The sequence below is a fragment of the Papaver somniferum genome, chromosome 9 (genome assembly GCF_003573695.1).
Source record: "Papaver somniferum cultivar HN1 chromosome 9, ASM357369v1, whole genome shotgun sequence".
NCBI lineage: Eukaryota > Viridiplantae > Streptophyta > Magnoliopsida > Ranunculales > Papaveraceae > Papaver > Papaver somniferum.
Genome location: NC_039366.1, coordinates 119,712,586 through 119,784,674, shown reverse-complemented (window position 1 = coordinate 119,784,674; position 72,089 = coordinate 119,712,586). Strand labels below are relative to the sequence as shown.

The following is a 72,089-nucleotide window of genomic DNA, read 5'->3' as shown; positions in this document are numbered from 1 at the left end:
TAAATTCTGATTCGGGAACGCACCTTCTTATTACTTGGTCACTACAATGTTTCCTTAAGTATGGATCATCCCATATGTATTGGTTTCCTAACTTCTTAAGTTTGTCCCTCTCAGCACGAGACAAGTTCTTTGGGATTTTTTTAGACACTAAGTAATTAACAATATCAGCGTACCATGGTTCTCCAAAGACAATTTAGAATAGTTGCTCATCCGGGAAACTTTCACGCAATGGGATAGTTTTCTTGTCCACAGCAAGACGGCTCAAGTGATCCGCGACGGTGTTCTCAATTCCTTTCTTGTCTTTGATCTCTATATCAAATTCTTTCAAGAGCAAAATCCATCGTATGAGCCTAGGTTTCGCCTCTTTCTTCATTAGCAAGTACCTAAGTGATGCATGATCATAAAAGACAACAACTTTTGTACTAATTAGATAAGAGCGAAACTTTTCCAAAGCAAAAACAATAGCTAATAACTATCTTTCAATGGTTGTCTAGTTTTGTTGGGTTTCATTGAGTGTCCTAGAAGCATAATAAATGGCATGAGGTATCTTCCCCACACGCTGCCCAAGCACCGCTCCAACCGCATAATCACTTGCATCACACATGAGCTCAAAAGGCTTGCTCCAATCCGGTGGTTTAATGATAGGGGCTGAAATCAAAAGTTCTTTCAAAACGATTGAATGTCGCCACACACTTTTCATCAAAGTTAAAAACCACATCTTTTTGCAATAAATTGCAAGTGTTGATGCTATCTTGGAAAAGTCCTTGATGAATCTACGATAAAAACCTTCATGACCAAGAAAAGAGCGTATCTCCCTCACCGTAGTGGGAGGGTTTAGAGCACGAATAAGGTCTATCTTAGATTTATCGACTTCCAAGACTTTAGAAGATATTATATGGCCTAAAACTATGCCATGAGTTACCATGAAATGGCACTTCTCCCAATTCAGCACAAGATTTGTTTCAACACATCGTTCAAGGATTAATGATAAATTGTGCAAGCAAAGGTCAAATGAATCACCAAAGACACTAAAGTCATCCATAAACACTTCGACTATGTTTTCAACATATTCTGAGAAAATACTTACCATACACCTTTGAAAGGTAGATGGAGCATTGCACAAGCCAAAAGGCATCCTTCTATAAGCAAAAGTACCGAAAGGACAAGTGAAAGTGGTTTTCTCTTGATCCTCCGGCGCTATCACAATCTGATTGTAACCTGAATAGCCATTAAGGAAGCAATAGTAAGAATGTCCAGCTAAACGTTTAAGCATTTGATCAATAAAAGGTAATGGAAAGTGATCCTTCCTAGTGGTGGCATTCAATTTTCTATAATCAATACAAACCCTCCAACCGGTTTGCACACGAGTTTGGACAAGTTCATTCTTATCATTCTCCACCACCGTCACACCTGATTTCTTGGGTACCACTTGTACCGGGCTTACCCACTTGCTATCGGATATGGGGTAGATAACATCCACATTCAAAAGCTTGAGTATCTCCTTTTTCACAACTTCCATCATGGGAGGGTTCAAACAACGTTGCGCTTCCCTTGTAGGCTTTGCATCGTCCTCCAAACGGATCTTGTGCATACAAACGGCACGGCTTATACCCTTGATATCGGCAATTTTCCATCCTATGGCCGTCTTGTACGTCCTTAGCACCCTTAGAAGTTTTTGCTCCTGTAATTCACTAAGCTCATTAGAAACAATCACATGTAATTCTTAGTTATCATCCAAGTACAAGTACTTTAAGTGACTTGGAAGAGGTTTCAATTCTAACATTGGAGATTTAACAATAGAAGGCACAAGCTTTTCATCATTGCAAGGTAAAGAAGCATATGAAATATTCTTAATTGCTGATTTTTCCGGTAATAAGTCAAGAGAACCAATGGTTTCTTTAATCTCATCACCATACTCCAAACCATCATCAATGGGTATAGTGAGCACGGTTTCCAAAGTATCAACACCATTCAACTCAAACATTTGTTGCGTCAATGTATCCATCACGTCAATGGAGAAACAAGAGTGGACATCACTAGGATATCTCATCGTCTCGAAAATGTTGAAACGTATTATTTCTCCATCAAACTCCATAGTTAGTGTTCCCTTGTCCACATCAATAATGGTTTTCGCCGTTTTCATGAAGGTACGCCCAAGTAGCAATGGTAGAGATGAGTCCGGTGAACCTTCATCCATCTCTAACACGCAAAAGTCAGCTGGAAATACTATTTGATTAGCCTACACAAGAACATCCTCAACAATACCCATTGGGTAAACATTAGAGCGATCGGCTAATTGCAATACAATTCCAGCCTTTTTAAGAGGACCAAGATCGAGTGAGTTATACATAGATGCGGGCATAACATTAACGGATGCACCTAAGTCCAACATAGCTTTGTTAAAAGTGGTGTTACCAATTGTGACGGGAATGTCAAAGCTACCGGGATCCTTGCACTTAAGTGGGAGTTTGTGTTGTAAGATTGCCGAAGCATTCTCCCCCACACTTATCACTTCATTACCTTTGAGCCTTTGCTTATTGGTACACAAGTCCTTCAACACCTTTGCATACTTTGGAACTTGCTTGATTGCATCTATAAGTGGTATGTTCACATGGATCTTCTTGAGAACGTCTAAAATCTCCTTTTCTAGTTCCGCCTTCTTGGAATTTGCAAATCTACGAGGAAAAGGTATAGGAGGAACATAAGTAGAAACCACTCGGAAGTTTGGGGAGAATCCTGATTTTTCTCCTCCAAAACAGGTTCCTTTGGTGTTTCCACCTTGCCCGAATCAGTAACTTCGGGTTGCACAAGTTGTGTACCACTTCTCAACGTAATTGCATTGACACCCTCTTTTGGGTTGATAGGTTGAGAAGGGAGTTCCCACCATTTTGTGCCTTCAACTGATTCAACTCAATAGCCATAGAACCAACTTGAGTTTGCAACTCCTTAATTGTGCTCTCCGTTCTTTGCATAAAAGATTTCAGCAACTCTTCCATACTTGACCCCTGATTTTGAGGTTGTTGTTGCTGTTGTGGAAAGTGTTGTTGCTGAAATTGTTGTTGTTATGGTTGAAATCCACTCGGACGGTTGACAGTAGGTTGCTGAACCGCTCCTTTCTTGTTGGCATAGCTAAAATTGGGGTGATCTCTCCATACCGGATTGTAAGTGTTGGAATAGGGATCATACCGTCTTTGTTGATTTGGAAAGACAACATTAGCTTGTTCATTGGCATCTTCATACCCTTGAAGAGAACTTGGTATCACCGCGGCTGCAACTTGTTACATCATTGCTGTCATGTTACCCATTTGTTGACGAAGTTCCTCGACCTCGCTCACTTCATTTACTCTCCTAAGAAGCACATCTGAACCACGACTTGAAAATTGTTGCGAGTTTGCTGCCATGTTCTCAATCAACTCTCTAGCTTGTGTCACCGTTTTGTTCATTAGTGCACCACCACCCGCAGTGACAAGAAGATTCCTAAACTTGTTTGGGGTCCTTCATAGAAGTATTGGATTATCACAGCGTCATTAAATTGGTGGTGAGGACAGCTTGCCACCAATCTCTTGTATCGTTCCCAACATTCATATAAAGATTCTCCCACATTTTGCTTCATCCCGCAAATCTCCTTGCGAATTTGAGTAGCCTTTGATGCTGGAAAATATCTCTCTAAAAAGAGTTTCTTCAACCCATTCCATGTTGTGACAGTTCCGGAGGGCAAGTAATACAACCAATCCTTAGCACTATCCGCCAAAGAGAATCGGAAAACTTTCAACATTGCACCATCCGCATCAGTATCCGCTGGAAGCATGGACGTGACAATGGTGTGGAAGTCCATAAGATGCTTGTTTGGGTCTTCATTCACCACGCCATGGAACTTTGGTAATTCTCTAAGCAACCCCGGCTTGATCTCGAAAGTAGAGTTTGTTTGAATACACCATTGTTGTGTATCCAACTTGTGAGAAGCCAAGTCCTTGAGTGTACTATTTGCATCACCCATTGCTTCTTCTTCAACTAGTGGTTCTTCTACGAATGGAACATCTTGTTCTTCTTCTAGTTGTAACTCTTCTTCCACTTCTAACTCTTGTTCTTCCGTCGTGTCTTGACTTGGTTGGAGTATTGTGCCTCTTCGAGTAGCTATCCTACACCTTGGATAGTTCCAATCTTTAGAAGCCAGGGAATAGGTACCTAAAAAACAATTCTCACAAACAAGTAAGAAAAACGAAACAAGAAACAAAAAGCAAATATGAAAGCAAAATGATGATAAGAAACTAAAAACTTAATAACTAGTCGTATGCCTCTCCGGCAGCGGCGCCAAAATTTGATCGCTGTCGTATGCGTAAAAAATAATTTCACTTTCCTAAAGTATATGATAAGAAAGAGTTCGTTTCCACAGAAAGAAATTGTAGTTATTATATATTCAATTCCCTAAAGTAACCAATTGGGAGGATTTCTGATTTTGTAAAGCAATATGAATTAAATTAAAAGCAAAGTAAATAGTAGAATGTAATCAATGAGAGAAAGATATTGGTCAAGGAGTTCATCTTCTAACTTAAACGAGTGCTTGCATACAAGATTAGAATTACAATTTAGTCTCTTTTATTATCAAAATCCTAGAGAATCAAGAGAGCAAGATAATCTATTAATTTCCCAAGTTCATCAACACACACATTAGAGTTGCGTATGTGAATTCTACCTAAAGAATAACCTAACGCCTTGCGCTAATTAAGTTCAATTCCCAGGAGCATTAAGTTTTGGATATAGAATAATCAATGCAATTGTCATACATTGCGCATGACAATTCGGACAAAGGTCAAACTCTACATATGATTATAAGAGTGTATCACTACAAACCGTAATCATATCATGCTCTTGTATTCGGGGTTATCGCTCGATGAAAAACCCTAAAATAGCAATGGACAAGGATGAAAGTTCAATTAATTGACCACTTAACTAACCAAACATATAAGTCCTATCACAATACATCAATCACGTGATTACTAAAAATAATAGAGATTTGAACGATAATCAAGAGAGAAAACTAATACATTAATCAAGCACAAGTTGTAGATATAGGACTACATCCTTAACCAATGATATAAGATTTAGCTACTCATAGCTATGGAGTTCATCATAATCAATAATCAAATAAAGGAGATGAAAGCAAAGCAAACCCTAATAGAGTAAACAAAAGCGGTTCTCTCCTTAGCTCCAAGAATAATACGTGATATCTCCAAGTTTTAGAAAGACTTCTCCTTTATAGATCCTCTAGTTCCAAAATTAGGTCCAAGTCTTCAAAGTCCATTAGATAAAAATCCACCAAGCCCATATGTGAGAAAAACCCGTGTAGAAATTATCCCAAAAATATGTCTCCGGAAAACAGGGTACGCCGCCGGAAGTTGGCCAGAAAATGACCGGAGAAGTATCTCAGGTGACCGGCAAAGTCCACCCGGTCAACGATTCAGATTGGTCAGGTCAACCGAGTCCACTCAGTCAAATCACTGAGTCAAAACGAGTTAATACCGATTCAGCTATCTGACTCGGCTAAGTTGGTCTGGCCATGCCATTGCAGCTTGCACATGCCATACTTCAATCATGCACCATGATGGTTGAACATCCCGCGCATCCAGCACCTGTAACCTATTTCATTCATCATTATCACATCCTGCAACACCCATTCCTGTAGCTTCACAACTGCAATTTCTCAGCTCCATTGAACCACTTTATTAGCACCTGCAATACGCATCCATTTCTCCATTGTGCTCATTACATAGCATCGCCTAAGCTCAGCCATATCTCCTTCCTGCAATTCATCTTACCACCATGAACATTCTCTGCCTCAAGACAAAACCACAACTCCAACACACACTCATTACAAGCAAATGTTCACAGTTCAGTACCATCAAACTCAGACCATCAACAACAGCATCTGTATCTACAACTCCACTTTCCATCACTAGCAGAACACCCATTCTAGTTTTCTGCAATCAGCCAACTTGCAGCTCAACTCAGCTCAGCATCACCAACACTGAACACCATTGCTTGTAACACTGCACTTCTAATTCCACTAGCAGGCATGTACATAATTTTGCATCCATCTTGGCTTTTCCATTCTCTCCAATTCAACATCAGCTGCTTCTTTCACTTCCACATCTTGCTATACTAGCTCATTTCCAGGCAATCCATTCACTGTATCACGATCGTCATATCCCCAATAGTTGCTCAGCCCCATTACTTGCAACTGCACCACTTACAGCTTTCTCTACGTCCAACGTCTAAAACTGCAGCCATATTAGCGCAGCTACATCTTCTCAACCCAGCTGCCAACTGCTTAGACTCTAACCAACTGCAACCAACTACTCATTACCATTATGGCTGCAACACCATGGAATGTAGTAACACAACAGCACCACCAATTCTATGTACTTGTCCATCCCTGCACTACAGTTGCTTCATGCCCACTTAGCTGCCAACTGCAACTGCAACACAGTTCACCACTAGAGATTCACCTCCATTCACAAGTGCAATTCAAACTTATCAGCAAAACTCATGGTCCATGCCAACCTCAGAAGTACCAGGACACTACCACCGCTCCCCTGTATTAAACCATGTAACTGCATTCTCCACCATGAGTTCAATACCACCACTGCATCTTGAGCAAAAACACCAAGGGCAACAACTCAAATCTGCATTGCAGCATCAACAAACAATAACACTCAGATTCAGGCATTTAACAACAACACCCATCATCTGTGCCTTATTTCCATTGTCACCATTAATCCCAGTCAACCCCATTAGCTTCACCATTTCAACCCATTCTCAGCTGTCACCAACAATTCCAATCCATTACCAGCTGTTGTTGCATCCATACACTCAACTCAATTTCCAGACCCATACCCTTGTTCTGCACCACCAGCAACTGTTACCACCATCTGTTGCAGCTCCACCAGTTCAAGCACAATTCAATTCATTCCAGCTGCACCTGCTACCAGTTCACTTCAAGTTACAACCAGCACCATTCTCCATTTTAAACATGGCTAGCTTCTACAGTCATGGATTATCTGCACTTCATCTCCCACATTTCTTAATTCTTCTTCTCTTGTTCATCACTGTAGCCTTAGCAACTGGCAATCAACTCACAGAAACAACCAACCCATTTCTTCTCTACATCAGATTCACGACAAAACCATCTCAAAGACAAACCCAATTTCAGATTCAAAACAAACCCTCATCATCATTTCAATTTCTGTCTGAACCTCTGTAAATCTCAGTCTCTAATTCCTCTTCTCGATTCTTCAATCAACACAGAACATCACAGGTTCACTCAACTCGAATACCCATTCTTCTGATTCTTCAACAGCTTAATCATCTCATTATATTCTCCATTTCGATCTCAAATTCTCATTAAATAAAACCCTAATTCATCTCAGATGTCCTCTCTCAACCTCATAATACCAGAAGCAACAGCTTGTTTCACTACCACCAATTTCATCTCTGAATCACTCGATTTCTCTGAGTTTTAGCTGTGCCGCCATTGTTTTCTCAGGTGGAGAAGAGAAAGAAAAGCCAATTATGAGAAAATGATTTTTCTCTGAAGTTTAGGTCTTCTGTAAGAATTTAGGTTGCATTTAACCATCCCAGCTCTGAGAACCCCAGAGTGTAAGCACCCAACAGTTAGATTCAGGCCACCAAATGACAGCCCCTTATCCTCCAATGTGCTCCCGATAACGCTTGCCTGTGCAACGACGATTCCGCCCTCTCGCTCCAAATGAACGCTCTTTTCTTCTCTTGAATTCTTCCACCAACATCAGCCGTCTCTTACTTCTCATATCCACTTCTTCTCTACAATTTCTCTTCATCACTAAAGCAGTCGTGCTTTTCAGACATATATTTGCATCACTAAATCCGACATGCTTTTCAGAGAAAAATTAAGAAATAGAAGCAAATAATGAGAAATAGTTCGTCTCCAACAGCATTTGCATCTTTTTGCCTTGTTCTTCTTCTTTTGTTCCAAATGACTCCAAAGTACCTAAATACTCAAAAACAAACATAAGATACATAATTTACAAGAAAAACTTAGCAAAGAAAGCATAAACAATAGATAAATATTAAGGTGTTTTAGACACCTATCAATTGTGTATAAATATTGTTAGAAATTTTGTTACTGAAAATCTAGAACTTGCATATATCTGACAAAACTAGCTAGCGTGTATCCGTTTGGCACGAATGGAGTTTGAATTCTAGGGAGTTCCAACTCCCTGGAATTTAAACTACCTAGAAAATGAATTCCATCCCTTTAAATTTTTGTGTTTGGCATGTTTACGAATGAAATTGATTATATTTCTATTTTATGAATATTTATTTGTTTAAATTTGATTTCATAGTAAGTTTATTTCGAAAATCATTGATTTTCTTAAAAAAATTATATTTTATCAATTTTAAGTAATTAATAAAATAATTAGGGGGGGAATGGATATTATAACCTAACTAAAGAGTAAGTAAAAGCGGTAACCAAACCAAAGTGATTGGAGATCTCATTGTGTAGGTTCAAAAGGGATAAATAAGTTCCAAATTACTCGCCAGAAAAACAAGGAAAGAGAATTTTCTCTATCTCATTCCTATGATGAGAATCAGTGTTGCCTGTCACGAGAGAGGTTAAGAATTTATTTTAATGATTTACACATCCTTAAATTCATTTAAGTGGAGTATGACATGATAACTCTAATAGGATATCCCATATGAATGTGAAGTAGTGCCACTTCGGTGAGAACTACAAGGCTATGTTACTCTAAAGCACTCATGATTAACCAGGTATGTTCATGGCTGAAATGAAGACAACCGAGAACAAAAGATGAAAGGAAATAAATTGTGTGTAATTAACTGCATCTGTTACATATTTTGTATTGTTGATACTAGTATTTATTAGTAAAAAAGTTATTTTTATTTACAAATATGATTTAAAATTAAATTTATATATTTTAAAAATAGATTTTATAATAAAATATTCAAATAATAATTGTCTATTTGATATTTTAAGTAAGTAGCGGTTTAGGTAGTTTCATTTTTTATCGTTTAGGCGTTGCAATTCAAAGGTGAGTTGGGGCCCAGCTCGTCGCTAGGTTACCAACCAAAAGTTTTTTAAAATAACTCTCTATTTTATAAGATTTAACAGATTAAATGTTTTAGGAAACATTTTTTCCTAAATTGAATAACAGTTTATAATATAAAATAATATTTTATAATATAATTACTTATTTAAAATGAAATAAGTAATTGTAAAGGATTTTTATTTGATATTTTAACATAAAGTAATATTTTAAATAATAATTAATTAATACTAATTATATTTATTAATTAATAAGTAATATTTTTTAGAAAAAAATGGAGAATTAAACAACAGAGTTTTTAGTTGGCAGCCGAGCAACAAGCTGGGCACCAATTTTTTTTTGAGTAGCAACACCCAATCTATGAAAAATAAACCTACATAGACCACAACCAGCATCATTATTAACTAAACAGTTCTTTAGACGCTTAAAAAAACAAATAAAATCTTCACTGAGTTCACCTAAAGTAGTGAAAGCTAAAACGCCAAGACCATAACCATGCGAAGCACATTCATTCAAGTATTTAGTAAGCTTGCGTGAAATTGCCTTAGAAATAGTCTGGTCTAGGACAAAGGCACAGACTCCATCGTCAGTGAAGGGTGACACATTTGTAACATCCATACACACGTCTTGGCCGTTTTCCCAATTGAGCACTAAAATATCCGCTGGGCGTAAATCCTTGTTATATTATAATATTTTATAATATAATTACTTATTTAAAATTAAATAAGTAATTATCAAAGATTTTTTTATATTTCACTACAAAATAATATTTTAAATAATAATTAATTAATACTAATTATATTTATTAATTAAAAATATTCCTTTTCCTTTTAAACATGAGACAAAATATAATCTATATATATTCAAATATATCTAATGATATTTTAAGTAATACAATTTTAATGAAAAGTAATAATTAATAGTATTTTAAAATAAAATAGTACTTTTTAATCATAGTAATAATAATGTTAATTTTATTTAAAATAATATTATTAAGGTAAATTATTGTATTTAAAATTAGAAGGAAAATAACAATTGTTCATAATTCGGTGGAAGGATGCCTGGCAACAAGCTGGGCGCCAACCCCTTTTTGAATAATAATTCTCAATCTATGAAAAAGGGCACCACCTATTTTGTGGTTCGCATCGTGACTGGTGAGGCAGTTCCCTAACCTTTTCAGAAAAGCAACTGTATCTTCACCTAATTCCCCTAGAGTAGAAAATGATAGCACACTGAAACCGTAACCATGTGTAGAGCACTTCTCAAGATATTTGATGCATTTGCGGGTGATTGCCATGGAAATTGCGTGTCCAGGAGTGAAGCGTCGGGTTCCAGCACTGGTGAATGGAGAGACTACTGTGACATCGAAGAAAACATCCTTCCCACCTTCCCAATTGAGTACAAGGATATCCGCTGTCTTTAAATCTTTGGCTGAGTCAGATCGAAGTCCTAAGGAAGCCTCTTTTCTGGCAGGTACATTGGCTTTGTAGCATATATCAGCCAAGGCATCTCTTGCAATGTCATGTCGATATTTAGTCCTTATATCCTTGGCACAGTGTAGAGCGTGATCACCGAAGGCATCCATGGGTTTGGTGCAGCTGGAACAAAGGCTATCGTCATTGAAGAACGGTATACCGAGGCGATATTGGAGGACAACTCGAAATTGCCGAGGCCCAACAGCTTGGCCAAGCCCACTAATCAGAATAGCTTTGAGGAAGTCCATTGCATGGGGAAGCCTGTTACTGTGCCATAAGAACAAGTCATGCTCTATTAACGAAAATTCTGTGGGTATATTTTCCGACACAACTCCGAGGTATCTCGCTGCCAGTGTTTACATGAACTTAGGGGCAGCGTCATCGATGTTGCAGTCGGAAGAGGGTAACCTACAGGCTTCTGTGTAATCCTGCAAAGTAATTTGATAGTTAGTACACGAGTCCAAGGTATCAGAGCATGACAAAATGGTGTTCTGAAGATGTCGGGTATGGAGGCTTGACGAGAGGTAACAATAAGCACCAGCATCAGTCATTGTTAGAATTCCTAGTCCACCAAGTTTGATGGGTAGGGTTGCAATACGTTGTTGCACAACGCCGAAACCTGATCCGTCGCCAACAATTAACCTGCGTAGGTGATGCATGTCAAAGTTGGAAGCTGCCGGATGAATGTCCTGAGTACATGTGGTGCGTAAGGCGAAGTATAATTTCGAAACACCGCAGCAATTACGTAGAAGTAGCAACTCATATTGCGGATCCTGCAATTTCTGGATTTTGTTCATTAACTCCACTGTTTTATCAACTCTGCCTTGGACCATTTCTCGACAGAAATGGAGGTCAAGGCTGACAGGCCCACCTAACAATTTCACCCCCAACGTCTGTTTGCTGATCTGTACCGGGAATACTTCTGCTTCATCTCTCTGAGGGTCATACGTTGGCCAATACAATTCAGTTTTTGATAAATTCAAGTGTAAACCTCTTCGCGGTCCCTCTTCCTGTAATATCTCCAGTGCTTTAGAAACCTCCAAGGTGTCACTTGCAATAATTACGTCATATAAATACCAGGCGTGAAAAACTAGAGAACATTCGGAAGCAATCAATTCTGCGATAGGCTGTAAGGCTAGAGCAAACAATAAGGGGCCAAGGGGGTCACCCTGTTGAACACCCTGCGCCGACGACAGGTAATTGTCATTATAATATAGTTTTGTCGGTGATGAATAACAAAATTCGACCCATTTCGAAATGCTGGGGCAGTGCGCTCTGACTTCCCTAATCAACGTTGACTTGTCGACCAAGTTAAAGGCATTTGAGAAGTCTATCAATAGCATAGTCATGCTAGAGTCATGTCCTTTCAACTCCAGTAATTTGTTTGTTGCATGCATTATTCCTTCACCCCCGCTTGGAATGCCAACACCAAACTGAAAAGTTCCTAAATATGCAGTCATATCCTTGCAGACAGAAGCAGCTGCTAGTTTTGAACATAGCCTGCGCCAGATCGTTCCTACAGTTATAGGCCGTAACCCCCCCCCCCCCCCCCGGTTTAATTAGTGGAGTTAGAGGCTCACTTGAGACATATTCCCCAAGCAGTGCCGGGCACTTACCATTCATCCACGGGTTAACAACACAAGCTATAGAATGTAACAAGTCATCAGCAATAGCCGCTGCAGGACCACTCAAAGCGTCAAGAAGGTGTTGCGCCCTGAGACCATATCTTCCACAAGAGGTTCCTTTGGGGAAGCTTCTGATTGCTGACTTAATAGTTGTGTTGTCTACAGCTAGCGCTTCTGCTGAGATGCCTTCTGTAGGAATCACTGGGGGTTTTGCAGATGGGTGTTTGAGTTTCAGATCCTGTAATGTGGCAGGGTATCAGGGGCAACTCCATTGGATTGCAGAATACGAATTGCCGCAGAGAAATGACCCTGGCTTATTTTACGCCTGCAAGCCTCTATGTTTGTATCTCTTTCCCGATGTTTGGTAGTAGACTTCCGTCTAGTTGATGGCCTGGAAAGGTCAAGCAAACGTTGGACTAAATAGTGGCAACCGTGCGGTTCATTCCATTTGACAAGGGCCTGGTTAATAGATGCAATCTGCAACTTTTTGCGTGTGCCAGACCGTGCTTCAGCGGAGGACTTAGGCATGTAGAGATTCAGAGTGCAGACGGGTAAAAGAAGAAGTTTCAACCAGACTTTCAGATTCATGGGTTTAGTAATAATATCGTCTAGACAAGATTTAAGGGCGCGAGCAAATTGTAACCTACACGGTGGTGGGATACTTGCAATTGTTGTGATTTTGCGTCTGAAAATCTTGTTGAACATGTCAATTGTTAGGTCGAAAACTTCATCGGTAACAGCAGGATGATGTATGTTGGATGACGAAGCACCACCACTTCCCTGAGGTTTCGTTACTCCATGGATGAGAAAGTCTGTCTGAGAACCGTTGAGAGGACCAACAATCACTTCAGAAGCATGAGATGCAGATGTGCATGGTTTCTTCCAATCATGAATGTGTAAACACTTAATGCATAACCACATCTGCATGTCATTGAGGGACTTTTCCCAAGCAACGAAGAAATCAATATTGTTCTGTATTCTTGCTCTGCATAACTCCTTGTCTCTATCAGTACGGAAGTGCCTGTCAGATATGTGCCGGTATACCGCGCCTTTACCGTAGCCTCTGCCAGTAGTACCACCCAAGCAACCATCAAAGGATTTAAAGGGGCATTGAAGTTTTTCTCCCTGTAAAGAAGAGATGAAAGGTTCTCCCAGTGAAGATGAGATGGAAGGGTGTTGGGAAGATGGTGTTGTTTGGGACAGAATCTCGGTATCTAGTGATTGGGGAACTAGGGATTGAGAAGAAGAAGTTCTTCTTCTTCTCGTTCCAGACATGGTTTTCCAGAGGAATAGGAAACTGTAACTGCAATAACTGCAACAGGATCATAAAAAGGTTGGAAAACTATTACCGTGAATTGCATTACCGAGTGCAGGAACAACAAAAACAACGGGAAGGGAGATAACACTAATGATCTGATTGAAACACGGTGAAAGTGGAGGATCAAATTCTGGATTTCGACTGGCCAGAAAAATCGCCTCCAATTTCCCAGAGCGTCTCTCTCAAATTTATTATTAAATCCCCAATCGGAGATTCTTCTTATTTATTTATCTGGACAGTTTTGAAAACATGGGGTTTGAAATTTCAGATGATGGCTTGGAGTGGAATGTTGTGTTTCAAAGAACTACAGTTTAAGGTAATATAAAAAATAAAAATATATTAATTATAAAAATAATATAATTGTAAGAAATCAAAGATTGTTGAAATTAAAAAAATAAAAAGATAAAAGAAAACCAAATGTCAATGTGGTCAACCGATGGAGTTAAAAGGGTGTAGTTTGAAATTCCATGGGGTGGGGGTGGGGGGGGGGGGTGTTATTTGATTTTCCACCCTATAGTGGAGTTTCAACTACCTAGAATTGGAAGTCACTCCATGCCAAACACTCTATAGGCTGAACTCCATCCTTGACTCCATCAGTTGACTGAACTCCCCCTCAACTCCATCCATGCCAAACGCACCCTAACTGAAACTTAACTAGTTGAGTGAAAGTGGTTGTTATATATATATATGTCTAATTAATGAGAAACACTTTATAAATCACTAAATTACTTATACATACTTCACAATATTTTTCCACATCAAATTTATCCATTAATTACTAAATAGAAAATACAGTACATACTTATTTCTTGCGAGTATAAAAATAATTAAATAAATGATTGTCAGAGGCAATAAAACAAACATGTTATTTACACAGACAGATTTCCTCAACTGTACATATCATAATCAATTTCAAACTAACCTTAATATCATCCAAGTTAATCTATTATGGTTAATTGAGTTTGTTTTTGTTTCTTTATCTTTTTTACTTTTATTCTTATTGTTCTGTGTTCAATAATGTTACATTGATAATATGATACAAAAACTACTTAGGTATCACAACTATATGACACATAGCATGAAATATATTTTGCATGAATGATGAATGATTTTGATCTCACTTCCTTAGTTCTTATTGTAAAGTTATTCTACATGTTAAATCAGATATTGGGTTAGTTTGAAATTTATTCTAGCATGCACAATTGACTTCTAAGTGCATATTTTACTATACTTTTGTTATCAATTCCATGATTTTATTTTCTATATTTATTGTGAAATGACAAGGGTACCAAGTACACCACAATCTTGTCGATATCAACCTATAAGTCAGATACCTTGCGTGATCTAATATAGGCAAAGACTATCAAGAAAATATCAAACTACAAGGTATACACTTGGTATATAGTATTGGTTTGTAACCGAACACAACTATAGGGATCAACCTAAGTGTTTGGGGTTAACATACACGTGCAATTACTTTAATTATGACTTAAATAAATTATAACGCGGAAAGTAAAGTAAAAGCACACAACAATATTTTGTCAACAAGGAAACAAAATGTAGAAAAACCACAGGATCTAGTCCAGTTTTTAATACTCTCTGAATTAAGCCGTTATACAAAGACCACTACTAACTTCGTATAGTTGAGACCAAATAAACTACCCCTAGTTACCTAGTTTCATCAGTATCCCTGCACCTACAACCAATCTGGCCAACACACGTGGATCCTAAGATAAAGTCCGATATCTTAAGTTGCTTCACCTGCTGTGAAGACTTCATGCACTCAACTTTTCGATCGTCTTCCAAACAGTAAGAGACTAATCTTTTCAGTAACCACTCTTCTTATCTCAAGAGGTTAATCAGAGATATTCTAATTGATTTCTGACAAAGGCTTTTCTATTTAAATCAATTAACTCCTTTTTCGGGTTAGATCTTCCAATATATGGATTAACAAGTCAACCAGATCAAGTCAAACAAAACTATCGGATTCGTGAAAAGTACCACCAAATGATAGCGTAAAGGGCAACATGGCATTTCACAGACGAATGATATTGGGATCTGAGCCAAGAAGTATTCAGCTGAAGCTTAAGAGAAAGTTTTTGAGGCAGAAAATTTTTTTACTCAAGGCTTCCACTAATACATTTTAAGAAATAAGGGTTGTCATTTGGTGGCCTGAATCCATTTGTAGAGTGTCAATATAAATTATAATCATTACTACAACCATAAAATCGATAATTCTCTTTCTTCATTACATTTCACTTGAAATTCATAGAAAGAAGAAGGAGATGGCGGCTTCATTCTGCTACTGATGGGATTATGCTAATTACTGAAGCTGAAAAATAGGAAATCAATATACGTTGTTGTGTTGATTATTGTGTCGAACCTGCGAGTGATGCAGAGATTAAACAAGAAAATAAAGAAGATATTAGATGAAGAAATATGCAGATCAGAGGATAATGATGATGATTGACATAATATTCAAAGGGTTCGTGTGGGTGAATCGAAGGATAGAGAGGAAGAAATTGAATAGGAATCTGAGTTTGAGTTTGTAGGAAAAATCAAGGATTTGATATTAGGAATCCGAGTGTGAGATTCAAAAACTGCTCTTGAGCAAAGTAGTTAATATCGTATATCGGTATCGTATCGCCCGAGTACGATACACCTATACAAAAGATTATATCGGTTTTTATCGGTAATACATCATTAAGAATAGAATTTTAAATACTTATAAATGTTTCAATAAAAAAAATTGGTGTCATATGATGCATTAATTCTCAAGATAAAAAACTTCACAGTACAAATTAAAGGGTACAAAAGAAGAAGATGATTATGAGAGGGGTTTTGTTTACAAATTTCCAGATGTAAATAATTTATTCTGCCAAATTACCCTTATTGATATTATCAGGGTATCAGTGAACCCGATATATCGGTTTGTACCGGCCGATATGAGCGAGTTTATCGTTCAATCCTTGTATAGTAGATATTTTAGATATCGTGAAGGTTTTTTCCGATACACGTTAAAAACCTGTAATATCGGCCAATACAACCGATATTGGCTACCTTTCTATTAAGACTAAAATTGCAGGAAGGGCATGTGTTGGTGGTACTGATATGGATTGGAGAAGATGTTATTGTTATTGAAATTGAGAGGGAGGAGGAGATTTGGGAGATGTGTGTTTCTGAAATGGGAAATTAGTTGCTTTGTTGGTGACTGAAGCTGAAAGAATAGTGGTGGATGCATTTGTTGCTGGAGAATACTGAAAAGATGGTGCTTCTGTGTTTTTGGTTGCAGCTGCAGTTTTAGTTGGTTTCTGGTGGAGATGCTGCAATATTGTAATGAATGGCTTGTAAACCTAGATATATGTTTAGGACATTATTTGAGAAGCCGGATATGGTGGATGATTGCAGCGATCAAATGCAGGTGTAATGGTTTGTGGTATTTGTGGGTTGTGCTGATGGTAAGTAGCTGAAATGGCTTGAGCTGAGAGTAACAATTGTTGCAGTGTGTATGTAATTACAGAATTGTTTGAAGCAGAGAAGAAGCTATAGACAAAGTTGAAAGGGGTTGAGTTGTTGCAGCTTGGTGTTGATCAGAATGGGGTGATATAGTGAATGGATGGCTAAGCTTAGAGCTTATTCAAGGACTGAAATTGTTGATGCAGGTGATGGATTGTGTGAGATTTCAGTAACGAATGATTGCAGCTGCAGTTGGAGATGAAACTGAGCCTGGGATGAAGCGATACAGATAATGAGGAACTAAAGGCACTAGTGGTGAATAAGAATTTATTGCTTGGTTGTTAATACTGCAGAGGATGGAGCAGGGGAGAATGTGTGTGAGGCTGTGAGCTAAGCTGCAATGTACAATGACATAAACTTAATGGTGTTATGGATATTGTGGTGCTTGTAGTTGTCATCAGTTTGAGGAAGTTGGATTAGTATAATGATACAATTGGAATGAATGACTGATACATTGGGAAGAGATGAAGTTGCTGCAATTGTGTGCCATGATGCGCCATCATGGCTGGAAGTAGTGTTGTGAAGCGCCATAATGGCACACCACAGCTATGGCATGTGCAAGACGGCTCTAGCCTAGAACCCACTCAGCTGAGTCAGATAGCTGACTCAGTTTTAACTCAGACCCTAACACACCACTCTGACTAGGTCCTGACTCAGAACCGAATCACCTGACTCAATGATTTTGACCGAGTTGACTCGTTTGATCGGCGACCGGTGGCAGTTTTCAGGTCACCTGAGATGACTTTTCTGGCCGACTTCCGGCAAACTCTACCATATTTCCTACGACTACTTATTGGAAGGAATTTCTGATGGGTTATTTCCGCAGATGGGTTTGATGGGCTTGGTGGACTTCCATTTTATGGACTTTTACGAATTTGACCTAATTTTGGAAACAAGGATTGACATAAAAGGGAGACACTTCTACAAATTTTTGGATGATGTATTCTACTACTACTTAGAGATTTTGGAGAGAGCCGAATACGCTTCTAGGGTTTGTTTTGGTTATTTTCATCTTCTTTATTTCATTTATTATGTTGGTGAACTCCGTAGTTATGGGTAGCTAAATACTATTTATTGGTTAAGGGTTTAAGTTGATTTCCCAAACATGATATTTGGATCAATGAGTTAGTTTTGTCTCAATAATTTGTCGTTTATGATTCACTGATCATATTGTTACATGATTTAAATGTTTGTTTGGTTGCGTTCAGAATCAATTAGATTTATTTTCATCTCTAAAGCTAGATTAGGGTTTTATATACGCAAAAGTTGTTAACTTCTGATTACAAGTAGCATAATGTGGTTATTACTTGTAGTGATACATCTTTATAATCACATATGAATCATAACCTATGTTAAATTGTCTACAAGTTGTATGTTAATTGCATTGATTAGTCTTATTTTATAGAACTTAATGCTCTTGGGGAGTTCAACTTAATTTTGGTTTTACACTTTAGGTTATTCTCTAGGTAGAATTCATATATAATTCCATTTTTTAATGTGTTTGTGATGAAATCAGGAAATTAACGGGATATCCTAGCGATCAAGATATCTTAGGACTTTTAATAAATAAGGGATTAAGTTACCAATTCTAGTAATTGATAAAAATACATGTTTGTGAATGATACAACCCCTTGAACAATATTCTCAACTCTTGATTATCTTCTACTATTTACTTTTCTTTTGATTTAGATTTTATTGCTTTGCATAAAAATCAGAAATTCCCCCTTTGGTTACTTAAGAAATTGAAAATATAATAACAACAATAGCCTCCCGTAGAACGAACTCTTCCTTACTTTATACTTCATTTTTATCACGTTGAAGTGATAAAGTGCATATAATTTTGATGCCTGCGACAAGTGATCATAAACATTAAAGTATCACAGAAGAAGTTTGAGAAACCATGGGTGAGTGAGATAGTTGATGAATATCTCATAAAAGGCTCTAGGAGCCTATTTAAAACCATATAGAGACTTTTGAAGTAAGCAAACATGATTAGGATGTTTAGGATCAACAAATATAGGTGGTTGTTATATATAAACATTCTTATATAAACGTCCATGTAAGAAATCACTGCTTACATCTAGCTGCCTAATAGACCAGCCGTTAGAAAGAGCAAGGCTGAGAACTCATCTGATTGTGGCAGAGGTATATTAGTAGCCTCAGAAACAACATCAGATAAAAGAGACTTTATAGTGTCAGATATTGGAGACTCTGTAGTGTCGGATACTGAAGGTTCTGTAGGAGCAGAAACGAAAGATATAGATTTAAGAGAAGCATCCAAGACTAATAAATTTGAACTAGAAGAGCTTGTAGAGGAAACATATGGACTAGAAAAGGGAAATTTTGTCTCATCAAACACTACATTTATAGTAAAAAAAAATTCTAGATGATTTCAAGTTCATGCACCTATATGATGAAGAATATTATAGCCTAGAAGCACACAAGCTGTGGATTTTGGGCTAAGTTTGTCCTTTCTATAGGGCACTAGATTTGGATAACACAAGAAACCATATACCTTTAGTATAGAATAACCAGGTTTGGATATATATAATGTTTCATAAGGATATTGATAATCTAATACTTTGTTGGGAAGTATGTTGATGAGAAAGACTGCAGCTAAAAAGGAATCAAACCAAAAAAATTTAGATGTGGAAGTATTGAAAGATAAAGTATTGCCAACTTTTGTGATGTGCTTGTGCTTCCTCTCTGCAGACCCATTTTGCTGGTGTAAGTAAGGACAATAAATTATTTATTCAATACCATAATAAACTCATTGAAAGGACCTTTGGTCAATTCAAGTGCTCAATCACATTGAAAATTCTTAATTGTTATATCAAATAGATTCTCAACAAGTGACTTCAACAATTTGAAGCATTGAACACTATCTGTTCTAGTCTTTATAGGATATATCCATCTGAATTTGGTGCAATCATCTATAAAGAGAATATAATATCTGAATCCTAAATGAGATTGCACAAGGACAGGTCCCCAAATATTGTAATACCCCAATATTCGGCAGTGGTTGGCCGAATGGAATATAAGTAATGATCTTCCTTTTCCTAACACCGAAACCTGATGGGTACACTTGACTGAGTTGTGGGAAAAACTTCTCAGTTAAGCGTGCTCGGCAGGGAGTAGTCACGGTATGGGTGGCCTCTCGAAAAGTTGTTGTTGGATGATCGCAGTAATGTCGTTAAAAATCCCACAATGGTGGATAACCGCAGTGGGAAAGTGGGAAATACCGATATTAGTTGGGATACAACTAGGGGTGGTTAGCTTGTGCTCGAGCGAGAGAGTATGCTGGGATGTTATCCCAAATACTGGTCTCTCAAGAAGCAAGGAACGTCTACATTATACGAAGGCCTTTTCAACACAGTTGGCTCCAGAGTTGGCATAAGACTCTACAGTTAAGCGTGTTCGGGCGGGAGTAATCCAAGGATGGGTGACCTATCGGGAAGTTACTGCTGGATTACCACAGTGATGCCCGTTTAAAACCACACACTGCCGGGGGGGGGGGGGTCATTACAAATATCATAATGAACTAACGCAAAAGGAGTACTAGAAACAAAACCAGTAAAATGAAATGATAAGCATTTATTGTTTCCTAACTGACAAGAACCACACAAAAAAATCAAAATCTTTATTGAGTGCCTGATAAAAACAGTAGCATCAAGTTTCTGAAGTATCTTTTGAGCAGCACGACCTAATCTTAAACGCCAAAGTAATCGTGATGCCATGATGGAAGTGAAAACAACATGCTGAGGAGGTGAACAAGACATGATAGGATATAAGCCATTCTGCACTTTCCATATAGATAAAATATGGTTTTCCTTCAAAGACTTGATTTCATATATCCCCATGGATATAAAATAAAAGCACAATGATTATCCAGGATGAAATAAGCAATATACAATAAATTATATTAAAGATGAGGAACATAGAGAACTTTATGCATATTAAAGTGACTAGTAGAAGTTGATAAAGTAGAAGAAACTTTAAAAAAAATAGGGGGAAGCTTACCATTCCTTACCGTCACTTTCTCCTGACTAGAATAAGAAGAAGAATTGTTCAATAATGCTGAGTCATGTGTCATATGATTTGAAGCACCAGAATTTGGTACCCGGATATAATCAGAAGCACTCTGTCCCCAATGACCACCAGACTCAAAAGTAATTGTAAAAATTTGAATATTTTAGTCAAATTCATTTATAAACCAAGAAGCATTCTCAGTACCACCTCCTGCATTAAGATCAAGACTAAGAAAAGTCTTTTGAAGAGGGGGTCCACTATTCTTGAATGCAGATTATATGAATCTGCACCTGCTAGCAAAATATCCATGTTTGTTGCATATCTGACAACGATAGTAATTCAACCAAGTACGAGAGGAACCGTTGATTCACACAATTTTTCATCTCGCTTGGTTGAAAAGCCAGTGGCGTAAAGTTACCGTGTGCAGGATTATGACTGGATGCCTCTAAGTCAGAATCCATGCTAATAAAGCGGGGCATGCGCCGGTCGCCCGATTGCCGACCTGTAGTAGGGACTCAGTTTCTTGTTCTCTCAAAAAATGTCATGACTAGGTGAGATCCCAATTCTGAAAAAGAAAGTGGAGGTTCACGATTTTGAACACTAAAAACAAAATGAATATAATTTGTACCTAAACCTTTAAGTACATGCATTACCATTTCAACATCTGGAACTGGTTCTCCAATGTCTGTAAGAAAAACGGAAATAGTCTTCAGTTGATTCAACTAATTGTTGAAGAACCTTTCTTGATGGTATACAATTGAGATCTGAGCATTGATTTCCTAGCAAAGAATTGTTCTGTAAATAGTTTTGCTAGATGCAGTCATTTCTCCCTTGCCGATATCTTTCCAAGAAGTTCTGAAGATAAAGATTTATCAACAGTTGATTAATACACGATCCAACAAATTTATCAAACTATAACCATTCTAGATAGTTTGGATTGGGAACTTGATTATTATTTATCATGAGTGTAGGTATTTATGGAGGAATCAAACCATCAACAAATCCAAACATATTTGTACAGATCAAGATTTAAGACATTTGATCTTCCCACATAAGATAGTTTGATGCATCGAATTTGGCAGAGATATAGTTTGCAATGTCTGAAAAAGGAATGATAAATTTACTTTGAAAACTAAAAGGATTGCACATTTGTTGTGAAAGTTGAAAGTGTAACTGAGGTTGTTATTGTTGTAAAGTAAATTGTATAGGTTGTTGTTGAAATCATTGTTGTTGAATTTTTGGTTGAAGAAAAGGTGATGTTTGAGTTGGAAATTGAATAGGTGTGTGTTGAAGAAAAATTTGTGGTCTCTGAGAGTTTTGTGGTGAAGTATGATTTGAAGCTAGCGGTGGTGGTTGAGAGGATGAAAACGATAGCTGTTGTTGACGATTGAGAGAAGATAAAGGTGGAAACATTTCGGTATTGTGTGTTTATTAATTGTTTCGGTGTATAGCGGAAGATGCTTGTTGATTTTGTATTGTTCTAATAATTTTAATGGTGTTTAAGAGTTGCAGGTAAAGAACATATTACAACAGATTACGGAAAAAAAAAAAGAATATCAATAGCAAAAAGAATAACTCCTGTCGCAGAAAACAGTTAAGAGCTTCTCCAATGGAATGTATGTGAAGATAAATGTCTAAGTCCACATAGGATAGACATTCATTTTCCCTAAAATTCTTTTCCAACCCCAACTTCTTAAATCAATGTGAAGATGACATGGCTTAATTTTTGTTAGACATTGTCAAGGTGAATATCAAGTTTTAGACATTCAGCTTGACAATGTCAAGATTTCTTAATAAGCTTTTGCTTAACAAAAAATAATTCAAATATATTAAATAACCATTTTTAGCTCTAATAAAAATCTAAAAGTTACTAAAATTAAATTTACATTCAATCCTTAAAAAATCACAAACAACACCATTGGAGATGAACTATCCCCTAAATTTAAGGAAAGATTGGATGAGTATGTCTTGTTTACGTTGCCACCTAGGAAACACACACAACCATCATTGGAAAATCTCTAAGAGAACTGCCTATAATATGTACAACGGTAACTATCTGTCAGCATCATATAGTTTAACACTTATATTTGGGCACATATATTGTAAAGCAAGTACTTCCACAGACTTAATTTTATCCTACATATCCAAGATGCTTTTATGTTGATGTAAGATTTGTTTATTTATCGAATGCAGAAAACAAAACAAAAAAGTAACAATGAAGAATTTTAGTCAGCAGAGATTGAGAAGCTAGGACTCTTTTTAGTATTGTTTTTTACTGATTTAACCCTGTAAGATTGGCTTAGTAATTTAACTTAGAAGTTGTAAGGTATTTAGTATATTTGACGACGGTAAAGAGCTTTGGATAAGAACTCGGAGTTAACTCACTGCAAACCTTGTTCAAATTTCCTACCAATCTTATTTAGTCGGATCAAATTTTAATATTTTGCATGTTTTAATCTATTCTTTCTCTATCATATAGTTTTAAATCAGATCTTTCTAATCAATATTCTATGTGTTCTTATTAGGTCGGTGGTGCTCTTGGATGACGGTTTGAAGAGTTAGAGTGGTTTTGCCTGACTTTTTCCTTATCATCCGAACCCAAGTTGATTCAGCACTCCTTCTTTAAGTGTAGATTTGCTTTATTATACTGCAGATTTCTCTATACTCTTTATAATCATTTATTACCCTAATTATCCCTGACTTCTCTCTCCCACGCTTATGGCAAATATAAGGTCCAACTGTCGTCATACCTCTATCATTAGGTTTTACAGAATTAAGAAGAAATCAAACAAGTGCCCAACATTCAGTCATGAAAACATCGACCACCAATTTTATATTACTTGGTTCTTCATCGTTTTCTTCTCCTTCTATGTATACAAATATTTTTACTCTGAGACACAAAGCCTTTATTTTATTCTCTCAACAAAGCATAGCTTTTATCAGTTCCAAGACATGGAAAGTTCTCTGCTTTCCAGCAGACTGAAAGCTCTAAAGCTCCCTGATATTACAGCTGAAGATTTGGTTCAAGGCGCTGCTAACTGGAAGTTCAGTTTCTTGGGTAAAATATACTCCATCAAATCTTTTACCGTTACTGACCTAGACAAGGAATTGAAAAAGTTGTGGGTCAAAAGTAAAGAGATCTTTATCAAAAAGGAGGATGATGACACGTTCATGATAAAGTTTTACTCACAAGAAGAGTACGATGTGGTATTAAAGTTTCGTCCTTGGTTTGTTGAAGGAAATCTCATGACAATGGTGCCATGGGATCCATCTATTAAGAATAGTTTAGTCGATCTTACTAAGGTGCTTTTATGGCTTCGACTATATAACATGCAGCCAGAGTTTGCTTATCCTCCCATCGTCTCAGGAATAGCATCAGCAATGGGTGAGGTGAAGGAACTTGACCCAAAGGATTGTGTTGTTCCTAAGGGTAAAGTTCAGAAAGTTCTTGTGTTGCTAGACGTTCGTGATCCATTAAGAAGAGGTTTTTGGCTCAAAAATGCTATCAATGAGGAAGTTTGGTTGAGAATCTTTTACGAAAAGCAACCTTTTAATCTATGTGGACGTTGTTACACTATAGCTCATAAAGATGTTGAGTGTGAAATGATTGCAAATTTTCTTTTACAACAACAAAGAGGATTTCTCCCAACCAACTTTCTAACAGATCCTCCATCATGGAGTAACCCGAACAACAGGGGAGCGAGACCAGGTATGATGGAACCACAACTGCAGCAAGCACAAAATCAGCTACCGCCTTCACAAAATCAGCATGCAATAGTAGGTCCAGCTTTAAATGAGGAAAGAATGTTGCATGCAACTACAAATATAAATACTGGACAACCTTATTCATCTCAGCAAGTGGAGACATGCACTCAAAGACAAGAACAGTTGATTCCTTATTCTAATCAGATAGACAACTCAACATCCTTGACTGTACCGGTCTCCACTATACAATGTGATTTCCAAGGTATGTTACAAGTTGTGATGAATAAAAGTAGGGAGAGAGATTATATTATAGAAATGAAAGGGAAAGGGGTGAGAATGGAGAAGGGTCAATCTAGTAATATCTCAGATCCAAAGCAGAATAGCTATAATGGAGAAGATGCAAATGTTCTTGGTTCATCTGTTTATGATATATTAAACAGACAAGTTGGTGGTAATATGAATCTACTGAGGAATTATTTGGCTCTAGGAGAATTCGATCTATCTTTGAATGACTATAATGCTCAAAATGTTTATCCAGATGAAATTATAGTCAAGGAACCATTACAATCTTTAATCCGCCACTTTGAAATGAACCAGTCAAGACAATATGAAGCTAGTTCTCATGTGGAATTTGCAGATAATACTCGTGTAAGCTTGGATGATAATGCTCAATATAATTTCAGTCAATCTTACCCTGGAACAATGTCAGAGCAAAACCACTTGAAGTCTCTCTAAGAAGAAAATCCAAGAGTCTCTCACCAGGTATATTCTATTTTCAATCTCAGCAAACTAGATCTGATTTCCTGTCATAATCATTTTAATTACTTGCATAATCATCTCAATTACTCTATTCTCTTGCATATAAAATCTGTTTTAAGTTTGTATCTAAGGGTTTTAACTCTGTCATAATGAAGATAGTTGCATGGAATGTACAAGGATTTGCATCTAAAGACACTAGAGATTACTTAGATTTCGTTATAAAAGATCAAGACCCAGATGTAATTTTCTTCTCAGAAACTAAGATTAGTGTTGATAGAGCAAAATCTTTATGTCAAAGGTTTTATTATCCTAATAATTGGTTTGTTAGTTCTATTGGTCTATCTGGAGGGTTGATTCTTCTTTGGAAGAATGGTTTTCCTTGTGACATAATCTGTAGTGCTGATAATATGGTTCATGTTCTCATCCAATCTAATCTATCAAAGGAGGAATGGCTATTAACCTGCATGTATGGGTCCACTCATATAGATGACGGGAAAAAGCAATGGAATTTTATTAAATATCTTAGTGAAAATGTTATTCAGTCGTGGATAGTTTTAGGAGATCTCAGTATTCACATTCAGAATAAGGGCCAAAGTGCTTCTAGCTTGTCCTATGATAATTGGGTTAGATCTGTAATCGATTCTGCTGGCCTTATGGATCTCGGATTTATAGGACATAACTATACATGGACTAATATGTTAAATGATAGAGGATATAAAAGACGTCGACTCGATATGGATCTCCATAATGGATTATGGATAGAACATTATCCAGACTCTAGAGTATTCCATCTACCATTTAGAGCTTCGGATCACTGCCCAATTCTTCTCTCAACGGAATCTAAATGCTCTCTCCCTTCTAAATCTTGGAAGTTTTATAAATGTTGGCTCAGTGATTCTTCGTGTTCTAATATTATTCAGCATACTTGGAGTGTTTCTACAAACCGTGACAGCTTCATTGATAAGTTAAATAACACTAGGAAAGTCTTAGCTAAATGGAACCGAGAGGATTTTGGTCATATTGGTGAAAATGTCAGTTATTACAAAAATTTGCTTTCTTATTTACAATCACTACCTTTTAGTGATTCCAACAGTGAGCAAATGCAGATTGTGATGCAACAGTTATCTCATTGGGATAAAATTGAGGCTGAATATTGGCTACAGAAAGCGGGTGATCATTGGATTATGGAGGCTGATAATAACACTGCTTACTTTCACTCAAGAGCAAATAGGAAGAGAGCTAGGAATAACATAACTGCATTGAGAGATGCTAGTGGTTGATGGTATCATAAAAGGAATGAGTTAGTGAATTTACTAACATCTCATTTTTCCTCTATTGCCACAACCATTAATCCTCAGTTGAATGACTCTCACTTTCATATTATTGATCAGCTTATTAATGAGGAAGATAATAAAAGACTCATGGAAACACCAATTAAAGAAGAAATATTTGAAATTCTTAAAAGTATGCTTAGCTGGAGTGCTCCGAGCCCAGATGGTTTTCCGGTGGGCTTTTATGTTTCTCAATGGACTGCAATTGGAGATGATATAACATCCATGGTGCAAACTTTTTTTACCACAAAAAAATTACCTCCTCAGATGAACCATACAATCATTTGTCTCATCCCAAAAACCAATCAACCATCAACTCCTAATGATTTTAGGACCATTGGTCTTTGCAACTGCTCATATAAGATAATTTCTAGATTAATTGTTGTTAGGATGAAAACTCTGATGAATAGAATTATTTCACCTTCTCAAGTTGCTTATGTTCCGAAAAGGCTTATAAATGATAACATCATGTTAGCACATGAGTTAATCTATTCGATGAAGAAGTCAAAGAAGAAGACACCTCTAGTGGCACTCAAGCTGGATATGTCAAAAGCTTTCGACAGACTAGAGTGGTCCTTCATAAATAAAATGCTACTTTATCTAGGCTTTCTATGAAGACTAGAGGAATATTATTTGGGAATGCATTTCAACTACCTCAGTTTCGATAAGACTGAATGGCAGTACTTGTCCTTCATATCATCCATCTAGAGGTTTACGACAGGGAGATCCATTATCTCCCTATCTTTTTATTATGTCTATGGAGTATCTTTCTAAGTCTCTAGAACATGCGCAGCAGAATAACAAGATAAAAGGAATAAGTACTTCTCTGAAGTCAGTTCCCATAAATCATCTTTTATTCGTGGATGACTGCCTGTTGTTCTTTCATGCAACTGAGGAAGGCATACAACATATAACTGATCTCCTGCAACACTTTGGTAACATTTCTGGTCAGCTTATTAATTATTCTAAATCTTCGGCCTTCATTTATGGAGATATTTCACATGAGTTTAAACTATCTATTACTAGAAGGTTGGGGGTTAGAACATTAGGCTCATCAGACAAATACTTGGGGTTACCAATTTTACTAGGAAAACCAAAAAATTCTTCCTTTGTCTCTTTGAAAGATTCTTATGTTAATAAGTTTCAGGGATGGAATTCTTCAACCATGAATCAAGCAGCTAGGACAACAATGGTGAAGTCAGTGTTAAATTCCATTCCTTCTCATTACATGAGTAATTTTCAGCTACCAAAATATACTTTAAAAGAACTGGATGCTCTTCAAAGGAACTTCTGATGAGTGCTAAAAAGTGCATATTTCTATATATTTTTCTTGGCATTTAACTCATCTTTTGTGCATTAATTCTACATTTTATCCCATATTCTGTATTTTCATTGTTTTCAAGAATAAATATTTTTATTAATTAATTTTGCATTTTTATGTACTAAATAAAGCCTGGGTTAGCCAAAGCAAAGCCATTAGAGGCCTGGACTAGCCAGTGCCCTCAATGTTACTGTCCTGTTGATGTTCCATGTAGTGTTAATGTTGAACTCTCTATTTCAGTTATCAGTTAGTTACAATATGTTCTAATTTGCTTGCTGAGGATTCAGTGAAACCCTAATATTGATGTGTGTTCATTTTGATAGTATTGCTCTTGGATGTTTACAATTCTTATGAAAGATTCAACTTAGTGCATCATCATCTTGCTCTCACATTGTATGTCATGCATACCTTGTAGTTAGGTTTACACCATGATGATTGAACTACAACTCATGCTCAAACAGGTCATATTTGATCCCTTGACTAGTTGTGCTTAATTAGACAGTTAGTGCTTCGGATTGATACTTTAGTTGTGATTGAATTTTCTATCGGTGAAACCCCTCAGATATAGGGAAGACTAGGATCTTACCCCTTATCTTCTATAGAGACAAGAATGGTGCAGTCAGTGGAAGGCATAGTACAAGAATAGTGGTGGATTTGCTAACCTCAGTTCACTCATCTCTCTGTTTAACTTGCTTACTGCCTGTGTTACTGCCTCTTTTTGTTGTTGTTGCTCTTACTTTTACTGTCTTGCATTTTACTTCACCACTTGTTTACTTCCTTGCCTTTGGTTACTGCCTTTGTTCTCTGTTAAGCTTAGAAAAAAGTTTAGCAACTTCTCTAGCTTCAAACACACACACTAGTCCCTGTTGGATCGACCCGTATTTGCACATTCTACAACACGACACCGTGCACTTGCGGTTTAACATGTAGGCTTTATGTTGCTTTTATTTTCTGTCATCTTTCCTAGCCTATCAAGTTTTTGGCGCCGCTGCCGGGGACTTGGTTGTTGTGTAGTTGAAAAAAAAAAACATTCTTGCACTTGCTTTTCTGTTTTCAACCTGCTGTGTAACTTAGCTTTTCTGTAGTTTAGCTGTAACTTAGTGTAACTTAGTGTAGCTTAGTTTGCTGTCACTTGCATCATCTTTTCTTGCATAACCTGTTGTGTAGTTCTGATAAGCATCTTAGTGTAATCATCTCTGTTGTAGCATCTTGCCTCAATTAGTTGTAGCTTGTTTGTTAGTTGTAAAATTTGCATCTGTAGCTACAGCTGTAAGCATTTGTAAGCATTTGCATCTGTATGCATCTTATTTTCTTTCCTCTTAGTGTAGCTGTATATCACCGCTGTTTTGATCCCTCATTGCTTCTTTATAATTCCATTGTTTCAGTACAAAGAGACTGATCCTCTCTTCTGAGCTAGCAGGTACCTGCTGTGGAGCAGCAGCTTGTGGTGCTGCTGATTGATCAAGTCAAGGCTAAGAAAGGGAGTGCAACAGTTGTGGGCTAGGCCATAGGAGCAAAGAAAGAACAGCAGCTTGTGGTGCTGCTGAGAATCCAGCTTTTGGTGCTGCTGAACTGAACTGTGGGCTGTTGAGAAACAAGCCTGCACACTGCTGTGGTGGGCTAAGCCAAAGGAGAAAAGCCAGCAACTTTGGGCTGAGGAAGTAATCATCCTAAGCTTACCCAGTTCACTGGGCCTGTGGTATTTTTTTCCTCCCAAACTAGAATTCTGGGCTCTGTAGCAAAACTTGTTTTGAGAGTGTTATACCCAAGTTAAAACTTTGTTTCTGAACTGTGGGCTTGAACCAAACTAATTTGAAAAACATCTTCAAATCCCAAGTGGGCCTCGTATTTTGGCTAACTGAGAGCCCAAAAATCAAATACCCAGCTGGGCCTCGTGCATTTCTGGGCTTGGTTCACTAAACTCATTAGTTGGGCCGTGTACTCAAATCTCTAGGCCGTTCGCTGGGCTTGTCCCACAGAAAATTTGAACCAGTTAGCTGGGGCTCATCCCATTAAAACCAAAAGGAGTTTTCAAAACCCATAAAAACCAAGTTTTTGGCGCCGTTGCCGGGGACTTGGCTGCTGTTTTGTTGAAGTTATTCTTGTATCTTAGTTTGTTGTTCTTGCATAACTTGTTGCGCATCTTACTGTTTTGCATTGCATCTTAGTGTAACTTGCATTAGCATCTTGCATATTGCATCTTAGTTTGCATATCTTGCATTTAGTGTAAGCATTTAGCTCATCATAACTTGCATTCATTACTGCATATTCATCTTTGCATTGCATACTCATTGCAATCTTGCCATTGTGATGTGCCTAACCTTCTTCTCCCTTGGCTGAACCCTTGTTGTTGCTGCTGTTGAGTTGCAGCTGGGCCTGCCACTTGCTGCTACTTTCTTCCTCTTCCCTGTGCTGCTGGCCTGTGCAGCTTGCTTCTGTGCTGAACCTGTGCTACTGCTGCTGCTGCTGAGTCCCTGCTGCTGCGCTTGCTGCTGCTGGGAGCTTGTTGCTGCTGTGAACCAAAGCCCAACTGGGCTGTGCAACCAAAATCAGAGCAGCTGGGTTGTGCTTAAAAAGTAAGCCTAAACCCATTAAGAGAACCCAAATTGTGGGATTCCATTTTCTATTGGGTTTGTAATTTGAACTGAACTGTGGGCTTGACCCAACAAAAAATTGAAAAACGTTTCAAAGCCCATTTGGGCCTGGCACTTTGGCTCTCTGGGATCCCAAAAAGAAATCAATAACTTAGCTGGGCTTGTCCCAATAAACCAAAAAATTTCTCTTTGACCCAATAAACCAAATTTTTCTTTTCAAAGCCCATTAAAAACCAAAGTTCTTCAAACCCATTATAGTCCAAATTTTTACCAAAACCCACAAAACCAATTGTTTCCCACCAAAACCAAATTTTTCCCAAAAATCCAAACCCATTAAAACCAAAGAGTGGGCTTTGTAATATTTCTACTTAGATCATGTCAGGCTTTTGGTCTGCAACTGGGGATTCGAACAAATCCCTTAGAGAACTTGCGTATGGACATACTTCACGTTATGAACCTCCCATAGACCATGATGTCAATAATCATAGGAATTATTATGGACATTTTCAAATTCTTGTGCCTCAGTACATGAACCCTAATGACTATTCACACATGCATCATTCACCACAACGTGAAAATGAACATTTTGCTAATGCCTCACTCGCACAATCATCTCTTGTGGATCAATTAGAAGCTCGAATCGCAGCATTAGAAATGCAATCACATGAGGAATCTGTCACATCTAATTTTCTTAGGCAACCTGAAATCTATGCATGTCCCGCATGTGGTAGTTTAGACCACCCTGTTGAGAATTGTCATATTTTGCATAATTTTAGGCAATCTAGAGAAAATCCAAGGTATGAAATGCCTATAAATTGTGAGGCTGGTAGTCATTGGGACCATAATCAATCCTTTGAGGGTTGCGATCAATATTTTATAAACCCTAATGACCATGCACACATGTACCATTCACCACAATTTTAACATGAAGAATTTTGTACTCCCATGAATTTAGACTCCACCACAAAAGCTTTCAGACTCAGTGAGCAAAACTTTTCTAGATCTACATCACGAATTCAGGCATATTTAGATCAGATTTTGCTTCACCTACAAAAGGAGAAAATTCATGAGGAAATGTATGTTGTCCCTAATGAAGTGTCTAGTCCCATTCATGTAAATGATGTTGAATATGAACCTAATTTAGAGGAACATGAATCGATTAATGACACCACCACTGTTAATGAGGACCAATATGCATGTTACCATGATGATGATTATGAAGATTATGATGATAATGATGTTATGTTAGAAGAACATGAAAATATTGTGGAACCTTTTGGTTCAATAACATATGGCTTCTCGCCCTCGACCTTCATGAATGTTGTTTCTTCTAATACTCATAGCAAATCATATGATTTTGATATTGATATGGTACTCGTACAATTGTTCTTCGAAGATGAGCATGACATAGGAATAGTTGAATCTTATGTAGACACTAATGTTAATATGCATGAAAATATATTTGATGTGTCTGATTCTCTACCTAGGTCACACTGTGATATTTCTCCTGATTTGCCGATGCATGAGAATAAATCTGTTGATGATGTTGATTCTGATTGTGGACTTGCTAATTTATTTGATGAATGTGAGCATGTTGTGACACTTGTAGAAGACTTAGGAGATATTGATTTGATTAATAATGATGTGCTTATCGTCCTGCCTGAGTCACAATCTAATGGCCTTCCACCCAACCTAGATTTGGTTTGTACCCATATTGTCAAACCAATTTTTCTGAAAATACTTGATCTAGGGTTGGAACTGTGTGCTTCCCAAGTCCTCTTGGACTATTTTGCATCTAAGTATAATATTTTTGAGGAACCACAGTTGGAATTAGCATATGTACCCGTCCCTAGCACAGTTCACTTTGAGTTAGACCTCATACATGATGAACCCCCAAAACTGCGAGATTTTGTATCCAAAATTTTATCTGTTGAAAAATCCAGGTTTGGGGGTAGCTCATTTTGTTTCACAGCTTCACTTGCATGTCTATCATATTATTATTGTGTGAAGCTGTTGAAATGTCTACACTTCGTTTTTTGGGTTGATCCTCAACTCTTTAGATTGTTAGTGTATGGTGAATTTTCTTGTATATAATCCAGTAGATAATATTCTAGATAAATCTTTTGTTTCTTTTGTATATATTGTGCTAATCCAATATGATCTCGGCTAAAATGTTGGATTCTAGCCTTGAATAACGGAGTTCTAATCTTGCTTTCGCCGTCAAATCGGGTATTCTCTTTCCTTTTTCTCTACTCAGCATAATCCTCTTCGTATGTTATAATTCTTTTCATATTTTGAAACATTGAGGACAATGTTTAGTTTAGGTTTGGGGGTATGGTATAGATACCACGATCACATGTTATAATTGAAAACAGAACTCCCTCTTTTTGAAAAAATTGAAAAATTTGAAGAAAAAAAATTGAAAAAATGAAAAAAAAAAACATAAAAATGGAGCTCATTTACCTTGAAATGTTGACTCTTGTGCAAATATGTAATTTTTAGGATTCTTAATCTAGATATTTAGGCACCCTGATTCTAGCACAATTCACATAGTGATAAGAAACTTGCACGCACACGATCTACCAATACATGTATAGCCTCATCCTTGAGGTGTTCTATCGGAAGTTTTAGTTGCCAATCACTTTAGAATACTGAACGAAACTTGACTAGCTTGTTCTTTGGCTGGTTGGGATAGAAGGTGGAGGTTACATTAAGAAAGACAACCATCGAATTTAACTGGTTGATCAAAAAGGGCTACCTCTTGCTAAGTGTCATGTAATTTTTTGTTTCCTTTTGTATATGTATCAAAAGTGTTACCATGTTAAAAAAAAAAAAAAAACGATGTATGTATTCAGAAAAATATCAAAAAAAAAATCAAGTATTTATCAATTCCATCCTCTCTTGTTCCAAAAATAAAAGAGAGTAGTCAATGTAAATAAGAGTCATGTAAAGAGTCATCTTTTGTGTTTTTGTGTTATAATCAAGGAAGGGTGTATGCCATTGATGTACAACGCGAGTAATTGTGAAATACCTCCAACTCATTCACAATTCTCGTAAAGTCCGGACAGCTAGCTATATTTCGACCTCGGTTCTTAGCCTGAGAAACTATCTCTTGGTGATTAGTAGTCATAACATCCGATCTTTCTTTACACATGTGTAGATACACTTTACACTCTTATCACATGTCTTTATTTGTTATCAGTGCTGGGATTGTGCCTTTGATAGCTAGATTGACATCTCCATTTTGCTGTGAGCTTCTACTGTCTTGCACATGTCACATTTCATGGAATCTGAGCTTATATTTTGTCCTAGAACTTTGTAGATACGTTCTAAGCAAACCTTCACGAGACTTCAACTCGTCCGCTAGGGACACTTAGTGGTTTAAAAGGCTTATTGCATTCGCTAAATGCAATCGAGAGACCAGCGACAGTGGTATAGTTAGGATTTCCTTAGTTTTGTTTTACTTGAGGACAAGTAAAATTCAGGTTTGGGGGTATTTGATGAGTGCTAAAAAATGCATATTTCTATATATTTTTATTGGCATTTAACTCATCTTTTGTGCATTAATTCTACATTTTATCCCATATTCTGTATTTTCATTGTTTTCAAGAATAAATATTTTTATTAATTAATTTTGCATTTTTAAGTACTAAATAAAGCCTGGGTTAGCCAGAGCAAAGCCATTAGAGGCCTGGACTAGCCAGTGCCCTCAATGTTATTGTCCTGTTGATGTTCCATGTAGTGTTAATGTTGAACTCTCTATTTCAGTTATCAGTTAGTTACAATATGTTCTAATTTGCTTGCTGAGGTTTCAATGAAACCCTAATATTGATGTGTGTTCATTTTGATAGCATTGCTCTTGGATGTTTACAATTCTTATGAAAGATTCAACTTAGTGCATCATCATCTTTCTCTCACATTGTATGTCATGCATACCTTGTAGTTAGGTTTACACCATGATGATTGAACTACAACTCATGCTCAAACAGGTCATCTTTGATCCCTTGACTAGTTGTGCTTAATTAGACAGTTAGTGCTTCAGATTGATACTTTAGTTGCGATTGAATTTTCTATCGGTGAAACCCCTCAGATATAGGGCAGACTAGGATCTTACCCCTTATCTGCTATAGGGACAAGAATGGTGCAGTCAGTGGAAGGCATAGTACAAGATTAGTGGTGGATTTGCTAACCTCAGTTCACTCATCTCTCTGTTTAACTTGCTTACTGCCTGTGTTACTGCCTCTTTTTGTTTTTGTTGCTCTTACTTTTATTGTCTTGCATTTTACTTCACCACTTGTTTACTGCCTTGCCTTTGGTTACTGCCTTTGTTCTCTGTTAAGCTTAGAAAACAGTTTGGGAACTTCTCTAGCTTCAAACACACACACTAGTCCCTGTTGGATCGACCCGTATTTGCACATTCTACAACACGACACCGTGCACTTGCGGTTTAACATGTAGGCTTTATCTTGCTTTTATTTTCTGTCATCTTTCCTAGCCTATCAACTTATGGTGGGGGCATAAAAACAACAAAGGAATTAACTTTGCATCTTGTGACTCTTTTTGTGTGCCTAAAGAAAATGGAGGTCTCGCTTTTAGGAATTTACAAAAGTTCAACCTGGATTTATTAACAAAACTTGCTTGGAGGTTGTGTACTGAAACTGAGGCAACATGGGTCAAGAATATGAAGCTCAAATATTCACCTCATTCTGAGTTCTTGCACATCCAACAACCTAATCAAAATTCTTCTTGGATTTGGAAAGGAATAGAAAAAGGATTAGTTATAGTTAGGAAATATTATAGATGGGATATCAAATGTGGCACTAAAGCTCTCATTTGGTATTATACATGGATAATAGGTTCAGATCATCCTCCAAGTCCCAGAGAAGATTTTAGATAACCGGCTAAGTTGGTATATGTCTCAGATCTTTTACTCTATAATCCTAAAAGTTGGAATGAAGAGTTAATTAGGAAGGTTTTCCCAAACCAAACAGTGCAGCAGATCCTTAGTATGTACTTACCTCAGCATCGTAATGATAAATTGATTTGGGAGGCAAATAGAACAGGTGATTTCTCAGTTAAGTCAGCATACAAGGTTCTCTCAGTTAATATTAATGGTCAATTAGGAGTCCAGAGCCCAGTCTCAAACAACACTTGGAAGAATCTGTGGAAATCTAGATCCCCATATAAGATTAAATTATTCTTGTGAAAATGTCTACGGAATATTGTTCCAACAATGGAGAAAATAGGTCACTACAAGAACAATATAAACACCCTATGTCCTATGTGTGAATCGCAGGAGGAAACATTACAACATCTATTAATTGAATGTGACTATGTGAAAGCAATGTGGCTAGGAATGAATGTTAATGTGCACAACATAATTAGTCAACAAATTTCTGTTTCTGCATGGATAGCTAGCTGGTTCTCAGACTCTGCTACTGAGGATGAAAATATACGATGGCAAACTATCTTAATGTGCACAGTCTGGCAGATATGAAAGAATAGGTGCATTAATGTGTTTCATAGCAAGAAAATTAGCCCCTGGTTTGCATGTCATGCAATAAGGAACCATGTTAATCTCTGTCTTAAAGAAGACACTAATTATATAAACAGCAAGAATAAAAAGAAGTCACAGCAATGGATTCCTCCTTCATCTAATCAACTGAATATTAATGTAGATGCTTCTTTTGATCTTAACACAAAGGAGATTGGAATTGGATTAATTATTTGTTACTCTGCAGGAACAGCTAAAGGAATCAGAGGCAGGTACTACCATGGAGGGATAGATCCAGAAAACGCAGAGTGCTTGGCTATGAAACAAGCAATCATGTGGGCCAAAGAACTCAATCTTCAATCTAGCAACTTACTTTTTGAAGCAGACTGTATAAATGTCACCAGTTCTATCAGCAAAGCTAACTCTGCAGTCCACCGGATAAATTAGAGTCATGTAGATGAAATAAAGCAGTTGTTATTGGATTTCTCTTCCTTTAATGTTAATCATGTAAAAAGAACGGCAAATAATGTGGCTCATGTAATAGCTAACAAAGCTAGAGCATGTAAATCTTCCTTTGATTTTGCTAGTAACATTCTCATAGACATAGCTGATCTAGTAAGGGAAGAAAGGAAAATAACTAAGAAGTTATGAAGTATGTACTCTGTTATGTTTTAATATATTAGTCCTTTGCATCAAAAAAAAAAAGTACTTCCACTGCTCCCATCTTAACCAATCATTATTTGGACTTGGTTATAAAGAAAAAGGATTTATATTTCTTAAAGAAAATCATACTCCCTTCGTCCCATTATTAAGTGACATATTTACTTTTAGATTTTGTCCCACTATTAAGTGACCTATATCACTAAACAAGGAGATATTCCTAAAATTATCCTTTTAATTGATTATAAGAAATATAAGAAATATGCATAATTTGGTAGGCATGTTTATATTCATTACGTAGGTGTTTTAAAATGTTTTTCAATGGTACGAAGTTTGCGAACATCCATGGTGTAGTTTGAGAGATAAATCATTTCAAAATTTCACTAATCATTATCCATAAGGGTATAATTGTAAAAAAATGCTTAAATATACTCTTTTCCCTTGTTTGCCTTAAAAATTGCACAAAATTGGTTAAAAAGACCAAAATCAACAATTTCTGGGTGAAAAAGACATCTAGATTTTGATACTGTTCAAATGGACAAAAATTTAAAAATAGCCAGGATGTAAACAGTTTCATCCTACCCATTTTCAAATATTTTTTCTTATTTTTAATTTACATCAGGATGCATCCAGTTTCATCCTCGCTATTTTTTAAGTTTAAGCCAGGATGAATCCAGTTTCATCCTTGCTAATTTTTTTTTGTCAATTTCACCCATACTAATTTTTACTCGTCCATTAGAACCATGTTTTAAAAATATTAGGACAAATGACCCATTTTCCGCAAAAATTGTGCAAACTTGAACTAGGTCACTTAATAGTGGGACGGAGGGAGTATTCGTCGAGGAATTAAGCAACACTGCCCAACTACGAGTAGAGTTTTAAATATGGGACAACATTAGCAAGGAAATCTTAAGAATACCTTGTCGATTCTTGAAACCGAATTTGGCTTGCAGTATAATCGGAAAATGGGTTATTTGTTCAAATATTTTTAAAACATGGTTCTAAAGGATGAGTAAAAATTTGTGTGGGTGAAATGGACACCAAAAAAATAGCAAGAATGAATCTGGATTCATCCTGGCTTAAACTTAAAAATAGCGAGGGTGAAACTGGATGCATCCTGATATAAATTAAAAATAAGAAAAAATATTTGAAAATGGTAGGATGAAATTGTTTACATTCTGGCTATTTTTACATTTTTGTCCATTTAAACAGTATCAAAATCTAAATGTCTTTTTCACCCAGGAATTGTTGATTTTGGTCTTTTTAACCAATTTTGTGCAGTATAATAGGCTAGGTCGTCAGACTATTAGAGTTTTTAATACAAATGTGACCTATAAATTCTGGTACTTGAACGGTTATTTTTTGGCTCCATTTATGACTAGTCGAGTAACGATTCTAATACAGAAACTCATCTCCTCCTTTTTTTCATTTTTTGTAAGACATACGTCCCACTTCAATGCGTCTGCTCAAGGGTAAACTTGCAGTAGGTATCGGATAAAAAGTTCATGTAAAGCGAGCAAATGTTATGGAATGTGGAGCAGAAACATATTACAACAGAACAAGAAAAATGGAGTGTTATCTGGCTCTTCACCAAAAGGTACCAGCAAGACTTGAACCGACCGAGTGGCCCTTTTATTTTACCAACTTGGGTCAGTCTGGTAACTCTGGTTGGTTAGAAACCTCTAAACGTGTGCGGATGGGATTGCAGGACGTTGTCACTTGCATTCCTAGACACCATCAAGAAATAAAAATCAAAAGCATTAAATGTAGAAAAAAACGCTGAAACTAGTCTAGTCTATAAAAACTTGTTCTGTCCGCTTTCACATCCCTTCTGTTCTGTAATTTGAAACTAAGAGCTTTTTCCAATGCATACTATTATCTCAACTCCAAACTCCCATCACCCTCATTGTCTTCTTAAGAATGTTCTTATAATCTTCTTCGCGTTCGAGATGTGTAGTTGTAGCGTTAGTTCAGCAAATTCCCAGGAGAGAGATCATAGTCGAGCCATATTTGTTTTTGGAGATTCCTTGGTTGATGTTGGTAACAATAACTACATTCCTCTTACAGTTGGGAAAAGTAACTACTTCCCTTATGGAATCGATTTTCCTGGCGTCATATCTCCTACCGGACGTTTTACCAATGGAAGAACAGTTGTTGACATCATAGGTAACTAACTAATTAGTTAACATTATCTTGTTACTTTTCCGGGTTTATATTGAAAATGAATTTGATTAAAGTGATCATCGAGCTAATTGAGCAGGAGAAGAGTTGGGTCTAAAACATTACATTCCTCCATACTTGGATCCAACAACAGTTGGGGACGTCGTTCTTCGTGGAGTCAATTATGCATCTGGTGGTGCTGGAATACTTAACGATACAGGCGCTTTCTTGGTACGTAATTAAACTTCAAGTCTTCAACCACTGACTCTCTGATACGCATTAATGTAATCATTTTAGAGGTAATTGGTACTTGAGCAGTATTTGCTTATGCATATAGGGTGGCCGAATCAACATGGATGCACAGCTTGATAACTTTGCAAATACAAGGAACTATATAACCTCGAATGCTAATCTTGGGGGTTCTATGACCTCAGCTAATTCTTCTTCAAAAACACTTTTAGAGAGAGCTCTTTTCGTTGTGGTAATGGGTTCAAATGATTTCATTGGCAACTATTTCTCTCCAGTTCCCTTTGTACCTACGCAAAAATCAATGCCTCTAGAAATGTTTGTTGAGTCATTGATCTCAAGATTCAGATTGCAACTAACAGTAAGAAGAATTTCTCCCTTTCTATTTGTTTGTTTGCCGATATACTAATGCCACCTAAATGAATTTGTTTTTCGCGGTCACTCTATGTAGAGATTGTACAAAATGGGTGCAAGAAAGATTGCTGTTGCAAATGTCGGACCTGTTGGTTGCACCCCATTAGAAAGAGCTTTGAATCCATCATATAGGCCGGGTGATTCTTGCATCAGTTTCATTGATAATGCAGTGATTTTATTTAACAAGAAACTGAAGAGCCTACTCATGGATTTGAACTCAAATCTTGTTGGATCCAAATTTTTATGCGCTGATGTCTACAGCATTTTATCTCATCTTATCAGTAACTATCAATCTTACGGTACGTACAATTGGTTAGCGTTTACAACTACTTGATTATAGTGATAAGACAAGAACATTTATCAGTCTGTCTTTTTTGCCTTTTTTAACTAGGTTTTGAGAATTACAGTTCTCCATGTTGTAAAATACTTCCAAGAGCTTTGCGAGGTTTGTTACCGTGCAGTCCGACATCAATAGTTTGTAGTAACCGGTCCAAGTATGTATTTTGGGATATGGCTCATCCAACTGAGGCTACTAATGTGATTATTGCAAAGAGGCTGCTCAATGGCGATTCTGAAGCCATATATCCAATGAATATTCGCCAACTCTACTACGCATGAGAAATGAGCGGCTGCCTTCGACATTTCCTGTTGCTGACAGCTCTTAGGCTCATCTTTCTTTCCACTCCTGCTTCAAATTTGAATACTTTAATGTACATGTTATAATTTTTTTTTTAGGGGTTTGGTTTGTCATTATTCGTAAGAGTAATTACATTAAACGCAAACCTTTAATGGTTGCCATTTTGGACTCCTGCAGGGCCATAACTCTGTCCTGTCAAGACTAGACTAAAGTGTGATTACAGATTTGAAATTTGAAATTGAATTGAACTGAATACACTGCATTACCAAAATTGCCAATCTGAAATTGAAACACCTCTATTTTTTCTCACTGTTCAGATGATCAAATTGGAAAGAAACTGAATAATGTTATCTTCATTGCATGATTCTAGGTTGGTGCATGCACAGTAGTAATTTAAATTAATTCAATGCACCATTTCTCTTGCCAACTACTACTTTGTTTTTCAGCCATCAAAGTTCAATTCATTAAGGCATTGTGCTGAACTGCCGATGTGCTGTTTTGAACTACTAGTTCATTAATTGCGCAAGAGTACTCTGGTGCAATGAGCATTTTTGTGTTGCATTGGACATTTGAAAAATCACCTTTTTCTATCCACCTGACCTATTAATTAGGAACTTGTTGATGGGCTTGGTGTGTAACTTTTTTCTAATGCCGATCGAACCATACTCTACTTTGACAATTGCCATTTCGATTGATGCAGTTGTTTTTTATTCATTATTCACATTATTGTGGGGTGAATTTGATCACATTATTCTTTTGTACTTTCAAGCAACATTGCTCAATAATGGAGCTTGTAAGTTATAACTACATTTTCAAAGCTAGTGATTTTCTTAGACATAATGAGGCCATATCTTATCTGCTTATCTCATTACTGATAATGAAGTTGCATCAGCACATAAATTAAATGAGCTTTTTATAATTACATTCCTAAATAAGAAGTTAGAATCTAACGGCCATGCCCATGAAGTTGCAAGCTCAACAATCTTTGCACAAAGTTGGTTTCCTTGCAATTTAGAAACTCTAGAATGGATTTAGTAACAACCAATAATGATATAGAACTGTATAACGAATCAATGAAACTGATATGTCATTATATAGATAATGAAACTGAGTTTTATATTACACATTTGAACTTCAAAGTTATGGGTGACAACACGTACTCCTACAGTTATCCATATTTTCTTCTAAAGATTCATATCCTTGTGTTTATTAAGATTTGTTTAGCCTATAGTATTAACAGTAATGAAAGCAACTATCTCGTAATATTTGTATTCGGAGATTCTTTGGTTGATGCTGGAAACAATAACAGACTGATTCACTTGGCAAAATATAATGTGGAACCTAATGGTATCGATTTTCCTGGCGGGATACCTACTGGTCGATACACCAACGGACAAACGGCTATTGATTTTGTAGGTATGGAAATATTAATATCAACCACACCCCAGTGAATTTAAGAGGTTTCTCCAGAAAATTTATAAAGTTGTTTTTGTTTTCTTTGTGTAGGTCAAGGATTGGGTTTCAAGAACTTCATTCCGCCTTACAATGATCCAACTACTGCAGGAGAAGTTGTTTTACATGGAGTCAATTATGCATCTGGTAGTAGTGGAATTCTTGATCACTCCGGTTATATGTTTGTAAGTTCACTGGCTAAATCTTTGGTTACTGATTATAATTTTCGATAAAATGCATGTTCAATTGTTTGACCATCGAACTATATATATGTAGGGAGATCGATTCAGTATGGATGAACAAGTTGATAATTTTGCCAAAACAAGGCAATACATAATCTCGAGCATCGGCACTATTGCGGCTTCCGAGCTTTTCTCCAAGTCTCTCTTTAGTGCTGGTATAGGTTCAAATGATTTCGGTCTCAACTATTTCACTCCATTTGTTTCAATAGTCAATCAAAAGTTGATTCCTCTAGACGAATTTGTAGATTCAATGATCTCAAAATATAGACTTCAACTCACGGTAAGAATGAAAATATGACTCAAATTTACTTCTTTTTCTTACCCCTCGATCCTATGTACTAAAATAAATTCGTGAACTTGCTGGATGTAGACATTGTATGAACTTGGTGGTAGAAAGTTTGTCATTCAAAACATTCCACCTATTGGTTGCGTCCCGTTTGAGAGAGCATTGAACAAGCTATGGAACGGGGGTTCTTGTGTCGCACCCATAAATAATGCGGCCATGTTATTCAACACGAGATTGAAGGCATTGGCATTGGAGTTGAACTCGAATCTTGTTGGATCACAGTTCCTTTACGCAGATATATACTACATTGCTTGGGATCTCATCAATAATTATCAGACTTATGGTACGCAAAATTATGGAACTACATTGATTGTGTTTAATGATTTATTCTGTAATATCTGGAAATTTCAATTGTTTACACTTTTGTTGATCTTGGTAACTTACATGTTAGGTTTTGAGAACAATGATTCTGCATGTTGTCGCGGATTGGGTCCTTACGGAGGGTTGGGATTGTGTCGTCCAACTTCGGAAGTTTGTTCTGACCGGAGCAAATACATATTTTGGGATTTGGCTCATCCCTCGGAGGCCGTCAACTTGCTCGTTGCTAACCGATTGCTCGATGGTGATCCCAACGACATATACCCGATAAATATCCGTCAACTCTGTAACAGCTAAAGATCTTTAAATATAATAATTCGCGATAAACAATAATTTAGGATTTTAGAGAAATTAGGCCCCTTCGTATGGGTGTGGCAAACATTCATGTTTGCCGTTTAAGCACCCACTATGGAGCTGGCTAACTGGCAAACTGACCTAACTAAGTGGCAAGGTCAGATCAAGTCTCCACCGAGCGGTCGAGTCTCGGCTGCTCGGTCAACACTACACTGAGCGGTGTAGTTTACACCGCTTATTAATTGTTTAGTCGTTTTTTTTCTTCTCTAGTTCTCTCCTACTTTTTAGTTATTATAACATAATTTTATTACAAAGGACCCCACAAAATATTATATAATCCCTAAAATTTAATAAAGACCACACCAAATATAAATAATTGCTTTTTTTATTGATTAGGGACCCAAAAAACACAATATAATATCATATTTTAATAAAATTTGCCAGTTTTACCATAGTGGGGAAACTACATGGCATGGCAAAACAACTTTTATACTAATTCCCATTCCCATAGGAACCGGCCTTAGTGAAGATGCTTTTCTTATTTTTTACAGTGTAAGTGATAGATCCTAGCTTACCCAAGTCGCCTTCGATCGATACACACAACTTGTGGATCCCTCCTTCATTGATATTCTTTCCTGTGATGCTAGCAGTTTTAGCTAGGACTTGGCGAAGTCGTCATTCAGATTAGTACATGTATGGACCTGTGGTCCAGTGGTACCAACTCTATTTACAATGAAAGAAGCCAATACCTTCTGTACTTACAATTAAGTTCAGTATCAAGAATCTTGATTTATACCACAGATGCATAAGAAGTAGGTGCAAGATTTATAGTTATCCTTAGACCTTCTGCTCCAAAAGTGGGCCTTCAAAGTTACAATTAACTTCACTCTCCTGCTATACGTACCCAACAGGCAATAGCATAACAGATACAAAGCCAATGAGAGACGATGTCAAGCATTCTTACTAAGGAATACGCTGGATTTTGAAGTTATTGGGTATCAACTTGGATGGTATTTTGTAGCGTACTTGACGAGATTGGATCTTTAAACATTTGCATTAAGTATTTGCATTTTTTGTCTTTTCAAGTAGAGAAGTTTTTCGAAGATGGAACCCGGAAGCTCATAAACACTAATGCAGAGGAAAATAGACTGATGCTTTAAAGTTTTGCTGACTAAATGAAAAATGTGATATAATTGGGCATGAAAGAGGACATTTTTGTAACATATTTCTCAATCGTCTTATAGGGATACATCATACATGTCAGGAGAAACGAGATAAGTTTAGTACTCGTCTGGCAGATCATCGATGATATATGTAACTCATGTACTACACATTCTTCACGTATTGATCCAGAGCTGTATTCAAAAGATCACACCTGAAAACAAAAACCACAAGTATGGGTTAAGTTGCAAATCCAGATTTTTTGGAGGAAGGCAGAGAAGCTTCCTAGCTCAATCAAGGAGCCTAGATGGTATATATTAAAAGTTATAACTACAAACGTATGGTAATAACCTGAGCCATATGTTTCCCTAGCCGGATTATACTGCCAATGAACCAGATAACATAACAATGGAGTCATCGGTGGCATGAAAGCAAAACTATTTGCCAAATGCTCTTCTAGTCACTCCAGTGGAATTTGCCAAATGCCGGCTAAGAATATGCAACCAATGACTATTTCTAGTAATCCATCATACGAGCAACATATAAATTCTGTATGTTGTATCTACTCAAACTTAAAGCCGCCATTTTCGAGTATATATGAGCTTCCGTGTGCCTATATTAGAAAATTCAGCCTCAGTGTTTTACATAATTCAGCCTCAGTGTTTTACATAAACTACATCTCATTGTTGAAATATGAGTTTCATGGTCAGGACTCAGAATACATGAGATAGCGCAGGGTAGGATTAGTGTACAGTGATTTGTGAACAGTGTTTACATATTTTCTCCCTGTGAGGGTATAGTTGTAACTGTACAAAGCTAATGTATAAAGTGAGGGGTTTACCCTCTGAGTAGAACACACTCTTCCATTCACTCTCTCTTGATTTCCATACTAGTATTGAATCGGGTAACACTAGTATCCCACATGGACCTGTTATTACTGTTTGCTTGTACCAATAAGGGAAGCTGGTCTGTACTCTGTAGTGCTTCACATTCTAGTCAACTGTAGTTGTTCCTAGAATGAAAAGTTCACCAAGTCCAGCATCTTAAATTAGTCCTAAAAATCATGATTTGTACCAACAAAAAAGTATAACATGATAACAGCTACCAGTTAACAAGTTCAAGAAGATAATCATAAAATAATTGAAAAATTACCTAATTTGAGTCCCTGGACTATAGAGGGGATTCTTGACAACATACTCCACATACAAACTATAAATGTGCTTTAGGGATTCCCGTAAATCACCAGTTTTTGGATTTGTAACCAATATTATCTGCACAAATTAAATAAGCGTGATTAAATTACAAAAGCTCGTCCTCCTCTTTTCTTTTTTCATAACAAAGACGTATAGATTCTCAATATACCTTTATCCCTGAAGGGGTTTCCATTAAACTTAATTTGTAGGAGTTTGTACTGAAGCTATGGAATGAACATCCTTGACCTGGTAATTGAGGCACCCCAAGGTTTCCTTTCTCAACACTGAAATACAAACATATATATAGAATAGAATAAGAAACTGAGTCGAATGTTGTGCAAATGTTGAATGGTGCAGGTTTTGTCTACATTACCTTGAAGGATCCATCTTTGCAGTAAAAGATTTGAGTGAGAAAAGAAGTCCGAACATGAGCTTGTGATCTTGTTGGGAACTAAGGGTTCTGAGAGGTCTACTCCACTCTCTATAGAGCAAACACACACCATTCCTATTGAACACGTACATCATGTGAGCACGGTTCCCAGCACCACTGGGTATGGGAGGTGATGGACTGACCTCGGAACCTCCAAAGAACTGCATCCCTCAGAAACCTCAAACAGATCTTGCAGCAGTCTCTTGTAGCCTGTCAAACTAAATTCATGAGCCTCAATGCCTAATGCTTAAATATGATAACATTTCTATCTGGAAGAGCAAATAAGATGGACAATAGCAAGCTTAACAGAAACATAATACGACATCACAGATACAAACTAGAAAAAAAGAAAGACATTGGGAGAAGCCGAATCAAGAGCGAAAAACCTGAACCCTTTCGGGCATGAAAGACATTCTGGAAAAGAAAAAAACTTGAAATCTAGTTTTAAGGTTGCGAAGTTAAAGATTTGGTCGCATATAAATTTCGGACTTGTCAATTTATCAAATTAAATGTATCAGGAAACAATTTTAGCTAAAAATAGAATCTTTACAGCTTACACCATCATCTACTAACCTGAAAGGTCAAAAGGAAAGAAAAACTAACACCCCCTTTACAGAGCTCAAAACCCAAGTAATACAGTGTTTGAAATTTGAATGAACAAAATATGCGAATTTCTGATTTTAAAGCTTCATATTCAAACTAGAAGTAGTTCCTTCAATAAACACTTTCTGAGATCTTCGTAAAAAAAAAAAAAAAATCTTAAGAAAACCCTATATTATTTGATGTGTCCAACATAACATGGCTTATAAATTCAGATCTCTAGTAACAACAAATATTAATAATTTGATCCTAAATATGAAAACGTTAAAAATAAAAGATTCAAATATACCATAAAAACTATGGGTGAAATTCAATTTCAATCGGCAAAGTCACAAATTTCTTATTTCTGTCAGTCACACAAAACTGACAGGCAAATTTTTCTGAACCTGTCAAATTTTATAGTAAATTTTCAAATACATCAATGTTCCAACTTAATTTGCAAATTAACTTCAGTTCATCTCATCGTTAATTCTTCTCACCGAACAGATTTCAATTCTCGTTCACTGTCTCTGCTAGCAATTTTGTTGAACATGTACCATACTGATTCATAGTATAAGAGCTCAAACAATAAGCCAAGCAATTGCTATCGGTTTAAATTAAAATTTATCAACAAATGAAAGTAGACAACATCAGTTTTGCATCTGATAGAGTTCAAACAAGACAAATCAGGTTTACAGCAAACCCATTCAATTATTTATCACTAGTCAAGACGCATGCGTGATGCCCATGCCATTTCCATTCCAAAACAAATCAAAATTTTCATTCAATAATTTTCGATCAAATATATTCATTTACACAAAAAAAATTAAGGAGGACTTCCTTATATACATCATTTTTCTAGAACGTGTCCTCCTAAGAATAGTGAGGAAAGGAACAACAAAAGTACCTTAAGGGTAAAGCTTACTTGTTTCACTTTGTATAAACAACAAATCTTGACTTTGATATTGCTTCGAGGATCATCATGGGCTTCTACGAAGCTTCAAATATCAGTCTAATTGCTCTCTACTATTGCAGAAATAGGATTAACAAAATGTGTTCAAATCAAATCCCACATTTATATACAGCAATTTCCTACTTTCACATCATTTAAGGTCCAATATTATTAGATTATCCATGTCTAAATAAAGACCAATGCACAAACAGGAAGAGAAAATAACAAATAAGAACATCCAATACTATAAACTCATAGATTTTTTAACCGGGTTGTCCATCTACTGAACTTGTAGCCATAAAGCTAACGTCTAACAGTTTCCATAAATAAATTTTCAACAGGGAGGAAGTCCTCAATGCAGCATTGTAACAATCGACTTGAGCATGTATAAACAATGTATGAATTCTTACACAACAACAACATTACTAAATTATGCGCAGAAGCATTACTAAATTATGTGCAGCATTGTAGGTATCGACTTAAACATACACGACCGAAGTATGACATTGTTAAGTTGTTTCAACCTAATGATCACTCAAATCTCAAAAGTTCGGCATATTTTCACTTATTGAGCAAAATTGAGTTGTATCCTACATATATTAACTTGTGACCGACTGACCGGTGATGATACTGATTTCAGTGAGACCCCTAACTGTTATTGATGGTTAGGGTTTTAATAGAAACAAACAGTGCTTCCAATTATCACCAATGATAATAACCTAATCATACAAACCCATCATTAAATATTCGAAACAATAGACATTTCTTTGAGTCATTTCATCAAACGCATTACAGAAAAGTAAAACTAAGCTATAACACTAATCAATCACTAACTGAACAACCCACCAAATGAAAAAATCTCAAATTGCAAAGGCAGGGGGAAAAAATAGAAGAACAAACCTTGATTGACAACACTACATGCGCCAAGATCAGAGAATTGACGATCTAGAAGTGAACCATCATATGAGTCAGCTGATTTTGATTTTACCCAAATGTTAGGGAAGAGATCTCAATAAAACTGAAGGTGTTAATCGGTGGAGAAGAAAGGAATCGAGAAAAAATGGAAGAGATTTTTTCGAGTAATTTTCGATTTTGTTTTAGGAGTAATAATGAAGAACAGGTTGAAGCAACTACATATTTTGGGATTTGGCTCATCCCTCAGGGGCCGTCAACTTGCTCGTTGCCAAACGATCGCTCCACGGTGATTCCAAAGACATACAGCCAATAAGTATTCGTCAACTCTGTGACAGCTAAAACCTACGTATAAAAATAAGTTTGAGGTGACAGATTCTAGCTTAGCCCAAATCGCCTTGGATCGATAGACACAACTTGCGAATGCCTTCATTGATATTCTTCCTGTGATGCTGGCAGTTTTAGCTAGGACTTGGCATAAGTCGTCATTCAGATTAGTACATGCATGGACCTGTGGTCCGTCCAGTGGTCCTAACTCTATTGTAGGATATCCCACTAGAAAATGAAAGAACCCGATGCCATCTGTACTTACTATTAAGTTCAGTATTAAGAATCTCTTTTATGTTTTATCTAGACACGACGCACACAAAACCAGACATATATCCGATGCTCCTCAAATAGTCAAATGTCTTGGAATCGTTTTTGAGTCGTCATTTTTCTGCAGATTAAGTCGACTCATAAAGCTGATACGTTCTTTTACCGTGATTTGTTTTCTTATTTATTTATATGGGTAATTGAAGACAACTGCATGCCATATCATTGAAATGGTTCCAAATTGATTAGATTGATTTACCAAGAACTGGAATCCACCCTGCTGACACTCCAATTCCCATTGCATAAAATGATTTTGTTAAGCTTTTAGTATGAAGTAGAGATTTTAGCTAGTGGGAGCACAAAGTTTGTTGATTCTTGTCTATTTGTTTCTTTTTGGGGACAAGACCACCGATAGTTCTTGTCCTTTGAAACTCATTGCTTGAATCTCCTCCCACCCCCAAAACCAAAAGTAAAATTTAAGACTAGAGAAATAATTAGTGGCTCCATCAAAGTCTCTTCTATCATTTCAACATTTCAAATCAGTGTAAAAACATTGTGCGAGATAATAAAATGTTTTAGTGTGGGGCTTTACAACAAAAGAAAACAGCTGGAAAGGCAAGTTTTAAGTCCGGCCATATTGTTAAACAATTACAAAGTAAACAAGACCTTCGCATCACATTCGTGCCAACGTGACAAATGCTACTGTTTGGGAGCGGATAACCGCCTTTACCTTCATCAGGAGATCGGGGGAATTTTTAAATCCTGATTCAAAGATTATGTAAGGGAAAACTCTAACAACTGGACTAGCCAAACCGCGGTTATTAGTATTTGTTTTCTCTTCTGATAAACCCACCAAGACCCACCAAATCAAATACAAAAAAAAAGTGAACAAGTAGCTAAATGCAGCTTTCAAACCCCCACAGCAGTAAGAATCTTCTCCTGTCACTAGCTCATGCACTAGCTAGTCCTCTACTTTATATCCTGGATTTCTTATCCAATATTCCAATTATTAGCTTAGCTGCACAACATCTCTCAAAAAAAATCTTCAATAGCTCTTCTTCAAGTCTACGCCAAAAACTTTCACTAGTCCTCGGACCTCAACCACTTTGGCCTGAGTTGTTTTCCAACCATCAACTAGTCCCTCCTTTTGGCCACAACTACATGATCTTCCAAGTTCCAGCATACTCCTAGCTAGACCTAGAGAATGTAGTCCTAGAAAGCTAAAAAGAAGACCACTAACAAAAAGTTAGTGTTGAAGGAGAGGTAATCTACAACTCTATAAGTCCCATTTTATAGTGGAGGGAAGCAGCAAATGAGTTCCAAACTTTGATTTACAGAAAGTAACAAAAAAGAAAAAACACAGCAAGAAAACATAAAACTACTACTCCACCACCACTTAATATATTCATATCCTTATTTACATTGTCTAATTCTTGTTTTGTTCCTTTGCTCCATATCTTCTACTTAAAAAAACTTAAAGTAAATAAGAAACACAAATCTAATTTCTTCTTCACACTTAAACTTCAAGTGCTTTAACATCTCTATCAGTATGATTAATATTCCCATTTGTGACTCCTTCATTTTCAACATTATCCCTCCTTTTCACCTCCTCCTTCTTCTTCAAAATGCCTAACTTCCTCAAAAGATCTTCACCCCAATCAAACAGGTTCAACACAACATAAGTTGCAATGCCGCCAATGAGACCGTAAGCTATAGAATAAGTCAGTGGCATCAAGAGCAATGTGATAAATGCTGGTATAGCTTGTTTCATATCATTCCATTCAATCTCAACTACTGATTTCATCATCAAAACACCAACTAAAATCAATGGAGGTCCTACTGCCCAAGCTGGTATTGAAGCTAATAATGGCGTAAAAAAGAATGCAAAGAAAAAACAAACGGAAACTGTTAACGCCGTTAGCCCGGTTCTTCCTCCTTCTCTAATACCAGTGGATGATTCTATAAATGTTGTCACTGGAGATGTACCTAACAATGACCCTACAACTATCGATGCTGCATCAGACATGAATGCGAAATATTGACCTTCGAAATCACCGTTAATATCAGAAAAACCAGCAAATCTAGCCATTGAATATAGGGTCCCAGTTGTATCTAGAATATCAACGTATAAGAATGTGATCAGAGCTTCCCAGAAATACCCTTTGTTCATACCTTTAAAACTTAATGCCCCTGCTGTACTTTCAATTTTATGGACGTCAACTACTTTCTTAAAATACGCGAAAGACGAGTTACCTGAATCGGTGTTTGGGAAAATGGTAACCCCGGTGTTACGAAACCACGAAACAGCCGTTACGAAAACGATACCGTAAATCATTGCTCCTTTGACGTTTTTTACTAAACAAAACGCAATGATGAGAAAACCAACGATACCTAACCAAAAAGTCGGACTTTCCATGCGATGATTTAAGCAGTAAATATCACCCGATACGGTACCTCCTTGTAGTAACGAAACTGTTCCATTCACAGCCGATAAAACGGGTGCTAATGAAGCGCGAGAACTTCTAGGGCAAGCTGCTAATGTCACCAGAGTTGATGAACTGTAACCAACCAAACCGATTCCTTGATTGTTTTGTAACCCGATGAAGGCTAAAAACAAACCGATTCCAGCTGATGAACTGATTCGAACAGGTTTAGGAACGAGTTTAGCCAGTTTAGCTCTTAAACCCACTGCTGAAATACCAAGAAAAATCAAACCTTCGAGAAAAACAGCTGCTAAAGCTGTCTTGTAAGGAATAGTACCACTTCCATGAAACCCAACAACAGTATACGCGAAGTAAGCATTAGTACCCATCCCTGGTGCTAAAGCTAAAGGTAAATTAGCCAGTGCACCCATAATGAAACACCCAATCAGTGATGAAACCACAGTAGCAACGATCAAATCTTTTCTGACTCGTTCTAAACAAGACGTATAACCTGGATTGATCGGTGGGAACTTACATGAAACGTCTGGGTTGATGATGTTGAGTTGTCTACCTGTTGTAGTATCAATACCTGAACAATTTCGGATGGGTATTTCTTGAATATTACACAACGGAATACAATCTGAAACTGAACAAGTTCCTCCTGAATCTGTTAAAATACTAGCGTTTACTGCTAATATGTATGCCGTAGTTAGAAAAGTTGTTGTTCCTGCACGAATTTCTGTTGTGAATGTTGTTTTTCTTTCTGCTAGTTTGAATCGTTTACCAACTCGGGTTTCTGCTACATATGAGTTTAAACGATTTGTTAATGAAGGTTTTTGGATCGGTGTTGCTGCTGATTCAATCTCCATGGCTGTACAGAGAGATTTTTTTATTTTTTTCTTTCTTCTTCTGAAACTCTTTTTTTTCTCTTCTCTCTCTACTTTAGAGTTTCCATTTGAAATGAAATACGCTGTGTGTTTATTTAGCCGAGGGTAATATTTAGGTGTAACACGAACTACCAAGGGTACTACGGAATCCCGACATTATGGGGATTCTTGGTCAATATTTGACAACTGAACAGCTGTTTACGAAAGGGTAATGGGATCTTGAAGAAATTTACTTGGGCGGTTTTTAATGCGGCCGGATTTTAACTCATAGGAGGGAAATGAGTTGGGTTGACTTTGGTTTTGAGATTAGAGTGTGTCGGAAAATATTGGGTGCATGCACATCAAGCAAGTGGCTATAACGTGGTTGAGCAAACGTTTGTCCAGTACAGTTTCACACCAATGATTATGCATGCATTTCACGAGGAAATAAGCCATTAATAATGTATTGGTGAGCTGATCGCACATCCATATACCAATTGGCCTATTGTTTGAAATGTACAGTAGTATGTCCAATGACATTTGGCCGCTTGTATTGATTTGGGGCGTGAAATATCACATTGTATGAGGTAAATTCCTTCTGGGGAAAAAAATGAGAAAGAGAGAACATTTAGATGAGATAACTCTCCCATTCGAAGTCAGTTGGTTCGAATCCTCGCTAAAATCATTTCAAAAAGTAAAAAAAATAAAATAAAATCGTAGTATATAGTGAGGAAACATAAGATATTATTTATTAATATTTTTTAGAAAATAATATCTTAATGAGTAGTTGATCGTACAAATGTGGGAAGAAAGAAATATGCTCACTTCATTTTACAAGAAATTCGTGTTTTAATTTATTTTGTTTAATATTCACCTATCTTTTTGGAAGATGGAGATAGTATAGCATTTATTTTCTTGGGAAATAAGGGAATTATCCATTATCTCATATATTTTCGCTCAATAAAGGAGTATTGTACTAGCATGTTTTTCGTATCAACTGCGAATTTGAATAGCGTGTAGTGTATAATTTTACATGGAAATCACAGGCTTAAAGTAATCAACTGAGGAATTAGGATTCTGTTGAGGTTTTTTGATTTTTGATTTTGGTAATTAAGGAATAAGGATTCTCATGAGTCATCCGTTGGTCAGATACAAACTCAAGTTGTCTTGTAACTTTTTCTTTTAAACTAAAAATTTAGTGGTAACGTGAATGTTTTGCCCCTTAATGATTTCTGGAGACCCAGTTTGTGCTACATTTGATGTAGATCAGATGTATCTGGTCTGTCAGTTGTTGGAAGTGCTTTAAAGCGGGATACTATTTAGTGGAAAGTGTAGATCCTTCAAATGCTAACTCAACATGATTTGGTGATCTGGAAATGACGGAATTTATTGGGCATATTGGTGAAGACTTCATTAGTGGAGCTGGGTCAGATAAATCAGTAAATGTAGGACTTGTAGAAGGGTTTCTTTCAAAAGGAAGTGGCCTTGGTCCAATAAGAAGCGGGTCAGGTTGGTCATGTGCTAAGTGGGAAATTTTTACTTCTATAGGTAATCTCTTGTGTGATGGAATTATCTAGTCCAAGCACATTATTAAGCGGAATTCAACTTTTCATCTTCAGAAAGTTACTTTCTCACATGACCTTTAGAATGAAAAACCAGTCTCTTTGTACTTTGTTACCCATGTTATATATAAAAAAAATAGAAATAAGCATGCTTCTTTAAGAGACACGATGTTTTTCAAAAATGGCATTTCTTATTGGGTTTCAGTTTTATAAGGATTTTAAGAGGTACTCAGTTGAGATTTACATCATCAACAATCATGTGGTTGCAGGGGTAGGAGAAGATTATTTGTCTTGGAACCGGGGTAACTTGTTTCCTCTTGCTTCTTGCTATTTTGTTCTAGAGGATGACGGCTTTCTAAGATTTTCTCATAAACGCATCTAGAATCCTGATTCCTCGGAAAGTAACAGTCTTCACTTTGACTATTTGTTATAACGCTACTCCTATTATGGGCACTTTGAGAAATTCTATCTTTTTAAATGGTGGTATTCTTTGTAAAACAACTACATAGTAAAATACTCACATGTTCTTACATTGTGAAAAGACAAGAATTGTTTTGGAATTTCTTCATTCAAAGTTATAACATAGTTTGGTTATTCCTTGAAGATGTCAAAACAACTATTCACAAACGGAATAGAAAAAATGATAACTCGAGAAGGATAAAGCTATAAAACTAGATACATTTTTCTATACGATGTATTATGCGACTTGAACGCAATTGAAGAATTTTTCAGGTGAAATTGATGCATCCAAAGTAGCTTATAGATAATGTGAAATGTTTGTTCTTCAACTGGTCGTATGACACAAATACTATTGAAAAACATTGTTTTTGGTCTAATCCTTTGTAACTGGGCTGCAGTAATGGACATTAATTATTATTTTTTTCTTTGTCATTCCCGGTGGTTTTTAAGTTTTGTAGTTTCCTTAGCTTGGTAGCTTCTTTATGTTCCTTTGAGACTACCAGTTGTTTATGGTGGTCTTACTCTTTTTAATTTTATTAACATATTTCTCTTTTTTAATCTAAATAACAATAAAAAAAATCAAGGTGATCCACATGAATATTGTATGCAAACAGAAAGTAAATTGATCTAATCAAATTGGTTGAAGTATATATGTGGATTTTCTGTTTAAAGAGTTGGATATATTCTAACAGTTTAAAAATTATTTTTTTTTATTATGCTTGGGTTCGCATAAGGTTTGGAGAGGAAACTCCCTGGGTTGTGGGGATCCGAAACAGCATCTTGTTCTAAAAATGGTATGCTACTCGTAACCGCATTTAGTTATAAATAGTATTTTAACAAACTTGTGCCTTCTTGTAAGTACATGCGATTGTTTGTTAGTCAATAATAAACAATTTATTCAGTTGTTTTTTCTTACTTTCTCATATCTGAATTTTCTATTTATTTACATCATCTGGAGAGAAAAAAATTAAATGTGTTTTTTTTTATGGAGTCAAAGATGTTCAAACTCTTAAATCAATAAAGTTTTTGTCAGCCTCCATTATCCGAAGGCACTAACTTAATTACCTAGTTATATTCGGGAATTATATCAGACTATCCCAATGATTGTCTAAAAGAATCTTTCGTATAGCCTTAAATTAAGAAGAACAACCGTGTTATTTGAAAAAATCCTTTGGAGAGTTGAAGATCTGCTTCAATATGGAGAAGTGAGGAAGTATTTAGGAAATTTATGGGCCAGTATGAGAGCAGTTGAAGCCACGAAATCACTCAAACTTAATTGAACACTAGTTCAAGTAAACCAGTGACCGAAAGTTCCTATTATACAGCAGACGACATTTCATTTGAGTATGGGTGCCACTTTGTTTGCCATTTAGAGTTTCTTAAATCCCAGTGTGAACCATATCTGTCCATTACAAAAAAAAAAATGAGCGGCAAAAGATAGAAATAGAGTGTCAAATACCCTATACAATAGCCTTTCCTAAAAATAAATAAAAAGGTTTATCCAAACAGGTTTCAACCGTAGCCTCCCGTTATAAAAAAAATAAATTTATGGGGCAAATAATAGAAACAAAGTGTCCAATATTCCTAACTAAAAAAAAAGGGCCCAACCGGTGACCTCTTGATCTGCAGTCAAATGCTCTACCACTGAGCTATGGACCCATATGATTGATCGTAGTATCAAATGAAAAAATGTTATTTGAAAAATGAATGTAAAGGGAATATAATATTTTATTTATTTAATATTTTAATTACTATTTTTTTAATCTAAACTTATTTACGTTAAACTGATTCATCGGTTGGTCTAAACACTTAATATTTTTAAGAATCAATACATTAATAGTAAATTCATTTAGTTATTCCAATGTTGGATCGTGCAAAGACAGTAAATATATGACACCAAAACCCAATGACTGAAAAGAGTGCAAAATAGTTGGTATGTATTTTGAAAATTACCACCATAACAAAAAAAAAGACACTAACAAATGTACAAGTATGTACAAAAATCAAGAATTCAAAATTATATCTTCCCAAAATTTAACGGTAAACACCAAAATTATTTTGTTAAATGATAAACATGACGAGGAAAACACTAAAATCTGTGTTACATAAACTTATCGAATACTTTTCTAACCGTGATGCCACTTGGGAGCCCGCTTTTCATAAATACAAATAACATAAATTTTCTAGCAAGTAAGGCAATGTTATTGTTGCTATCATCTCATACGCTTTCTCTCAAATAAGGAGTACGTTACTAGCATGTTATATTGGTTGTCTGTGAATTTTGATAACGTATAATGTAATTTTACATTGAAAGTACGTGTTTAAAGTGAAATGAGTAACTCAAAACCAACTGAGAAACAAGGATCCTCTTGTTTTTTTTCCTTTTCTGTAGTGATAAATTGAGTCTTATACCCATGATTCATTTGTTAGTCGGATATAACATTGCCATGTACACCAGGAGTTTGATGGTAATGTGAATGCTTTGCTCCCTAGTGATTTTTTACTTCCGTAGGTAAAAGCTTGTGTCCTGGAAATGTTTATCCCAAGCATATTATTAAACAGAATTCAACTTTTCATCTTCGGATAAGTAATAAAGTGTGACGTACAAGAGTGCGCGTCATTTGGGCCATTTAATTCACAAGTATGTGTTCTCTATCTCGGTTCATGTAAATTATTGCAATGTTCAACTTTCCTTCGTTTTGCATCATTCTGATGGAATCCTGGTTTAGCAACACGACATAATGATGTTTTTGCATCATGTATGTTTTACCAGTTAAGCTTCATAGTTTATTGATGTACCTTAAACCAACACCCCTTCCCTATGCATGTCTTATTGACATTTATACCACTAGAATAAGGGAAGAGGATGGAAATATATCAAGTTCACATGCTTTCGCGATAACGAGTTTCAGAATTTGTACCATGGCGGTGCATAACCAATTTTGTCTCGATGCCCAACTTGAATATTGCACCGTAGAGGTGCAATATCTCTCTAGGCCATCCAACCACTGGTGTGATGCACTTTGATGGTGCAATATATGTTCTGTGACAACATGCCTTAAACGCACAACACAAGCTTTATTATTGGCAAGCAGTAATGGACTTTAATTAGTCTTATTGCTTGGTTCTGTGTTTTCGTCATTCTTGGCGATTTCTAAGTTTTGTAGCTTCCTTAGACCATGTCCAATGAGGGAAGACATAATTCCTTTAAAACTCTATGTGGTAACGTTTTTATTTGACATGTAAAGTAATAAGAGAAGACCATATCTTATTATGGATAAGAAATCCGATCAATTAATGGTTACCCGACCAACATATATTTTCCATATCAGTGATTTTTTTATTTTTTTATTTATTATTTTGTAATTATTTAATCTTAGTCATACAAAGGAATTATAATGCTCTATCGATCGGTTAATGTGGTGGACAACTAAAAAGTAGTTATAAGAAGAAAACTATATGAAAATGAGCGTGTAATGGTCTGCGGGGACAGGTTGAACAACAATGCGTTGAGCGATTATAAAACAGCTCGGTGAATATTTCATCGATCGGTAATTAATTCGCCTATTGGCCTATCCTTTATTTAAAACCTTTATTCCCCTATCCTCCTATCAATCTCACTATATATATGGGGTAGGGAATAAGGTTTTAGAGTAATTCTCTACCTCAATGGAGATAGGTTTCTCTTATTTGAGAATATGAATCCCTCATTAGAGATGGTCTTAGTTTGGTAGCGTAGTACACCTCTAAAGCAGCCACTAATTTGTGGTGGCACTACTCTTTTATTAATATATATTATCTTTTTCTAAATCAAATGGTGATCCATGTGAACTTGAATAGTTTATATTTATCTAAAATAAGAAACAAATTGATCTGCTCAACTTGGTTGAAATATATTAGTGGATTGTTTGTCAAGTATTGGATATTTTCAGATGGTTTAAAAAGAAGAAGATCTTGTTCATTTTGTTTGGGTGCGCATGAGGTCTAGGGGATGCAACCCCTTAGATTGTGGGGATTCAAAAGAAACACTCATTCGAAATATGATATGCTATTTATAACCGCATTGAGTTCGAATATAATTGCTAACAAATACATGTGTATAGACACAAAGGTGCATGTGGGAGAAAGAAGACACCGAAGATGTTTGTTGACTTATATATACAAACCTTCTTGTAAGTTCATGTGATTAATTACTTATCAATAATAAACACTTTATTTATTTTTTCTTACTTTTTCGTTTCTGAATTTCTATTTGTTCTAAGCCTCCACCGTCCAAAGTTTACAGAGACTTGTCCGTGAACCCGACTTACGTGTGAGAGTACTTGGGTGATTCCAAAGATCAATTTCCAAGTAATCAATCAAGTCGTATCCAACAAACAAGGATGGATGTATCTTCTTTGATTGATTTACGTACAACCTGTGATATTTCAATTATAAAGATAAACAATATAATGCGCAAAAGAAATAACACAGACACCAGAAATTTTGTTAACGAGGAAACCGCAAATGCAGAAAAACCCAGGGACCTAGTCCAGATTGAACACCAAACTGTATTAAGCCGCTACAGACACTAGCCTACTACCAATTAACTTCGGACTGGAATGTAGTTGAGACCGAATTAAACCCTCGCATCAATTCAGTTACAGTCACGCTCCTTACGCCTCTTGAATCCTAGTAGGACTCTGCGCAAATGATTCCCTTAGGTAACGTCCTTTACAGCCTAAGAGTTGCTTCAACTCAATTGAAGACTTTAAACCAATCTGTCTCCCACAGATAAGCCTATTTGTGTGATTTTCTTTTTGATCGTAGATCAAGGTGAGATTGGAAATCGATAGCAATAGACAAAGTCTAGCTAACCTCAAAATCCGGACTTATGCTTCCCGAAGAGCATCCTAGATTATTACTCACCTCACAAGTATTAAACTTTTGGAATCAACAAAGTATGAGACGAAGAGAACTTTGATGATTTCTATCTATCTTGATTGATGGAGAAAGCTCAACAATCAATCAAGATCAGGATACTCGAGCTATCAGATTAACAATAGCTGGACCTGGCTTCACGAATCCCTATGAAGTCTTTGTAGTCGTTAAACCCTAAAATGGTTTTAGGAAGAGGGCGACTCTAGTTTACAACTAGGACATACAAAAGTAGTGTCGGGATTCAAAGATCCCAGTTGTTTGAGGTTCCCCTTTTATATACTTTCAAAGCATAGGTTGTTTTAGGTTTAAGCTAAGATAGCTTTGGAACCAAGCAAAAAATATCCACCGCTAGATGAATCTTTGAATCTATTAATATAACAAGATATACACTCTGGTTAGGATGAACCGTAACCGAACCGTGTACAAAGACAACGTTCATGAATGGTTAGCCAAAACTATCCAACTGAACTATAAGCTTGAGCATTTTCATATAACACTTAAGAGTTTAATCTTGAGTCACAATCATGTGATCAAATATGTCTGTAGTGTTTTTTAGAGATTGTTCAAATGCTAATTATCTCATAGAAATAATTTTATATGCATTTGAAATTAATCGTGAGGGAAAGTACGTATACTTAAACCTTGTTCGTGAATCATATTTGTGATGGTACGTGTACCGACTATGTGTACCCTTAAGAAAAATTAGAGTTCCGAAACATACATAATTTTTTTCGGTATGTGTACTAGGTACGGAACCACACCGGTTCCAATACCAAAAGTTCTTTTTCAGTATGCGTACTGGTTTGCGTATTGTTCCGAGTTCACAAACTTTTTAAGGTATGCATACTGGTATGCGTACCAAAAATTTGTTGTCGACGTACAGCTACTCCGGTACGTGTACTACGGTTCCCGACCTATAACAGTTTTCCCAGTTTGTAAGACTGGTATGCATACTTTCTTTATGCGAAAATAATAGTAGTTTTATATTTCTCTCTAAATAAATTCGAAACATTCCCAAATAACATCAATGACACATTTCACTGTTCCAGGCTATATATTTTCGAATGATAGTCTTGAATCATAATTTAAATTACGAACAATAAATTGTCCTTAACAGAAATTCATCAAGTATGAACAAATATTCATTAAGCTTAGTCATATATATTTCAAGGACTAATTACAGGATAATCTTGACTCGAAATTCTTGATATGCTTAAAATAGTCTAATTAGTTACCTGACAACGTCTCACAGATAGAAATATGAATATAACTGGAAAACTAGGTGGTTCAGTCTTCACTTACCTATTATTGAAGAAGTTCTCCAAAAGCTTCGGTTGATCTTCGCCTTCAAACGGTAGAACACAATGATGACTACCGTGATGTCCATTTCTCAACTACACTTTTATCCTAATCCGAGACTTAACTAATTGTAGACTAGAAATCAAGATATAGTTTTGACAACAAGCTTGAGGTAGCAACACTTGTGAGTTCGACCGAGCAATGCTCTAACACGACTCTCCTCCAAAATGAAGCGAGAGAGGAAATAGTCAGGAAAACTATGTGCTATTGTGATAGCAGTTGAAGCCCTAAAATCACTCAAACTCGGTCGAGCACAACTGCAATTGAAGCAGTGCACGATAGTCCTCACTATACTTCACTATTACTTTAAATTAAAATGGACAAAGTGTCAAAGTACTCTAATCAATAGCCTTCCTCTTAATATATCATCTTAAAACATCACCCTTCTAAAAAGCAAAAAATAAGAATTACTCTTCTAAAGAGCAAAAAATAAAAAGGGCCCAACCGGGTTCGAACCGGTGACCTCTTGATCTGCAGTCAAATGCTCTACCACTGAGCTATGGACCCATATGATTGATATTAAAATCAAATGAAATGATTTTCATTGAATACCAAATGTATTTTTATTTTTTAAAATTTTTAATTACTACATTTTCAATTCAAATTTATTTCCATTCTGAGCTGCTGGATTTTGAAACACGTAAATATTTAAAAATCAATATATTAGTAGAATATTCATTTAGTTATCCCAATGTTGGTACTTGCAAAGACAATAAAATATATTACACCAAAATCGATGATTTACAACCACGGGAGAATACGTAGAATAACTGGTTCTACAGTTTGAAGATATGCACCATAATAAAAAACCAAGTAAAATACTCCATTATGTTCAAATTTTGTAAAGTATCATTTTTTATTGTTTTTTTTTTTTCAAATGATGGTTAACGACCATTTAATTGCTAGGTGGTAGTTATCTCACCTATTAAAAATCCTATTTACCCCTAAACCAGATCTTCTTGGTAGGGAGGGTAAATGATTCAATGATCATGTACCATGCTCGACGAACCTGAAAGCGGTGCAACGATCTTGAGTTGGGCTCGACAAACCTGAAAAGTATTGCAGAAGGTTTATTCTCTGACAACCAAAACCCCCAAGACACATAGGGTGATGAACCCTTTTTGGATAATAATATAACGAATCTGAAAGCGGTGAAACGATCATGTACTAAGATCGACAAACCTGAAAAATGATACAGAAGGTCAACGTAGCAACAAGAAAAGGATAAATAATAAACTCTAGGAAAATAAACTAGTCTTGATTCTTGACTAACTGAGATAAAAAAACTAAATTGTAAGAGTACTTAAAAAAAAGTTTCAAATTTCGAGAATAATATTGTAGCGATGGTTACAGAAAATAGAATACTCCATCAAATGTTTCTGGAAAAAACAACTAACAAAAGTAGTAGAAGTATGTACAAAGATCAATAAGGCAAAATTATATCTTCCAAAGAATGCAAAATTATATCTTCCAAATTTTATTTTATAAAATGATAAATATGACTAGTAAAACATCAAAACTGGGGTTATAAGAGCTCACCGTATACTTACCTAAGTGTGATACCACTTGGGAGCCGGTTTTTCATAAATCATGATACATTTTGTTAATTCATACCCGTACTCAATTGCATATATTTAAAATGCATGATATAGATTTCCTCGGTATTTGTCCAACATGCTTTTGGATCAATGCTTTAATTCATTTTGGAGGGAAAAGTTTGGAGTTCCAGAAGAAAAGGCTTTCTTATGGCCGTCTAATGAGTGGAGAATATGGACCCAACCGGAAGATGTCGAGTATGATGATGATCTTCGGTCCTAAACTCCTAATGAATTTGCATTCTCTAGTTTAGTGTTTGTGGAAATATGCATAATTGGTTTTTGTTTGTGTACTTTAGTTCGGCTGCATATGCTTCGTTAAAACAACCAGCAATCATAAGAAGGGTTAAGATTCTTTAATAAATCCAATAGATTAGACACCAAGGAAAAAAAAAATACAAATAGCGTAAACAATCATCACACATAACTCTTTCTCCCTAACACAGTCTACATCATAAAATGTAGTGCGAATGTGCCAAATTGCCAATGTGTGATGACTATTAACTATAGGTTACTTGTAAGGTCGGAGAATTATAACCCCAAAGTTGTCATTATCCATATACAAAAACTCCAATAAAACAAATTGTTCATAAAAATCCCATTTAATATAAACTGTCTATATTACCCTTCTAATTTAAATCACCCCAACAAAAACAAAAATCAACCACACTTTAATTCTTATTATATTGTCACCCCCAACAAAAAATAAACAACCACCAATAAGCACCGCCGCCACCGATAACCACCGCCACCACTTCCGACCACCGCCACCACCTCCGACCACCGCCAACGCCACCTTCCGCCACCGCCGCCACCGACCACCACCGCTCCTCCGCCGCCACCGATATTGCGCAATTGCACCACCACTGCCAGCCACCCTACCATCCCAGCACCACCATTGTCGACCACCACCACCACCACCTCCGACCACCACCACCACCACCACCACCACCGATACTACGTAATTGCACCACCAATACCAGCCACCCTACCATCCAGCACCACCACTGTCGACCACCGCCGACCAAAACCAGCACCACGACCGCCCACCACCACCACCTCCCAAAAATACGATAAACCGATTTTGGTTTCATCATAAATACGATGAAACTGATTTTGGTTTCATCATAAATAAGATGAAACCGATTTTGGTTTCATCATAAATACGATGAAACCGATTTTGGTTTCATCTTGGTTTCGTGAGAAATCACCGGCAAGAAATTTTTTAAGAGGTATTATACATCTTCATGGATAGAAATACATTGTTGAAATACGATGAAACCGATTTTGATTTCATCATAAATAAGATGAAACCATAATTGGTTTCTGCGCTTCAACAACAATACCACCAGTTATGTCTCAAGACCCATTACTCAGCTTCACCTGGTATATCTTTCCATCTAGGTTTACAGGAAATTCCTCATTGTATTGCAGCACTTCATTGCACCTGCAACTACAAATTCACTTCAAATCCCATACCCACTGCATTACTGCCTTCCATTTCAGTTCAAGCTCATACCTGAACACCACAAATGCTCCATCTCAGGCTCAGTTTGATCTTCAACTGGACCTGCAATATCAATATTAATTCAACCAGAGCAACACCAGTTCCTCCATGGACTTTGATTATCACCAGCTGCAGTTCATAATCACCACCAACATAGGCATCTCAGTTCTTCTCTACACTCTCAACCTGCAACTGTACTTAAAAACCATTCTCAAGCATCAGCTCAAACCATTCTTCATAGAGAACCAACTCAAAGCCAACACCAGTACCACCTTCTCTATAATATTAACTTCAGCTGCAACCGGAGCTTACTAGCAGCATCAAATGAAACTCGTCACAAGACTCTGTCACTGCAATAACCATATCAAACCCATCACTGCAATAACCATATCAACAATACCAACAACTACACTTGCACACTGCCAATCTGAAAGCAGCGACAACAACATCTCCTAGCTGACTCTACTCAGCTCCACAATCCAATTCACCACCTGCAATTGCTTCCCATTTCAACTGTAAGAAAAATTATAAGAGATATTATACATGTTCATTGATAGATGGAACCAATTTTGGTTTCATCATAAATATGATGAAACCATAATTGGTTTCATCATAAATAAGATGAAACCATAATTGGTTTCGTCATAATTCAACTGCACATGTACATGAACCTGCATGTTATTGATTCATTGACCTCCACATGTACATGAACCTGCATTTCATACTTTTATGACATAAATAAGCATTTCTTATTACTTAGCACATGGTTAATGAACAAGTTGTAGACAAGTTCGAAGTCTCTGATATGAGTTTTGTGACTATCAACACAAATCAAACATCCATTGTTGATTACATCGCATTTTACTAGCTACGAACGTAGGTCAACATATACAGAGTTGATAACCAAACAAGAACAAAGATATCAGGACACCTAGGAGAGTATAATCGGGCGAAAGTCATGCATATTGTGACAAATGAAATTCTTAAGCATGAGATTTATTTGATTTCAAGGTTGGATAGGCTACAAACACTAAACAATTAAGATGCAAGCAACTTCCTGACACTGGCAGCATGTAGATTAAAGAAAAAATTGAACAAGGAGAATTGAGTTACCCGTGGCATATTCAACTAGTTGAATAAGCTCAGTGTCCCTAACTTGGACGATAACATATGAAGTAGTGGACACAGCTGTGATGTTACCAAAATCATTGACTGCAGCTTCTTTACAGATGCTTTTTGTCTTGTCCAATTTAGATTCTCCAATTCCCCTATATTCCAAAGATTGCAATGTTGATAACTTCTTCTCATGCTCAATATTTTCCCCTTCAAGAGCCTAAAAATCAAGCAACATATAACACATATAAGCAATCATTAAGACTAAGACTAATGCTCCACGTTACATTGAAACTCAACAAGACACCTAATGGCTTCACAAGCAAATTAAAATCTGAATTATCAAAGGTCAAATTTCCAATTTATAATGAATTCAATGTTCAATATCCTAGTCTAGTGGTTCTCAATTTTGTGTCACAAACAAGCAGTACAATTCTGCATATCTTAACTTCCTGGTGTAGCTTCTTCTCCCATGCCAAGAGTTGCTCCAATGTGGAAAAGTGACTCTTCGGACCTTGTTCCACAAGCGCGCCGGTATCCAATCGATACTAAATATCCAAAGGAGGTTTTGATATCTAGCTTGAACTCAAATTTGTCAAAAGACAGTTTCTGGTCAATCAAAATGTGAAACCCCAATGAATCCTAAACCCAAATAAACTTAATTTCCATTCAAAAACAAAACTACAAACTTTTCATTTAGATGGGCACGACTAATTTCAAGCAGATTAGAGACAGGCTCACCAGCAACAACAGCTTTCTCAAGATAGTATTTGATACAAGCAACAATTTGATCAAGATCTTTATGTCTTACCACCAATTTCATATTTGCTATCTCACCACCACCTCCGCCGCCACTGCCGCCATGATTATGAACAGACTTATTACCCAGTTCCATATGCATCCTAATCCATCACCTGCAGTTCAGTTTAGCTTACAGTCACCACTGCCATCAACAAATCCATCTCAGTCATAACCTAGGAACAAAACAAACAATCAAATCTATTAAAACCCAACACCACAAAACCCATTTCAGTTCAACATCTCTTCTTGTCGATCGACAACTCAATCCACCGCAGAATCATCTCAACCAATCACTACCACCATCAAACAACAACCAAAAGACTCATCCTAGTTTTGTGAAATTAGCATTTCCATTTCAATTTCACATTTGGTTCCTTGATTATAATGTTATCTACCATTTCAAATAAATGCTTCTACCTTAAAATTTTCATTCTCCTCTGTATCCACATCTAATCCTTGGCTTAAATGTAACCAACCAAATTTGATTCAGAAAAATTTCAGTACAGATCCATGTACACATTCAATAATATACAGATCCTTGTCAAACTTCAAATGAAAAATTAGTTCAAAAATCATAAAGTCTTCGACCAAAAAAAGATCATCAAATTAGATCCCTCACAGACTAATTCCACCAACAAATTTGAAAAAAATTTAACAAAAAATTACAAGAAATTTGTGATTTCTTACCGCTATCGCCGATGAGACAAATTAGGTTATCAAATTTGACATCACCACTCCGTCATCTCTTCCTTGAAAATCGATCTCAATCATCAATTCGTCACCAACCCATCCCTGTTCTTCTTTTTCTTCAATTGAAGTTACAATCGCAACCCTAATTTCAACAATTTATTCATCTAATCTTACAGAAATATCAAAACATCACCAGATCCACCTGTGTTTTCTTCTGAATTTGAAAATGAAACTATGGTTAGGGTTTTAATTAAGGTTGGGGTGGTGTTGGTAATGGTGTCGATGGTTAAGGAATTGAAGGAGGCGGAGGAGGGTGGTGGTAACGTCTCTCGAATTCTTCACCTCTTGAATCAGCGCAGTTCTTCTCGTGCAGTTCCATTGTTGCTGCTGGTGATGAAGATGGTGGGAGAAGGAGACGGAAGAAAGAAGAAATCAGAGAAGAAGAAGAAGAAAAGGTCGAAGGGTATGCTTGGCTTTTTTAAAAGTAACAAAAACTAAATTTACACATTATTATTTGGCTTGGGATTTTTGTCCCAGTTTTATTTGAAACGGTTTTTATTTGGTAGAAATAATATGACCGGTTTTTTCTTATCACTAGTTTGTTCACCTAGGGGTTTTGTCACTAGTTTTGTTACTTGTATGATAATGTGAGTTAAAAAGCGGGACAAATCTTTTCCCAATAGAGTTTTTCTATTTGAGCTAACACTATAAAGCAGAGAAAAAGAAAGTGCATATGTATGGCTAATGAGTGAAAGCGCAAATTGAATGAAGCTCAAGCACTCGTCTGTGAGTCTGTCGCTTCAAGAAAATCAAGTTTTTCTAGAAGAAACCGAAATTATTTTTGTGGCGGGTGGCTCCCATTTCTTCCCCATCCATGCATCTCATGAGATTTTTCTACTTTTCCCTATGTTGGTTACTTTTTTCTATTCATGATAAAGATATTCCTATTATTCAAAAACTATTTTCTAGCATTCGTATTAACCACATTTTTTTTTTCTTTTTTTTTGTTTTTATAAATTTCATTTATGATAAAATAGAGATTACATAGACTTCATAAACATCAAGATCAAATATCATAATATAACTAAAAGGTACTAAACCAGATTTTAACACTATGCCAGACACATTTGATTCTGGGAAGAAAAAAATGTCAAATATGAATCTGTTTTGGAAAAAATCTAATCTCAATAAATATCTCCCAGTAGATACAGTATTTTTTTTTCTTTTTGAGAGTTTGCAATTTGGAGCCTTCAGATTCTTTTGAAGATTTTTTTTTTTCCAATTATGGGCTAAAGCATTACTTTTACTCCACTTGTATTGGACTTGGATTTTGCGTATCAGGAGGCTCAAGCACAAAGAATATATGTTCCTTGTCGGTATCTCTTTGGTCGTACATATGTTTTTTTTTCTTAAATGAAGTGGTTTGTTGTTTAAAAACAATGAAGGCTGAAGCATAAGACAACGTCCCCTTGGTTGGTTAATGATTTTGGGGTGAATGTCCATATTCATACATGGATGTCTTAGATGCTTTTATATTGGTATATTATTCAGTTGACATGTTTAGCCAACCAATAAACCGGTAGAACAGCGACGAGAACTTTAAGCTATGATGGTCCATTGCGAGAACCTTTTAGTAAGGAAGCTGTCAACGAAATACACAGTTTCAGCCACGCTATCATCGTTACGTCCATTAATGAGAGACTCAAAATCAAAAGAATCTACTGCTAATTCGTTGCACTTGGAATCGAGTAAAAACAAGAAAACAACACCCCATGAAAGATAGCCGAAAGGCATTTTTGTTTGATACATTGCACCTCGTACACAACTAGTTGGTGTTATCTTTCCATTTTAGATCATGCCAAGACCAAAAAGGAACAAAATAGCTAGAGTGCTCATTAGTCAAATAGATACACGTACCTTTAGGACAAAAAGAATGTAATGCATTTTATCCAGTTGTTGTTATAAACAATTGTATTACATAGGTGTTTTTGACTTTTTGTTTGACCGGTTGCCATTTATTTTGCTTGCAGTCTTGGACTGGTGTACTTGTAGGCATAAAAAATTAGAAAAGATTGACGTTCAATTTGACCAGTGTTTACAAGCTTTCACACACGATGATACAACTCCCTCATTTCACATCTTTTCACATCAGAACCGCATTTAAAGATTCTATTTTCGAGGGAGACATGGAGAAAACGAATACATAAGAAAGAAGGTATTTACGGCAAATCCAAGTGGAAGTTGTTTTGTAGATTATATGTTACCGCATGCATTTAGGCTTTCATTTTGATAGAAACAATTCATCATCTCTTTGCTAGATGTGTGTTTTCTAAAGCTATCTGGAGAGGTTTTTTTTTCTTTCAAAATTTTTATTCTGCTGCTGATATATCCTATAAGAATTGGTGTCTTATGCGGTTAAAGGATTGCACTAACAAGAATTTCTTTACTTATGTTCTTTGGTATATATGGAAATATAGGTGTAAAGTTGTTTTTGATAATGTTACACCCAATCCTAATGATCTTATAGAATTTATTAAGAAGGACAATCCCCAATATTTGCGGAAAGGTTTAGGTTGTGCTGTTAATCTGAAGTCTACTTCTCTATGTGATGATGTAAATTCGATGTCTCCTTCTATGTGTGATATTTCTCATCCAGGTTGTGTCCATGAAAGTTTCAACAAATTGCAGGATGATGTCGCTTATATCTACTTCGATGCTGCTTTTCAGAGCAAATCTAACAAATTTGCTTATGGTACTGTGGAAGTAAATAAGGAAGGTCTAATTGTTGACTTCACAAGAGGGACAGGCTGGTGCTCAAGCGCTGAAGAGGCAGAATCCAGAGCTTGCCGAGAAGCTACAAGATGGGGACAAAGCAGTAGAAAGGAAAGACTAATCTTCCTCAATGATAACCAAAATGTGATAAGTAGTCTAAAGAAGGAAAATTTTGTTGTTAACCGGAGGTCAAAAGCTTTTCTGCTACAAGCTTTAGATCTTAAGAAATTTCTTGCTTGTTCTTCTTATGTTTATATTCGGAGATCGTGTAATAGTCTAGCGGATAATTTAGCAAAATTCCTTAATAGACATGCGGATGTGCATATTGATTCTAGATATTGGGAGAAATCTAGAAAGGAAATCTGGTTAGGTATTCTATGTAAGCAAAACAATGTATGTTTTTCTAGTTAGTTTTTATAAAATTTCCTTTTATCAATTTTTTTTTTTTGGAAAGAGCGGTCGATATCAAGAGGAGGTGAGTCTTTTTTTTTCTCCGTTCATAACAAATGAGCTATTAAGGTGGTTTCAAGTACATCAATAACAAATAAAAACGGGGGTATCAAATACAAAAAGAATTGGACATTAGCTAATACACCAAGAGGCGAAAGATTAATATATCACAGATGTACCAATTTCTTATAAAAAGGAGAGAGATTCGTTAGGATCAGGAGAGATGGTGTTAGGATTAACATCCTACCATTTTGAAATTTAGTCTTCCTTAAGAATAGATGCTTCCATAAAGAAGTAGTAAGCCCAGAAACTTGATAAGAACTTTGAACCTTCTAATACATATAGATTCTTCCATTGCAAGCTAAATCTAACCCAAATCGGAAATTAACAATGATGTACTTGAAAAACCATAGTAACATAACCAAAAGAAGGCCATAAAGACCATAAAAGGCTAGGACACTACAAAAGTAATGTAGATAGAAGTGTCATGAAAGAACAGATACAACATAATAAGAGAACCCAAGAAATCTAGGGATTGATCTAACCAGACAAAGAAGTTTATTAGATTAAACATAAGAGCCTTTATCAACGACTCATCTTATCTTTAGCAAGATTGATTGGAGTGGTTACCAAACATATTCTTCCTTTGTTGTTTGGAATACGATCCAAATGACTTGCTATTCAGGTGCGTGACTCTAGAAGTCGAAGGCGCAGGAATATCGAGGGAACTAGGTAGCTAGGGATAGTTTCCTTGGTCTCAACTATACGAAGTTGGTATTTAATTTTTTATAGCGACTTAATTCTAAGAGTGTACAAAACTGGACTAGGTCCCAGGTTTTCTGCATTTGCGGTTTCCATGTTAACAAAATCTTGTTGTGTCTTTTACTTTGTTTTCCGCATTATAACTGTTATTATAATTAAGTAAAATACACAAGTACGGTAACTCCGTAATACTTGATATTTATCCTATAGAGTTTCGGTTATTTCCGAACCTATTATCAAGTACATACTTTTTTGTCGTATCGTCTCAATCTTATATCCATAGTCAATCACACAAGTGATCTTGTTGTTGTATTGTCTTGATCTCGTATCCATAGACGATCACATGAAGTGTGAATCGAATTTTTGTATTGTCTCGACTCTGTCCATAGACGATCACATTCGGTAGAGGACTTATAGGTTGATATATAAAAATTACGGTGTATTTGGGTACCATCGTCTTTTCAAAAGATACATAGTTTTCTCGGGTGAAATCACACCTACATAATGCATATATAATCAAATAATTATATACAATAGATTATGTCGATGTCGTATTTACGAAGTTCCAAAGATAAACGTTTATACTTCGTAATATGTTTCCTTGATACTTTGATCATACTATTATGACCAAGTCTCATCAGTAGAGTATTATATACAATATTTACAGCTTCGCATGTTATGTTTTCAACATATCACGACTTGATAGATACGTTAGGAATGGAAACAAGATCAAGTAAATATTACTAAACTCAAGTGGAAAGATGATTTCGTCGCTGTAGTCGTTACTTCTTCTCATTCTTCAGGTCTTCGGAGTAATACTTGTATGTCTCAACATTCCTAGACTTTCTAGTCTAACCTAAATGAAGTTGACTCTAGTATTTAATCAAGCGATTCTAGATGAGTTTTGATACTAAAATATGACAACCAAACTTGACATACCAACGTTTAGTGGGTTCAACCGATCTATGCTCTAACATCTTGTTTCCAATCGAAGATTTGAAGAGTTAAAGTTGTATCTCATAGAAGATACAAGAACTCGCGAAGTTGTTGATGGTGGTTTTTAACCTAGGTATAAAATTGTAAAAAATCTCTGACCCGACATCAGAGGTACTGAACTTTAGTATGTCTTCATCCCGTTAGGAATTTAAGGGATGCGCCAAAAACCTAATGAGTGCCTATGCTTATCTTTCTGTGTATATATATGACTATATATATGTGCTTCTCCCGGCTGAACTCGTAAATATACATATACATATATATATATTATAAAAAGAAGTATTGTGTGTGTAGCCTGATAAATCCGACCATCAATTTCGTCATCCCACGGAGTGGATCGATTCGTTATATGTTCTATATAGACGTCCGTCGGATTGTTGGGTTTCCTGATTTGACTCTGCTTCCATAATAAGATGTCTTGACCATTATATATCGGGAAAAAAATACCACGTTAACTACGTTTCCTAATAAAAATATGGGAGAGGGATATATTCAAATTTCCTTATCTGACTACGTTTTGAGAGATACTTACGTTTCATCTACAAGGGAAAACAAAAAACAAAAAAGGAAACCAATGCAAAAAAAATCGCAATTTTTTTTTCAAAAAAAATGTAGACAGCCGTAGGACATTAGCACAATATCACAGTATCTATATATGTACTAGGTATCAAGTTAAACTAAATAAGTTATGGTAAGGTAAAGTAAGGAATTGGAGAAAGTTGTTGAGCAGGAAGCTTCACCCGGGTGCAACCTGGTGCTTCATTCTCTTCCTTTCGCAGCAAATTAAGACAAAGCAAAAAGAAAATGTTACTAAATAGACGCGAACTCAAAAACACGAATAACACCCCATGAAATCATCTCTTGCAAATTAAATACCCAATGGCATAATTTAATTTGCAATTTAAAGAAAGCACGAGGAGCAAGCATAAAACCTTGCCCAAAAACATAAAAAA

The 72,089-nt window shown here is 36.3% G+C and overlaps 4 protein-coding genes, 1 non-coding gene and 1 pseudogene across 9 annotated transcripts; 2 read left to right on the top strand and 4 right to left on the bottom strand.

The window, feature by feature from the left end:
- Positions 1-38,734: 38,734 nt before the first annotated feature.
- LOC113313959 (GDSL esterase/lipase At4g16230-like) lies at positions 38,735-40,659 on the top strand. The gene is made up of 5 exons (XM_026562727.1): positions 38,735-39,097; positions 39,192-39,322; positions 39,429-39,698; positions 39,789-40,050; positions 40,143-40,659. The coding sequence occupies exons 1-5, from the start codon at positions 38,797-38,799 to the stop codon at positions 40,367-40,369; spliced, it is 1,191 nt and encodes a 396-aa protein (XP_026418512.1). The 5' UTR covers positions 38,735-38,796; the 3' UTR covers positions 40,370-40,659.
- A 704-nt stretch (positions 40,660-41,363) lies between these two features.
- LOC113313730 (GDSL esterase/lipase At4g16230-like) lies at positions 41,364-43,305 on the top strand. Of its 2 annotated transcripts, none has more exons than XM_026562525.1 (5): positions 41,364-41,804; positions 41,901-42,025; positions 42,117-42,362; positions 42,453-42,711; positions 42,820-43,305. In XM_026562525.1, the coding sequence occupies exons 1-5, from the start codon at positions 41,414-41,416 to the stop codon at positions 43,041-43,043; spliced, it is 1,245 nt and encodes a 414-aa protein (XP_026418310.1). In that variant the 5' UTR covers positions 41,364-41,413; the 3' UTR covers positions 43,044-43,305. The 2 variants fall into 2 exon arrangements, with proteins under 2 accessions (XP_026418310.1, XP_026418309.1); XM_026562524.1 differs by having other exon boundaries at positions 41,895-42,025.
- An 867-nt stretch (positions 43,306-44,172) lies between these two features.
- On the bottom strand, positions 44,173-48,694 carry LOC113313732 (trafficking protein particle complex subunit 1-like). 4 transcript variants are annotated; one of them, XR_003342010.1, is made up of 6 exons: positions 48,256-48,693; positions 45,768-46,034; positions 45,564-45,678; positions 45,354-45,472; positions 45,043-45,213; positions 44,173-44,415 (listed from the first exon to the last, which is right to left on the bottom strand). XR_003342010.1 is itself a non-coding variant. In XM_026562527.1 (5 exons), the coding sequence occupies exons 2-5, from the start codon at positions 45,989-45,991 to the stop codon at positions 44,367-44,369; spliced, it is 507 nt and encodes a 168-aa protein (XP_026418312.1). In that variant the 5' UTR covers positions 45,992-46,042; positions 48,256-48,694; the 3' UTR covers positions 44,173-44,366. The 4 variants fall into 4 exon arrangements, 3 of the variants coding, with proteins under 3 accessions (XP_026418312.1, XP_026418311.1, XP_026418313.1); XM_026562527.1 differs by lacking the exon at positions 45,043-45,213 and having other exon boundaries at positions 45,768-46,042; positions 48,256-48,694; XM_026562526.1 differs by lacking the exon at positions 45,043-45,213 and having other exon boundaries at positions 48,256-48,692.
- A 1,436-nt stretch (positions 48,695-50,130) lies between these two features.
- LOC113311041 (adenine/guanine permease AZG1-like) lies at positions 50,131-52,238 on the bottom strand. Its single transcript, XM_026559888.1, has one exon. It carries the CDS (start codon positions 52,151-52,153, stop codon positions 50,378-50,380), a length of 1,776 nt encoding a protein of 591 aa, XP_026415673.1. The 5' UTR covers positions 52,154-52,238; the 3' UTR covers positions 50,131-50,377.
- An 8,647-nt stretch (positions 52,239-60,885) lies between these two features.
- On the bottom strand, positions 60,886-60,957 carry TRNAC-GCA. Its single transcript has one exon. It is a non-coding gene; the product is annotated as a tRNA-Cys (tRNA).
- Positions 60,958-64,230: 3,273 nt separating this feature from the next.
- On the bottom strand, positions 64,231-67,950 carry LOC113312500 (annotated as a pseudogene).
- Positions 67,951-72,089: the final 4,139 nt, after the last annotated feature.

Bases quoted from the DNA above. Each gene is read 5' to 3' on its own strand.
- LOC113313959 (XM_026562727.1), top strand. From the start codon at position 38,797: ATGCATACTATTATCTCAACTCCAAACTCCCATCACCCTCATTGTCTT. The intron at 39,098-39,191 runs GTAACTAACTAA...CTAATTGAGCAG, and splicing joins AACAGTTGTTGACATCATAG to GAGAAGAGTTGGGTCTAAAA. The intron at 39,699-39,788 runs GTAAGAAGAATT...CACTCTATGTAG, and splicing joins GATTCAGATTGCAACTAACA to AGATTGTACAAAATGGGTGC.
- LOC113313730 (XM_026562524.1), top strand. From the start codon at position 41,414: ATGGATTTAGTAACAACCAATAATGATATAGAACTGTATAACGAATCA. The intron at 42,363-42,452 runs GTAAGAATGAAA...TGCTGGATGTAG, and splicing joins AATATAGACTTCAACTCACG to ACATTGTATGAACTTGGTGG. The intron at 42,712-42,819 runs GTACGCAAAATT...CTTACATGTTAG, and splicing joins CAATAATTATCAGACTTATG to GTTTTGAGAACAATGATTCT.
- LOC113313732 (XM_026562527.1), bottom strand. From the start codon at position 45,991: ATGCAGTTCTTTGGAGGTTCCGAGGTCAGTCCATCACCTCCCATACCC. The intron at 45,679-45,767 runs GTAATGTAGACA...TTTGTATTTCAG, and splicing joins GCAAAGATGGATCCTTCAAG to TGTTGAGAAAGGAAACCTTG. The intron at 45,473-45,563 runs GTATATTGAGAA...TAATTTGTGCAG, and splicing joins AAACCCCTTCAGGGATAAAG to ATAATATTGGTTACAAATCC.
- LOC113311041 (XM_026559888.1), bottom strand. From the start codon at position 52,153: ATGGAGATTGAATCAGCAGCAACACCGATCCAAAAACCTTCATTAACA.